The sequence below is a fragment of the Beta vulgaris genome, chromosome 6 (assembly GCF_026745355.1).
Source record: "Beta vulgaris subsp. vulgaris cultivar EL10 chromosome 6, EL10.2, whole genome shotgun sequence".
Taxonomy (NCBI): Eukaryota; Viridiplantae; Streptophyta; class Magnoliopsida; order Caryophyllales; family Amaranthaceae; genus Beta; species Beta vulgaris.
The window spans coordinates 43,979,980-44,052,068 of record NC_079207.1 but is presented as its reverse complement, the minus strand read 5'-3'; the positions used below and the strand labels follow the sequence as shown (position 1 = coordinate 44,052,068).

General features: G+C 36.9%; 2 protein-coding genes and 1 long non-coding RNA gene across 4 annotated transcripts; 2 read left to right on the top strand and 1 right to left on the bottom strand.

The window, feature by feature from the left end:
• Positions 1-34,615: 34,615 nt before the first annotated feature.
• On the top strand, positions 34,616-39,932 carry LOC104896907 (ras-related protein RABB1b). Its single transcript, XM_010683695.4, has 6 exons — positions 34,616-34,816; positions 34,944-35,083; positions 38,570-38,652; positions 38,943-39,147; positions 39,423-39,491; positions 39,607-39,932. Exons 1-6 carry the CDS (start codon positions 34,771-34,773, stop codon positions 39,697-39,699), a joined length of 636 nt encoding a protein of 211 aa, XP_010681997.1. The 5' UTR covers positions 34,616-34,770; the 3' UTR covers positions 39,700-39,932.
• A 4,622-nt stretch (positions 39,933-44,554) lies between these two features.
• Positions 44,555-47,034, bottom strand: LOC104896906 (uncharacterized). Of its 2 annotated transcripts, none has more exons than XM_010683693.4 (2): positions 46,849-47,034; positions 44,555-45,942 (listed from the first exon to the last, which is right to left on the bottom strand). In XM_010683693.4, exon 2 carries the CDS (start codon positions 45,785-45,787, stop codon positions 45,134-45,136), a length of 654 nt encoding a protein of 217 aa, XP_010681995.1. In that variant the 5' UTR covers positions 45,788-45,942; positions 46,849-47,034; the 3' UTR covers positions 44,555-45,133. The 2 variants fall into 2 exon arrangements, with proteins under 2 accessions (XP_010681995.1, XP_010681996.1); XM_010683694.4 differs by having other exon boundaries at positions 44,555-45,936.
• An 8,990-nt stretch (positions 47,035-56,024) lies between these two features.
• On the top strand, positions 56,025-60,790 carry LOC125498354 (uncharacterized). Its single transcript, XR_007275301.2, has 3 exons — positions 56,025-58,707; positions 59,226-59,282; positions 60,589-60,790. It is a non-coding gene; the product is annotated as an uncharacterized LOC125498354 (long non-coding RNA).
• Positions 60,791-72,089: the final 11,299 nt, after the last annotated feature.

The window sequence follows — 72,089 nt, the reverse complement described above, 5'->3', positions numbered from 1 at the left end:
AAGAAGAATTGAAGCATTTGAAGAAGAAGATTAAAGAACAAAAGAAGTTAGTTAGGCTTATAATTAAATTAGGTTTACTTATGTTTGTATTGCTCATCTTTATAATTTGGAAGTAAGTTATGTAACTCTAGTCACAAGATTTGGAAAATAAAAGTTGTTATTCATAATAATCATTGTAGCATACATATGTATCCACAACCAAAAAGTAATGTAATGTTATCTTCATTTACAAAAACTGACTTCACTAAAACATCAAGTAATGGAGGTTAATGTTTCTTTACAAAAATTGAAATCTAATCACCTAAAAATATGAACATTCAATTAGAACCCAAAAAATATGTTTAAAACCAAGGTTGTTGTTGTTAGCTTGCTTAGGTGGCCTTTCTAGCTCTCTTCTGTACCTTGGAAGTACTAGCCCCACTGGCAGCAACTCTTTTTTGACCTTCATTACCTCTGCCACATGTTCTTGCATTGTGGCCCAGTTGCTTGCACTTACTGCATTTAACAGAGTTGTGTCTCTTGGCCTTCTTTGCTTCATTCACTCCTCTTTTCCTCTACTTTGGAGGTTTGCCAGCACCTCTCTTCCTGTTTGGAGGGTGAATGTGAGGTAGATTGTAATCTGGCCACTAACACTAGGGGAAAAAAAGGAAGAGCTCTGCTTTCTTCATTATGCAGCCCTTCTAGACAATAGGGTTGCGCTTTTAAATAAAAGCGCAGCCCTTCTAGACAGTAGGGCTGCGCTTTTAAATAAAAGCGCAGCCCTTCTGTCACAGTAGGGCTGCGCTTTTCCAAAAAAAGCGCAGTCCTACGTTTTCTTCTTTTTTTTGATTTTTGTACTGAATAATACGCGCATGTACAGTAGTATACCAAAGCTTAGTAATTTTTTCCCTCCCTTAGAGAAATTTCACGAGCGAAAAACCACCCCATTGCTCCTCCACCACCATAGTGCGCGAACCCTAATTCGAGTGCACCACCACCACCACCACTACTGCTGCCCACCACTTTGCTCCACCACCACCACATTGCTGCCCACCGTTGCTGCCCACCACCAATTAATTCGAGTGGGTTATTTGTGCACCACCACATTTGCGCACCACCATCTTGCGCACCACCACCTTGCGCACCACCCACCACCTTGCGCACCACCCGTCACCATTACCCTTCTCTTCTCTTCTCTTATCTTCTCTTCTCCACCATTTGAGTTGTTTAGGGTGTAGTGGAGCTCCTCGACCAGGCGACATTGCTGCCACCACGCCACCAAGTATGAATTAATCTTGTTTTTAAGTTACTTTTGTTTTTCGTAATTGAAGTAAATGATTAATGTGCAATGTCGGTTTAGTCAATTGTGGGAAGAAGAGGCTAAGGAAGGCAAATAAAGTTCCAAGTATCTCTTTTCTCTTCATTGCTTGTCGTTGGTGTTAGGAGGTAACTAGTTTAATTTCGTTGTCTTTTTTGTTTGATTTAATTTGTTAATGAGACAAAGTTGTCATGTGCTTCAAATTGATATAAGTAATGATAATTTATTGATATGAGATTGTATGAAAACACAATGTAATTTAGCTATATATTAAATCTACAAGTTGTTTGAATCATCATCATATGCCAAGATACCCGTTCAAGACTTACTCATTAGGAGTAAGTCTTGAATAGTCCCCGGTTTGGGACTGTTCTTGGGCGTTTGATCTCACTTAGGTGGTGAATGTGCGTCTTCTTTTCAATTATGAGGAAATTCTTGGCTTATCGTTTCTCTACATTGTTCTCTGGGTACCTATGTAGATAAGCAATTATCTACATTGTGTACTTGGAGAACTGTAGGAAAATGCTCTGGAGCAGTCGATTTCTATTGTCCTTGTTTAAATTGTAGAAATGTGAGCAAGGTTAGTAGTATACATGTGGTTAGGGAGCATGTCTTTCGCCGTGGGTTTAGGCCTCAATACCACGTATGGGTTTGGCATGGTGAGCAGGGGAGGTATATAGGAAGCTCTAAAGTAAAGAATGATGTATGTGAAGAAAAGAAGGATGATGATGAGATAGGGGATGAGAATTTGGAGATGACGATAGAGATCGGGTAGACGAGACGATACACGAGGTTGAAGATCAGTCGTGTAAACGACCTCGTATTTTTGAGTCTGTGTCTCAGGCTAATGAAAAGTCGTTGTATCCAGGTTATACAAAGTACACCAAACTTTCTGCGGTAGTAACACTGTTCAACATTAAGTCGAACGCTGGTTGGACGGACTCTAGTTTCACATCGTTGTTGGAAGTTTTAGCTGAGATGCTCCCTGATGGAAATGAACTGCCAAAGTCGTACTATTATGCGAAGAAGCTGATGTGTCCTTTGGTTTAGAGTACGAGCGGATACATGCTTGTCCTAACGATTGTGTGCTTTATCGTAATGAGTATGAGCATTTACATGAGTGTCCACGTTGTGGATTGTCGAGGTACAAGCGTGAAGGAGCTGGAGGTAGTAAGGACCACCAGCCAAGGTGTTGTGGTATCTACCCATAATACCTAGATTTAAGCGCATGTTCTCAATTAAAGGAGATGCGAAGAATTTGAGGTGGCATGCAGATCGTGAGGAAGAAAGACGGTCTGCTCAAGCATCCGGCTGATTCGCCTGAGTGGAAAACTATCGACAGGGTGCATAAGTCATTTGGTAATGAGGATAGGAATCTGAGGCTTGGATTATGTACGGATGGCATGAACCCTTTTGGCAATCTCAGCTCGCAGCATAGTACATGGCCAGTAGTTTTAGTGGTTTACAACTTGCCTCCTTGGTTGTGCATGAAACGCAAGTACATGATGTCGCTTCTTATATCGGGGCCCAAACAACCTGGAAATGACATAGATGTATACCTTCGCGCTTGTTGAAGATTTACAGAAGATGTGGAACGAAGGAGTGTTAGTATTTGATGCGTATGCTAATGAGATGTTCACTCTGCGTGCCATGCTTTTTTGTACTATGAACGATTATCCAGCTTATGGGAACTTATCTGGGTATAAGACTAAAGGAAAACAACCTTGCCCGATTTGTTTAGATGACATGAAATCTACACACCTTAAGGGCTGCAAACATGTGTATATGCGCACACGAAGGCTCCTCAGCCGCGACCATCCCTATCGGTTTAAGAAGAAGGCATTCGATGGGACGGTTGAAGAAGAAGTTGCTCATAGACCATTAACTGGTACTAAGTTTATAATCAGGTGAAGGGCATTGAAACAGTCTTTGGTAAACCTACTAGTGAGGTTGATGACCTACAGGATTATGGAAAAAAAGTCCATTTTTTGGAAACTCCCATATTGGAAAGATCTAAAGGTCAGACATTGTTTGGATGTCATGCACATAGAGAAGAATGTTTGTGAAGCTATTATCGCGACACTTATGAATATTCCGGGCAAGACAAAAGATGTTAAGGCGTCACGACTTTACTTGGAAAAAAGGGGTTCGACCAGAGTTGTGGGCTCAGAAAAGGGACGAGGAAAGAAAAGGGGAGGAAAGGGTTGATGATGAAACTCAGAAAAGTAAAAAGGTGGAGGATTCGGAGAAGAATTATTTGCCACCAGCTTGCTACACGATGTCGCGTGCAGAGAAACGGATTTTTTGCGAGTCATTGTATGGCATTAAGGTCCCTACTGGCTACTCATCGAATATGAAGCGCTTTGTTACCTTAAATGGTGAGTTGAAGTTATCGAGTATGAAATCGCACGATTGTCATGTCATGATGCAACTATTCTTACAGAACTGTGTTCATTTTTTCATACAATATATAGCAAAGTCTTAAACCCGTCGACCCTCAATTCCTTGCAGGCCAGAGTAGTTTAAACTCTACGCAAATTTGAGATGTATTCCCCCCCCCCCGCATTCTTTGACATTATGGTCCATCTCATTGTCCATCTAGTTCGAGAAATTAAGTTGTGTCGTCCAGTGTTTTTGAGGTGGTGCTATCCTTTTATGGGAACTTTGAAGGATAAAGTTTGGAATCCTCCACAACCAGAAGGTAGTATAAATCATGGGATTGTGGGTGAAGTGATCAGTAATTTTGTCGTTGAGTATTGTTGGACTTCCGACATCCCGACACGAGGGCAGACTTGAGGGCAAGGGTACAATTGGTTCAAAATTGATCACACCTTGCGTAGAAAAGCGTAAACAAGCTCACTTATTTGTATTGCATCATGTACCAGCTGTCCATCCTTATTTAAATGAATATATGGAGGAATTACGTGTCAGCAATCCTGGAAAAGGTGGGAGGGCAATAACGCAAATGCATAATAAGACTTTCATTGATTGGTTTCATAAACGAGTACTGAATGATTTGGATGAAAGTTTTCTTGAAACAGTCAAGTGGTTAGCATTTGGTCCTCGTGAAACTGTACGCTCTTATGAGGGTTATGATATTAATGGGTAATACGTTTTCGACTGAACGTCAAGATCTGAAGTCAAGATCGCAACAAAATAGTGGTGTTTCACTTGTGGCGTCGTCTACACAATATGCAAGCTCGAAGGATAAGTCGCTTGTACATGCTGAAAGCAACTATTATGGGCGAATACAAGAAATATGGGAGCTGGACTACTGTACTTGTAATATTTGCCTCTTGTGTTGCAAGTGGGTTGACGATAATCGACGTTGTGTAAGAAAAGATGATCCTTGTGGACTCACTCTTGTTGACCTTAGTCGTCTACGTGAAACTGAGGAGCCATTTATAATTGCATCACAAGTCAAGCAAGTATTTTTTGTAACTGATCCTGCTAATCAAAAGTGGTCAATTGTTGTACTTGGTAAAAGGAGTATCCTCGGTATTGGTGATGTTGATAATGAGGAAGAATATGATCCATTTGAGGACCTTCCCCCTTTTACCTATCCTTAAATTACTGTGGAAGATGATGTGAATATGTCGGAGAACTATATGCGTGTAGATCACATGGAAGGGATACATGTACTTGAGGATCCTAAGAAATGGCGGAAGGTCAATAAATCATGAGATATAAACTCAGGTCTGTGTAATTTCTCCAATTTGTAACTATTGTGTTGAAACGGCTTTCATTTGTTGTTTGTTGCATATCGGGAACGAAAAGGTCAATTTAGGCCTATTTTCACCTTTTCGCTCCCAAATCGTACTTATCGAGTCATTTAACCCCAAATTTTCTTTGAACATACTTATATGAGGTATAATGTAACTAGTGTGTAGAGTTATATGCTTTCATTTGTTGTCGGTTGCATTTCAGGAAAGAAAATGCCATTTCGGGCCTATTTTGGCCTTTTCACTCCCAAATCATACTTATCGAGTCATTTAACCCCAAATTTTCTTTGAACATGCTTATATGAGGTATAATTTAACTAGTGTGTAGAGTTATAGGCTTTCATTTGTTGTTGGTTGCATTTCGGGAACGAAAATGCCATTTCAGGCCTATTTTGGCCTTTTCGCTCCCAAATCGTACTTATCGAGTCATTTAACCCCAAATTTTCTTTGAACATGCTTATATGAGGTATAATGTAACTAGAGTGTTGAGTTATAGGCTTTGATTTGTTGTTGGTTGTATTTCGGGAACGAAAAGGCCATTTCGGGCCTATTTTGGCCTTTTCGCTCCCAAGTCGTACTTATCGAGTCATTTAACCCCAAATTTTCTTTGAACATGCTTATATGAGGTATAATGTAACTAGTGTAGGCTTTCAATTGTTGTTGGTTGCATTTCGGGAACGAAAATGCCATTTCGGGCTTATTTTGGCCATTTTGCTCCCAAATCGTACTTATCGAGTCATTTAACCCCAAATTTTATTTGAACATGATTATATGAGGTATAATGTAACTAGTGTGTAGAGTTATAGGCTTTCATTTGTTGTTGGTTGCATTCCGGAACGAAAATGTCATTTCGGGCCTATTTTGGCCTTTTCGCTCCCAAATCGTACTTATCGAGTCATTTAACCCCAAATTTTCTTTGAACATGCTTATATGAGGTATAATGTAACTAGTGTGTAGAGTTTTAGGCTTTCATTTGTTGTTGGTTGCATTTCGGGAACGAAAATGCCATGTCGGGCCTATTTTGGCCTTTTCGCTCCCAAATCGTGAATGCTAATGGCTAAGTAATAATCAACTTCATGGTCTATGGTCTATGGCTAACTTTTACTTTGTCTAAGTTTTAATACCCCCCTCCCCCCACCACTGCTGCCCTCCCCTCCCCTCTACATACCTCCCACAGCCCCCCCCCCCCCCCCCGCTGCCCCTCCCCTGCACACCCCCTCCCCACTGCCCCCCTCTGCACACCCTCCCACTGCCCCCTTCCCACAGCCCCCCTGCACCCTTCCCACAGCCCCAGCCCCCCTCCTCACTACTGCCCCTCCCCTACACACCCCCTCCCCACTGCCCCCCTTTGCACACCCTCCCACAGCCCCCACCCACTACTGCCGCCTCCCCTGCACACCCCCTCCCCACTGCTCCCCCTCTTCACACCCTACCACAGCCCCCCTCCCCACTGCCCTGCACCCTCCCCACACTCCCCACTGCCCCCCTCCCCACTGCCCCCCCTCTACACACCCTCCCACTGCCCCCCTCCCCACTGCACTGCCCTCTCCCTCCCTAAATGTGAATTTTTTTTTTATTAATGCGTATATTTGTACAATTTCAGGTACATGGCGGAGGTACATACGGATACAAGTGCGGAACACACTACCGAGGATGAGTCTTTCGATTACCAAAAAGAGCGGGGTAAATTGGTTCGAGCTCGCCGTGAAGAAAAGGATTCACAAAGGGATAGGAAGTCATTGGCGACTAAAAAGAGAAAAGGAAGGGGACCTACAAAGTCACTAGGGAAACCCACCCTAATGACTTTGGAGTACGATCATTTGGGGCAACCTTGTGGAAAATGGAGTCAAAAGTATGCCATGGATGTTGGGATTTGCATGCATAAGCTCTCCATTCTCCACTCATGGAAAGAGGTGCCCGAGTCTTTGAAAAAGATGATTTGGGAAGATACTATGGTAAGCTTTGCGTACAATAACGTTTAGAATCTTAACACTTTAGTGAAATATATGTGTAATATTTACTAATTTGTGAAATGCATTTTTTGTAGAATCAATTCAATATTGAAAATGATGAAGCCAAGAAGAATGTGTTTCTATCCGCGGTTACCCAGAGATTCAAAGATTTCAAGGCCAAGTTAGTGTCGGGGTGGATCACTAAGCGGAGAAAAGTCATGGGTACAAAGAAGAAGAAAATCTACAGCGGAGAAACACACACCAGTTTTGAGGCTTCACCAGACACATCATTTGAGGCACCCTCCAAGTTACCATATCAAATATGAAGGCATATCAGACGTGAGGAGTGGCAAGCATTTGTTCACAAAAAACAACCCCGGAAGCTGTTGTAAGAATATTTTACTAGCTAAGATTTAATACTTAACCTTTTTTATAATTGTGTGTTTCAGGCAACTCGTGAGAAAAGTAGCGCGAATGCAAAAGCTAGAAGTATTATCACCATCTGGGTGCTCAGTCGTACGGTCAAGTGAGAGATACGTGGATGTATAGCCATTACCCCACGATTGGGTCGACAACGGCAACGGGCACTAGCCCTACGACGACAATTGCATAGCCTCGGCAACCAGATAGAATGCTCGATTGGTGGTGTTCGATGCATGGGGTTGATGCAAAAGGGACAGAGAGTCTTGTCTGATCCCGGAACACAACAGATAGCTAATGCCATTGTAAGTACATATTATAAGTTTTTGATAAGGTATATATAATATAACTTGTGCGCTCACGAGCATTTCTCTTATCCTTATGTAGATTGGCTTGAAGGAAAAGGAGGCAACTGGTGAGTTCACTCCTAAAGGACAAATTGATGCCTTACACGAGACTTTAGGACGGGACCAATATGGACATGTGAGGGGCGTAGGTGGTGTCCGCCTCGGGGTGAGAAAGGTGTATGGTGATCAATACACTACTACGTCAAAATCCAGTGTCTCCGGTGTGAATTCCGCAGCTTCAATAGATGTGGAGGCTATGAAAGCTGCAATTCGAGAGGAGCTCAGAGAGGAGATGACTCAAAATTTCAACGCCATTTTGGCGCAAATGTGCTTACCGACTTTTGGTGCTTTCAAGCAGGGCAGTGTTATTACACCTACGCAGCCTGATCCAGTTCCGGAGTTCACGGTAATCACTTAATATCACAACTATTGTTCTTAAATGCTTGAAATTCTTACTATATATATGTTGTTTCATAGACTAACTATGAATAGAGTTTTTTTTTTAAAGGAAGAGACACCATGTGAGTTATTAGCTCGAGGAGATGGTCATGGCAGTTTCATTCTCGTTGCTTATGGCCAAGCACAACCCCCTAGGGACCGGGAACGATTGCATAACTAGGCAGTGGCTGATATTCACTATGTGGTCATCGTTTCAGAGATCGTGCCTTGTTTCGAAGAATTACCTCTTCCGCTGCCGAATACAGAAGTTGCTCTACATTCAGTGACTGATGCCCTTGGCAGTTATGTTCTATGGACGCGTGCAATGGTGCGGTTATCAGATGAGGTACAATGATTAACATAATATATATATATATATATATATATATATATATATATATATATATATATATATATATATATATATATATATATATATATTATATTATTTTCTTTTATAGATCCTATATATGATTGTCAGTAATATCTTTTAATTTAATTAATTACTAGCGATGTAGACGATGAAGCAATGGTTGAGATTAAGTTGTCGCACAAACAATTCCACTACTTTGAGGATACATCGACCTTCATTTCTAAGGTTGATATTAAAGAATTCTTATGTGGGGAAGAGTTGAATGTTTTCATGAGGAATTCTTTCGTATATAAATTAAATATACATAATATATACATATGCCTTAAGTAGTTTTCAATTCAACTAACTTCCATATTAAGTAAGTTTTCTTTTAATCAATATGATTTCTCAGGTTATTATACAATGAATTGATTGCATCTAGTGAGCCAATATTTGGTTGGTTATGTCCAAGCATAGTACGAGATGACAGTTGCTTAAGAAACAAAAGGGAGTTGAAAGAGTATCTCAATGCTTCTTTGAAAGCATGTTCTCGTCTTGGATATAAGATCATTCTTCTTCCCTATATTGAAACGTATGCTTCTTAAACTCACTTTACTTTAATTAAATTGACCTATTAGTTGTTCTACGATCAATAATAACTATATTTTATTGCTGTAGGAATCATTGGACACTGACTGCGATATGTTTGTCATGTAACGAAGCCTACCACTTTGATTCTTTGCGTAAACAACCACCACGGCCCTTACTAGTCAAATCATTGTTAAATAGGTAGCCTAATCGAAACTCAATATATGCGCACTTATTAATATTAAATGTACATCTAATCTTATAATAATGTATTGATGTAGTGTGATGAAGGATGTTAATGCAATAGAACTTTGATCACCAAAATCTCGTGTTTGGCATTCAGTCGAGGTAACATGACTAATTTTTTTTCCTTATATAGAACACATAATACACATCTAACATCAATGTCATTTATTCATCCTTTGGTGAATTTAGTGTCCGCAAAAAGAAGGTGGACTTGCACGTGGGTATTACGTCATGAGGTTCATGTTCGATATCGTCTACCGTTGCAGTACAGTTGATGATCTTCAAAATGTAACTTATTAATTAGTATATGTTAGTTTCTGCCTATTTTTGCCTTTTACGCTTCCAAATCGTATTTATTGATTCATTTAACCCCAAATTCATTTTGAACATGATTATATGAGGCATAATGTAACTATTGTGTAGATTTTTAGGTTTCCAATTGTTGTTTGTTGCATTTCGGGAACGAAAAGGTCAATTTAGGCCTATTTTTGCCTTTTCGCTCCCAAATCGTACTTATCGAGTCATTTAACCCCAAATTCTCTTTGAACATGTTTATATGATGTATAATGTTAACTATTGTGTAGAGTTATAGGCTTGCATTTGTTTGTTTGTTGCATATCGCGGAACGAAAAGGTCAATTTAGGCCATTTTTGCCTTTTCGCTCCAAATCGTACTTATCGAGTCATTTAACCCCAAATTTTCTTTGAACATGATTATATGAGGTATAATGAACTATTTTTAGATTCTTAGGCTTCATTTGTTGTTGGTTGTATATCGGGAACATAAATGTGATTTAGGCCTATTTATCCTTTTTGCGTCCAATTCCTATTTCTCGAGTCATTTAACTCTCATTTTCTTTTTGAATATGATAAAATGAGATATATTATAACTAGTGTGTAGATTTTTAAGCTTGAATTTGTTTTTGATTGAATTTCGGAAAGGTATATGTCATTTTTAGAACTACTAACTACGGTAAAATGATTGAATTCTTATATGTGTTTATTCCTTGGTTGTTTTTCAAGGTTTATAAGAATAATTCCACACCAAGTTTGAGGAACTTCACCAAAGAAGAAATAGATGAAGTTCGGGATAAGTTGGCGTCCACATTACCGATGATTGCTTATGATACATTTTAGCTCGAATCTACTAGTTTGTATCAATTCTATGTACACTTTTTACATTATTAAATATATATTTGAAGTTAATTATTACCTTTTTCCACTTGTCATATATTATTGCATTTGCATTTTTTTTGTCGAAGGGAGGTTTTGGGTGGGGGTGGGGGTGGTTTGGTGGGGGCTGCTGGGTGGAGGGTTGGCAGAGGGTGGGCTGGGGATGGGGGTGCAGGGGTGTGGCTGGGGTGTGGCAGGGGGTGGGCTGGGGGCTGGGGGCTGTGCAGGGGTGGGTAGGGGGTGTGCAGGGGTGGGCAGTGGTGGGGTGGGTCTGGGTGGGTGTGCTGGGTGGGCAGGCTGGCAGCAGGTGCTGGGTGAGCAGGCTGGTAGCAGGTGCTGGATGTGGGCGTGGGAAGGTGTTGGGTGGGCAGGGGTCTGGGTGGGTAGGCTGGTAGGTGTAGGAAGAGGTTGGGTGTGGTGGGCAGGGGTTGTGGGTGGGAAGGGAAAGGCTGGCAGGGGGTGTGAAGGGTTGGGGTGGGCTAGGGGTGTGCAGGGGTGGGATCTGAATTAATTTTTAAAAAAAAATTTAAAAAGAAGGGTTGCGCTTTTTTCAACAAGCGCAACCCTTCTAAGCAAGAAGGGTTGCGCTTTTTTCAACAGGCGCAACCCTTCTAAGCATAAAGGGATGCGCTTGTTGAAAAAGCGCATCCCTTCATAGTAGGAAGGGCTCATGAAGGCTGCATCCCTTCAAGCTTAGAAGGGCTGCGCTTTTACCTAAAAACCGCAGCCCTTCAAGCATAAAAGGGCTGTGCTTTTACCTAAAAAGCGCAGCCCTTCTAAGCTTGAAGGGCTGCGCTTTTTAGGTAAAAGCGCAGCCCTAATTAAAAAGTGAAGGGCTGCTGTCAAAAAGCGCAACCCTAAGGGCCTTTTTTAGCGCAGCCCTTCCTTATTTTTCCACTAGTGTAAGAAGAATCAGCCATGGGATGGATGTGCTCACCATAGGTGGCCTTGTAAGCTGTACCCTTGTAATAATCAGAAACATACTCAATAGGGTCAATCCTCTTATTGTACATGACCCTCAAGGCATGCTTGCAAGGGATCCCACAACCTTGCCACTTACCATAGCCACAACTGAGTCTTGCCAAATTGATTGGAAAATTGACATTTTCATCTGTTACGTTTCAAACTCTCCTCCTCCACATGGTGTAGTATGATAGTATCTTAATTCGCCACTCCTGGTTTCAAGGACCTTTGTAGCATAATCAGTCAACTGCCCTGGCTCCATGTCAATGGCCTTGTCAAACCTTGCACCAATTCTCTTCATGGACCAAACTCTAATGGCTGTGAAATTGAACATAAATATTAGACATGAATAATATAGTAAATAAATAAAAAAATTAACAAAGTCATAATGAATACCTTTAAGTAGATTCAGCACAGGTAAATCTCTGTGAGCTTTGGTGCAAGCATTGAAACTTTCAACAAAGTTTGTGGTATTGTGATCACAAGAGATTGTTGTTGCAAACATGTACCTAGACCACTGCTCTGATGTGGTGTCTAAGTATGCTGTAGCATCAGCATCAAAAGCCACAATCTTCTCCATAGCCTTGTTGAACACATAGTTGTTGTGAGCATTTGCTGCAATCTAGAACAACTTATGGAAGGTTGTTCCACTCCAGCCTAAGTTTTTGCAATTCATGTAAAGGTGCTGGCAGCACACCCTCCTACTTGCCTTGGGGAGCACCCCATGAACAGCAGCTTCAACACCTCTCATCCTATCACTAATGAAGCACCAGTCATCCTTGGTGCACCCTTCCTTCTCAAAGCAAATCTTTAAATTCCTAAAGAAGTATTCCAAAGATTCTAGACTCTCGATGTCAACTATCCCATAGGCAATCAAAAATATCTCATTATTACCATCCACACCAAGAGCTAACAGCAAGATCCCCTATGCCTTATAGTATCCACTCAAATGTGCCCCATCAATGCCTAACAAAGGCCTATAACCCCTTAAGAATCCTCTGATTTGGGCAGCAGAGGAGAAAAAACAAGCCTTGAACCTAGGTGCCACCTGACATGTGCTCCCTGTCCAACTTATCAAGGCATATGACCCTGGGTTGGTGGTTTTGATAACCTCAGCATAGCTAGGCAGCATGCTATAAGCCTCAGCAAAACCCCCATAGATCTGCTCCTTGGCCATCACCTTCACTTTATAAAACAATCTTTTCTTCACTATCACCCTAAACCTCTCTTGGGTGATCTTTTGCAAAGCTTCCATTGGAATTTCGGGACTGCTTTTACTCACATCAAGTAGGTGCTTACACAACCAACTTGAAGATATCATGGGGTTCTCCTCCAACCTTCCACAAACCTTCCACAGGTTGTGTGTTCCCCCTGGATAATCTTTATGGCCCAACTTATCTTGTCAGTTAACCTGGAAGCATGTATCCTCCATTCACATGCTTCCATGATACAACCATCAGTAAATTTATTGTTGTCAGCCTTCATAACACAAAGACCAAACCCCTCTTGAATGCAAAAGTCTCTCAAAACTTCTAGAAAGACCTCCCTAGTTGGAGAGATCAACCAAGGCTCTAGTACTATACTACCATATGGCTGCTCAGTCCATATTTTCCCATTCTTGTACACCTTGTCCATGGTTGAGCTTCCATCTAGGTAGTCCTCAAAACCAAGCTCACTGACATCATCATCTAGGAGATCATGTTCCTCTTCTACCACAAAATCACCTAGCACATCATCATCCTCAGATGATTCTTCTTCCTCCCCAACAACAAACTCATCATCATCACTGCTCTCAACATCTCCAACATCATCACCAAAATCTAGCCCAGATAGTCTTGCTCCTCTTCCACTACCTTTCCTCCCTGTCCCCTGAGCTTTTGGAACATAGCTGCCTTGCTTTTTAGCTGTGGTTTTAGGTACTTTGTAACAAGAGGGCCTAATCCTTTTACCCTTCCCTTGCACTGATGGTGGTGGTGATGTAGGCTGGAAAAGTGGAGGTGAAGATGGCTCAGAGGGGGTGGGCTGTAAGGGAGTGGGATGTGATGGGGTGGTCTGTGATGTGGTTGGCTGTGATGTGGTGAGCTGTGATGTGGGTGGTTGTGATGTGGTGGGGTGTGACACTGGTAAAATAATTGCTTATTGCTGCGGTGGTATTGCTGCGATTTTACCCATACGTAGCAATATATCACGTAAAAAGAAAAATAAAATATAAAATAAAGATATTGCTGCGGTTTTGGCCTAAAGCCGTAGCAATATCGTATCAACAGGAATTTTTTATAAAAAAATTGACCATTTGACTAGATATATTGCTGCGATTTTTGACAAAAACCGCATCAATATATTAAAATAATATTAAAAAATGATATTTTAATATCTTGCTACGATTCTTACCAGAAACCGCAGCAACATCTTTAAAAAAAAAGTATAGAACATATCCGTTAGGGTTTTTTTTCATTTTTTCCTCTCTCAACCTCACACGCCGTTCCCTCTCATCTCCTATCTCTCTCTTCCTCTCTCTTCACTTTCTCCTTCCTCTCGCACCTAACACCAACAACGACTTCGACGCCGACACCATACCCACCGGCCCTTCCTTCCCCAACTCCCTTACTCAATTCCTCCTGACCGAGACCGTACTCTTTCGTCGCCGGTGACCAACTGAAGAGACGCGAAGAAACGCGAAGAGATGAAGACTCAATCGCAACCAACTGAAGAGACTCCGTCGCAACCAACTTCGTCGTTCGTCGCGACCAACCTTGTCTCGTCGAATCTCTTTGCCGTCAACATTGTTCATGATTCTAGTGTTCCATTTTTATTTTTTTGTGATTTCATTAATTTTCATAAAGGTGAATTTCTGGTTTTCGAATTTCTGGTGAAATTATATTTTGTGTAATTTTCGTCATGGCTTTCGAATTTTTTAGTAATGTTACTCGAATGTTGGTCTGGTTTGTTAATTTTCATCGCTTTCGAATTTTTGTCTGGTTTGTTAATTTTTGTCCTGGCTTTCGAATTTTGGATTAATGTTACTCGAAATTTGGAGTAATTGTTAGCTATCTTAGTGCTACTTTTAGCTATTATTTTGTGTTATTTATGTAATTTTTCTTTACTGAGATTTATTTCATTTCATCTTTCATTTCATTTGGTGGATAATGGACGGGATAGTGGTGTGGTTTCAATTTATTCAAACTTGATAGCAAAATGCAAAAAAAAAAAAAAAAAAATTGACCTACCCCTCTACATAGTGCTGCGGTTTTGGCTAGGAACCGCAATAATGTGCTTAACATTTATTATAAAATAGAGTATATTGTTGCGGTTTCTAGGACAAACCACATAAATATATTGAATTTTGCTAATATAATATAAATATATTGCTGCGGTTTCGCTAGAAACCGGAGCAATATGTTACAATATTGTTGCAGTTAAAAACCGCAGCAATATATTCATTACCTATTGCTGCCCCCTTAATTGTTGCGCGCCCAAAATCGCAACAATAGGCCATTTTTTGACCGCAACAATAAGCATTTATTCTACTAGTGTGAGGGGGTGGGATGTGATGGGGTAGGCTGTGAGAGAGTGGGCTGTGGTGGGGTGGGTTCTGTGGGGGTGGGCTCTTCTTGGGTGGGTAGTGAGGAAATGGGTTGTGAGGGGCTGGTTTATTGTTTAGGGCCATTCTTCTTCTTAGGCCTTGGTGTGAGTATTTTTTTCTTGGGGTTTGGGGCTTAGTTGATGTTGTCTTCTTCCTAGGTGTTATTCTTTTAGGGTCTCTTTTTCTTAGGTGGGTTGTTCTGTGGTGGGTTGTTATTGGGTTTGAGGCTCAGGTTCTGGTTGAGAAGTGCCAGGGAATACTTCATTAGCTTCTTGGGTTGAATACACCCTCATGTACTCAACCTCATCATTGTCTACTGAGAATACAGAACCTCCACATCAGCACAGAAACCTCCACACTCAACCTCAAATTTTTGCACTCCAAAACAATCGCGCCAAAAAAACTCGCAAATGCGCAACTACTAAATCAAGATTTTTCTTCAATGCCTCTAGTTTTAGGGTTCCATGGATGACCCAAAACAGAGGAAGGAAGTTGATGGGGTGAATTTTTTTCAAACTGAGTTGAAAATGCCTGACGGGGGGTGTCATTATGGCACCACAAAATAATGGCATTTTTGTAAATAAGCACTAACGGAACACTAACGTTTGTTATATGTAAGGGCATTTAATGTTAATAAACAGTAACTGAGGGGTACCCGGTATATTTTCAAAAGTGCGAGGGTACCCCGTGAATTTTGTGAAAACTCAGGGGCATTTGGTGAAAAAAACCGTATTATATATATACATATATAAGAGATAAAACGATTATTTTAAATTTTAGAACTCCTTTAGCGCGTTCAAAATATTTTAAAACAATTAAATTATTTTGTCCTAAAATATTTAAAATAAGGTTTTAATTCAACACCTTTTTGAAACATCTTTTATACCAACTCGGAGTAACTTAGTGCTCCTAACCACTATATATGTACCTATCCTTGTACATCCCCCTAATTTATTCATACTTCGAAGATTTCAAAGAACCCTTCACAAATTCAATCAAGCAAACAATACAAAATATCATTCCACATTATTTGCATACTACCTATAAACATATCAGACATGCAAGGCAAGAAAATATATTATAGATAAAATCATTCATATGATTTAGTTAATGCACGTAAGTAAGCTATATACTCCTATCCCATACTACCCATTTTCAAATTCTTTTAAACATCTTTGAAAATAGGAACATTTAGCTCTGATATCAGTTTTGTAACAGCTCCAAAATCCTTACATATCTAAACTACGTCGCATCGACTTTGGGAGTGTTACCGCCACGGTGAAACGCTAGGCTTATTGAAATGAAAACATTAATTTAAAACATTAACTTACTTCTTATTACGAAAACCAATTTCGTAAGAATTGGAGTAATATTGTATGTACGATATAACCCTCTCTTCGCAACTGAAATAAAATGTTAATTACAACTCATAAATCACTATTGACCCCTTTTTAATCAAAACCATTTAACTAGTAATTCATCAAAAACTCTAGAAGGTTCAATAAAACACTTTATAAGTTTAGAAAATAAAGAGTCCCCTGTATGCCCGAACTCATGTAGCATCAACAACATACCTAATCTGCTGCCCATTGAATATCAATGGTTCATCACAGGTCAACAAACAAACACAATTAACAAAAAAAAAAACAATCAGCTATAATGAGTACGTACTTAAATAGTGAAATAATATACCAAGCATAATCAAAATAATAAGAATCACTCCCTAGACATGATACTACTAGAGTATTACATTGTATTACTTTTATAATTTAGTTGGCAACGAACGGGCACCCTCATCTTTCTAGAAACATACGGGCTATTTATTCCTTAATAGACAACTTGGACTATTAGATGGAATACAAATGCGGTTTCATTCCGCTTCACACCCATCACCTTAGTATGCATACCCCTAATATCATCCGAAAGCTTCCCCCTACTTGAGTTATCAAAATTTATAAGGACATTACTATAGTCACAGTAGGCCTGCGTAGGATTGTAGAACAAGTCACACCCCCCCCCCCCGTTATTCACTACTTGTAGGGATTCCAATTACAAGTTTATCACAAATATCCTTCTTAGTGATATTCATTCACATAACATTAAACATATAATCATTTAATGTTCTTTCTTAGATACATTACTTAATTATTTAGTTTAAGCAACCTCTTGTAACATCCTTGCTACAATAATAAATCATGAGATTCCAATCCAATTCATTTCATGCTTGTGATACGATTGAATTACGCATTCCAACAATAATACAATCCAATTCACAAGTCTCATCAATCACAATCATACAAGTGTTCCCTATCATGTTTCTAGGTTCCCATGAAAGAATTCATAACCTAAACATGATACTAACATATTCAATTAAACTAGTACGCGTACGTACCTTGTAACGGAGAATCTTTGCTGACAACTTAAATGTTTGGCTTACGAAGTTGGGACCTAATTGAAATAATAATGGTATTTCAATGCTAAGTCCTTAGTATTATTAAAATAAAAATCAGTTGTTATGTTTTGAGTATTAAAATAAATGTTCATGTTGCTTAAACTTTTCTCTCCATAATAAACTTTATTGAAACTAACATATTTAGGACTTAATATGCTTGTAAATTTAATCTTTGTTAACTTATATTATACTTGGTTTATAATAATAAAACTTGCACAAATATACCTGAGCGTAATAAAATCAGAATTGAGAGTTAAAATCATCCTAAGAACTAATAATACAATTGTAAATCTGATTTTCTTTAACTTATTCTCTACTTTATTTATAATACAAACTTAGGCTATGTTTAGTTCACCAGAAATTTTCTGATCTGAACCTATTTTTTCACATCTGATATGAAATTATTTTTTCTAATCTGATCTAATCTGATCTAATCTGATCTGTTCTGGTCTGATCTGATCTGATTTACAAGATCTTATCTTTTATAAAATATATATTACTATTATATTATTACTTTGTAATTCATTATTATGCAATACATTATAAGATCTTATTTATAGTATTACTATTATTATCATTTTATTTCTATCACAACTTTTACACAACTTTTATTAATAATAATTATTATTATTATCATTATCATTATTATAATAACAAAAAAAAAATTATAATCATAATAGTATTTATTATTACTAAAAATAATTCTATAACCCAAGTCATTAATTAATTTATAAGACCACTTCTAAAATGTTTCACACTTTCCCTTAAAAAATGTTCCACACTTGAGAAGTCGGCAAACTCAATTTATTTTTTCATATAAAATAAAGTAAGATATACAAACAACTATAAATTAGTAAAAAAGTTTGTTTTACTGCAACTATAATATATAAGAAAAAATATTTACATTTTTATTTTTTTTAACAGGAAAATACTAAATGGTAGATTATGGATATCCAAATACTATTGGATACTTGAGTCCATTTAACGATAAAAGTATAAGATATCACGTTCTCGAATTTCAAAATGGCCCCTCCTCCAGAAGGCATGCTAGAAAACTTTAATTATCGTCACTCATCTCTTCGTACTACAATTGAAAGATGTTTTGGAACCCTTAAAAAGAGATGGAAAATATTGTCAAACATGTCGAACATGGATGTCCCATATCAATTGCGTATTATGGTTTCTGCATTCATGATAAGTGCGTTTCTAACGTACTTTATGACCTCCTTTTGGTTTAGCATGGTCCTGTTTATTCTCTTTTCTCCTCTCTTTTCTCCTCATTTCCCTTTCTACTTCTTCACTTGATCATTGATTGAACATAGTGACATTTTGCTAGATTTTCGATCTATTTTGATCGAATTTCTAGTACATATGTTTTCACCATGTTTTCATTGCAGGTATGACCCTTTTCGGGACCGAGTATTGCGAGATATGGGTTAAGGGGGAGAGCTAGAGAAACCGAGGGAGCTTGAAGTGCATTTGGAGACACCCACACACAATGGTGCGCCTGCACATGCAAGTGGTGCGCCCGCACCACACAAACGTGCGCCCGCACCATTTGACGAATAAATTCCAAGTTTGAGGCAGAAAGGTTAGGTGCGCCCGCACCTGATATTAGTGCGCCCGCACCTCTGCTTGGTGCGCCCGCACCTCTGCTTGGTGCGCCCGCACCTCTGCTTGGTGCGCCCGCACCCTTCGTTTCCGGAAAGAAAAAAATCGAGCCTTCATTAAAAACGATAGTTTTTTTTTTTAATGGGGAACTTATGCTTTATTCTAGCTTTTAGAGAGTATTATTAGGGCTCATACTAGAGAGATAAACACTTGAGTTTTATTGAGATTTGAGATTTATTAATCATAGTTTTGTGATTCCGGTAACATTCAAGGTACTTTTCATTCAACTTAATTTGAAGATACAGTTTTTCTTTCATTCTTTTCGTGGTTGTTCTTGTTCTTCCTTGTTATTAGTTCTTCATTCTTATAGTCTCATAATTTTTATTTTTATTAGTTTAATTATTTCTTAATCATGTTTAGCCTTAGATTAGTCATAGATTTTATGTTTAAATGCTTAGAATCCATGATTAGTGAGTAGTTTCTTATCTAGGGTTAGGATGAAAGTATGGATGAGGGTTTTAAGGGGGCGTTTGGTTGGGGGTTGTTAAGAAAGGGTAAGGGAAAGACCATTAATGAAACCCTTTTTTGTTGTTTGTTTCACCACTTTAATGAAACCATTTACCTATTTTTCCTATTAGGTTACCCCCAAAGTCCTCTAAGTTAATTACCCCACCCCCCCCCCCAAGAGTTTTGAAAACCCTTACCCCAACTCATTACCCTCCTCTCTCTCTCCTCTTGTGTACTGCTCAACTTACTTCAACAATTTTTCCCCTGTGACCACCAGCCGACCTGTGACCACCGCGCCGACTCGTGACCACCGGCCGACCTGTGACCACCGCGCCGACTCGTGACTACCACGACGACCCCGACGATCCGGCGACCAACTTATTTCAATTTTCTCCGGCGAGTTCTGTATTTTCTCCGGCGACCAATGCATGATTTCTACTCAAAATTTTGATTTTTATTTTTTCCGGCGAATGTAGTATAAAAAAATGCAGTAGTTATTCTATAAACAAGTGCAGTAGATGAAGATTACATATAAAGATGAAATTTTTTTCCCCTTTGACCATCGTATAAACAGATGCAGTAGATAATGAAAATTTTGATTTCTATTTGTTTTTTTGTGTGACTGTTCTGTAGTGTATAGACATGTATAGTAGTATTAGTACTGGTAAGAGTAGTAGTAGTACTTAGCATCAACAGACGACGAAGAAGAGGAGAGAGAAAGAAAGGGTGCTGTTAAGGGCCGTTTGGTTGTTTGGAGAAATCATCGGCAAAAATGACCACCGTTAAGGAGGTTATCAAGGAGAGTGGCAAACGGTCCTTAGAAATGGTTTTTGAACTTTTCGTGAAATGAAGTGGCAATGTAAATAAATTTGACCATAAGCAAATTTCAAAATGGTACTATTAAAATAGTATTTTGAACTTTATATTGTTTTTTGAATGAGTACAATCATAGGTCAAAACAACTATAATCTAATAAACTGTTGATTCCCTTTCTTAAAAAACCAAACAGTCACAAAGGGAATCAGGGAGTATAATATTCCCTTTCAGGGTTGGAACCAAACAGACAGACAAAATCAGGGTCATTCCTTTCCTTTCTCCTTGTAACCCTTTCTAGATTCCTTTCCCTAACCCCTGCGCGAAACAAACGCCCCCTAAATGTTTTGTTGATATGATTGTGATGTTATAAAGAAGTTTATGCATTGATCTTGGTGTTTTGAGACCTTAGGTTAGATATTGATCACACTCAAGGTTCTTAATTCGAATTTTGAACTCTTTTATCATCCCCAAGAATCAAATAAATTCCTAGGCCAAGATATTGGGTAGCAACTAAGAGGATTCTTTATTAGGAGTTTTTCGAATTTATCGAATCTCTTAATCAATTGACTAAAGACCATTCGAGAGAGGATTTAGTTGATTGATTAAGTGATTATTCTTCAGGACCATTCGAGAGAGGACTCGAGTATTTTAGAGGAAAACTAAACCTTGCATATTATGGATGAAATATGTCTTAATTCCAGGGTTTATGAGGAATAATGTGGAGAGTTATGTCTGCATTGTTGGAGAAACGCTAGTTCTTACATAAATGCTAATTTTTGGAGATTTGAAAAAGTTTAGAGATTTGCTTTGTACTATTTAAATTGATAGAATTCGATGGTTTGCTTTGATGTGATGAGATGGAAAGATTGGGACTGAATTATAGATTGCATAAAAATTAGGGAGTATTGCATTTGGCTGGAGATATGAGCCTACATCAATAGCCAAAATCTGACTTATATTTATCCTTTGGGTTAGCTTTTGGAGGTAAAATATGAAGCATGTAACCTAAGCAGTAATTACTTGAGATTTGGTTGCAATATGCCAAGGTTGTGTCATCTTTGGGCCGCCAGAAGCCTACCCTCCGTCGGATATTGAATAGGTTGACCTGTGAATATATATGGACGGGAATATAAGCAATATAGTGCTGAAATGGTTTTTTAAGTGTTTGCTTTAATTTATCATGGTAGAGGCAGACGGGTGCTAGTGCTAATTAAGATGAGTAAATAAAACATCGTGGTTTTGTAAGTGGATGCTTTGACTATTATACTTTAGGAACTGTTTCGTTTCACTCTAAAATTACTTATTAGTTTGCTAATGTACTTGTAAATTTGTTATATGAGACCAATATTTTGTATTTCATTTGCTATATTATACACAAGGGAGATTGTCTCTTGAAATAATTTTGTGGACTATAGTTGATAGGTAAACAAAGCATGCTAGCTTTGAGACAACAGAATGGATTTTTATGTTTCAGCTGTTTTTTTTTTTTTGTCTATCTCTTTCCTGTGTTTGCGTCTATAGATTCGTGATTGAACATCAACATTAAGTTGAGGCCTTGAAAAAGGCTCATACACTGTGTTGGATAAGGGTGGAATGGGTATCTGCAACTTTATTCTACTACATCAAAGAGGTTTTTTTCCCCATTGATATTTCATCCAATTCTTAATGGCTAACATTAGAACAATTGAGCACTTTGGGAATCAACTTGTGTCATAGAGAAGAAGAATGTGTTCTTCACCATGCAACTGATGCAATTTTTCATGTTCAGATTTCCCTAAATGTAGTAGATATATTCCCCAATGTAAGGCTTACTATGCCTCTAAGGTGCGCTTGTCCTACAACACGACAACTTCACGAGGGGATTAGGTACCTTATGACCTATGTGATCCAATCAGGGGATTCTTTTTCGACTATTGCTAATAAGTTTGGAGCTGGTTTTGGACAAATACTTGGCGTTAATATTATATTACCGAATTCTTCTATCCAGCCCTTCACAACCCTTCTTGTTCCATTACAGAACCCACATAACACGACTATTCTTGTTCTATTACAGAACCATAAAAGTTATTCACGTATTTCTATAGTGGTCAGTCTTCCAATAGTCGTTGCAATCTTGCTTTTCTTTGGTGCCTGCTTTTGTATCTACTATCGCAGGGGCAAAAAACTCTCCCAATGTAATTAAGCAAACTTGTATTTAAGATATATATATCTCCTATGTTAGTTCTTTATTAGCATTCAAGTATATTTTTCATTACTAAGTGAAATAGATTACTTGAGAATAATTGGAAAATTTTACTGCTTTTATTCATATTATTGTAGATATGGAAGAGTTTATTAATGTAAAGTCGTTGAGATTTGACTTCAAGACAATAAGAACTGCCAGGACAATAAGAAGAGCACGAGATCAGGATGTGGTTCGACATGCTAGGACTTGCAGCTGAAAACATTGATGTAAATGTTGTGGATGATTTGCTTGTGATCAAGGTAGATGGTGGTGTTGATGCTTTTGGAAACAAGATTTTTAGCCCTTATGATAGTAGGGTTCAACTCCCCCTTAACTGTTGGAAAGAAGAAATTATGGTTGTGTTTAAAAATGGTGTTCTCTATATTACTGTGCCTAAGATCACCAAATTTGAGCATAAAGTTATTCATATTCCCGTGAGATCTATTTAATTTATGAGATATCTTAACTATTGCTTGCCCGCTTTTAAATTAAAAATGTCATCTATACGTTTTGAGAGATTCATTTCTTTTTGTTAATCTTTTCCTTTTGTTCTCTAGAAGATTTTTTCTGTCTCGCAAAAATATATTTAATATTCTCATGTATCTAATTATTTTTGTGTTTATGCTTCAATTGAGCATAATGTGCTTCATAAAATGATTATTGATATATATTATTGATTTTATATTGATTAATTATGAAAAAATGCAAAAAAAAAAAGGGCTTTTGGGGTGGTCAACCGCTACAGTTTTGACCCAAAACGCAGCAGTTAATCATTTACCGCTGCGGTTTTGGGTCACAACTGCATCAGTAAATAAATGGGATCTGCTGCGATCCCACCTGATGCGGACCAAAACCACATCGGTAAGATCGATTTTGACCGCATTAACATTCATTGTCCATTCTTATTCATACTAGTAACCTTAACTCTAGTGTCTTCCTATTTCATATTTATACTCGTGTTATATGCTAGTTCTTCTTATTAGCTAGTCATAGTTGTTACCAAATATTTTCAAACCCCAAATACCCTTCAATTAGGTAGTCTAGACTTGATAGAATTTAATTAGTCCCTTTTTCCCTATGGATCGACCCTTGACTTGCCTTTGCTACATTCTTAGTAATTGATTGTTAGGATATATAATTATTGTTTGGAAAGTGATTTTTGGTGTCTTAATGATACACTAAAAATCTCTTATCAAAATGGCGCTGTTGCCGGGGAACGAACCCGGGTCACCCACGTGACAGGCGGGAATAGTTACCGCTATATGCTCCCGCACCTTTTCCAAAAAAAATTCAGAATAAAAAACATAACAGGGTGGTGCTCCCGCACCCCCTCAAGGTGCGCCCGCACCCCTTCAACGTGCCCCCGCACCAGTTTTTTTTAAAAGAATTTAAAACAACAGAAGAGTATGGTGCTCTCGCACCTCCTCTAGGTGCGCCCGCACCAACTTTTCAAAGTAGACTTCGAGAAAAAACAGAAGGGTCTGGTGCGCCCGCACCAAACTTTTTCAGAAATTTTTTTATAGTTTGGTGCGCCTGCACTAAATTCGCCTGGGCGAATATACGAAAGTTCCTTTGTTTTTTTCGGTCTCTACTTCTCTTGTTCTCATAATTTCGAAAATTCTCTCTCACTCACTTGCTCTCTCTTCAAGCTCTCTAGATCCAGCCACCACACACATTTTCCGGCGACCTCCGACCGACTTTCTCACCGGAATTTTCATCACCTTCATCTCTATAACACTCAAGAGCAAAAAATTTGGGGGTTTAGCAAGGTTTGGATTTCTAGGGTTTTAGATTTGGGGAGTTTCATCTCCATGTTGGTAAATCTTCTTCTAATCCTTGTTTTCTATCTATAATCTTGTTATTTGGACTTCTAGTGTCTTTTCTTTTTTATTGCATGATTGTTTTTCCTTTAATTTTTTATTATTCATGAAGTTTGCTCAATTTTGTGCTTGATATTATGATGAACTAATGAGATTTCATGTTCTTTGTGAGAATTTCATAATCTTGTGAATTTTTGTGAAGTACATTGCATGATTTGCTAAGTGTTATTGTAAATATTTGCACAACTTGTGGTTGAATTGGTTTGGTGAATTTGTGTTGAAAGGCACCTTGTGAGTGGTTGAAAAGCTTGAAGTAGCTCTAATTCTTGCTCGTTAGCAACTTGGTTGCTATTTATTGTGGGATTGTTAACTGGTAGATTTTAGGATTAGTTTTTCTTTCTTTTTCGTTTTATTTTCTTTGTGTGTGTTTCTTTGTGGGGGGAGTTAGTTTTATTTTGTGCTATTGAAACGGACTATCACTTATCCTTCCCTGTTTGAAAAACAAAATCGTTTTTTTTCACCATGGGAAGGAACAGTGGCAAGGGATCATCCTCTCGGTCTAAGAGAGCTAAGACAGGGTTCTCCTCACAAGGACCCTCTTCTAGCTCTAATCCCCCACCTATTTATCCTGTGAAGTTTCCCAATGCGGCTCATAAATAGATCGTCACACGACTTTCCGAGCGCACACTTCGTCCCACGAAGTTCTATGACTACATTACCTGCGTTAACCTAAACATCAAATCGATGATAAGGGAGATGGTAGATAATCTAGGGCTGTCGAACTTTCTCACTGTCCATGAGCCCACTTATGACCAGCTTACTCTTGAATTATTGAGTACGTTGAACATAAGCCGGGAGTCGGACACGGGTGTTCTAACTATCCAATGTCGGCTTTTCAATGCTTTTCAATCAAGTTAGAACACTCTCTTTTGACGAATTTTGTGAAGCCTTTGGGATGGATTCCAGTGCCCCTTGTGATGCTCCTTTAGGCACCATTTGGCAGGGGTACAACGAACAGGAATGGTGGGCTAAGATCACCAATGGCACCACTCTGTTTCGGACGAACTCGTCCAAAGCATCGGAGATTATCCATATCGCTCTCCGTTACTTCCATAGGATGTTGGTTTATACCATCTTTCCTAAACAGGAAGTCGCGCAGTTGAGAAAAGAAGAGCTTTTGGTTCTTTGGTTGGCCACTGATGGGGCCCACCTTGGAGCCCGAATTAATTTTGTTGCTCTCTTCCTTAATCGACTGCAAGAGATTCGAAAGGGTACTACGGTATCTCGGGAGATCATTTGTGGTGGAATGATCACCTGAATAGCATCTTACCTCAGGTTGGACGAGGACCTGGCTCTTTTGGAAGCTAGCGTGCCTTCTGTTGGTCAGTCCAACCTATTGGATGGTGCAAGCCTGCAGCAGATGAAATTTCTGCGGCATTACATGAAGCCAAACTGCGTTTGGCTTGTAGGGGGAGACCATATTGTTACATGAACAACGAGTTCATCTGGAACTTCCCCCCCCCCCCCCGCTATCTGTGAAAACCGTTGGCGGGTTCCCCCTTCCCATATCGCTCCTTAGGACGTCCTTGATAGGACCTTGATTCAGTACGCCCCTGTAGAGGGCATACCACGGGCTCCGAGAGTCCGTGCTTCGACCACCCATTCCTGAGAGTGAAGTGGCCGAACCTTCATCCTCTCAATCTTTCGATATGGGTTCTGTCATGGCGGCTATCACCCACATGTAGGCCTCTCAGGAGGCCAATCACCGTGCGGTTACCGCTACCCTTGCCGGTATCCACACCAACCTTGACCATGTGTCTAGGGTGGCTTGGCGCACTCACCTCGCCAATATCCATTCCGGACACCAGCCCCCTTTCCCTGACCATCCCCACTACCTTCCTACATTCGACCCTCATGAAGGGCCATTTGAGGAGCCTCCTTTCTACCCTTACCCCCACTACCCGTCTTACTTCTCTGACGGGTACTCTGGTGGGTATTTTCCTTCTAGCCCCTCTCCCAATGGGGGTGATAGTGAGTATTAGGTGCAATTCATGAACCCCCCTCCCTCTCCCTCCTTTTGCAACTCCGAGCGCGAAGTTTCCATAAGCTTGGGGGCCTTGCATGTATGTTTATGTCTTGGGGAGTTTGGGGTCATCGGTGGTTAGTGATTTAGGGGTTCTATTGGTTTTCGGTGTAATTCGGTGATTGATCTTATCTGTTGATCTTGTCTCCCCCACCCCTATTTTCTTCTCTTTCACTTGTACAACGTGTGCTTGGTAGAGTTTTTGGTAGTTTTTCCTTGCTTTGCATAAAAAAAAAATTCAAAAAATAAAAAATCATTTTCCTCTTTTATTCTTTTCCTTTTCTTTTTATTTTTCTGCATTTAGGATAGCTTGGTTGCTTGCATGATTTGTGGCTAAAAGTGTTCAGAACTTGATTGGAATACCTTCCCTACATTAGACTTGATGGTTTTGGAAGCCCTGTTGTGACTTTAAGCGACTCTTCATAATGATAACTTTTGGTAGAGTCTTATTGAAATTAGGCGAGTTGGATGAATGGATTGCCTTGCCCCTTGTGCGACGAATCCCAAAGGAGGGCCAAGAACCTCGTAAGACTCATTCACAACCCTCACCATTGATCGCGTAACTTGTGACTTGTATTTTAGCTCCCCAAGATTGCATAAGACCAAGCCTTTAGAAGAATGATTTATGGCGTTTCTTTTTGCTAGAAATAGGAGCTACAAGCCAAAAGCTTGTATACCGGCATAATTATCCGCTTCTCAATCCATTTGAGCCTTTCTGTCCTATTTTCGCTTAACTCTCATAAGTCATGGCCAAACTTTCCCCAAAGTGGAGTGCATGTCTAGTTTGTGTTGAGTTGAGTTGAGTTGTTTTGATATTGAGTCTTGGTTGAAAGTGAATTAATATGCAGGTATGATTGCAAAAGCTAAAGAAAATTGTGAGAGAAAAGGCTAAAGAAATAAAATTAAAAAAATAAAGCTCTTTGTGTTTCATTTGGATTTCTATTAAAAGAAACGAAAGAAATAGCAATTTGATGAGAAAAATGACAAACATTCAAAAAGTGAAAGAGTTCAAAAGGTGAAAAAAGTCAAACTGAAAATCAAGGTTATGTGTGAGGACTTGAATTGAGATTGGTGTTAGGACAAGCTTGGGGGAGTATTTACCCCTAGTTTGTACTCCGCTTACCCTTTTTGCACCACATTCCTAAATTATAATCCACACCCCTAACCTAGCCCCGTTACAACCTCAACAAAGTCCCTTTTGACTTCTAGATTGGACTTGGTCTATGTAGTAATGGCGGGCGAGATTTGTGCAAGTCATGATGAGGGTCATCAAAATGTGGCAAAGGCGAGCTATTATGGTTGAGCATCCCTAGAGACGAGTCAAACCCGGGACTTGGAAGTGGAGAAGAGTGAGAAATCACTCTTGGAAAGCTTTTTTTTTTTCAAAAAGACTGTTGATCGGTGGATTGAGTCCTTAGAGTCACTCTTGTGCTTCCTAATCATCTTCCCTCTTGTGTTTGGCTGGTCTCCTAAATCTTGTTATGAACTCATTTAGCTTGCATGTCATGTTTGTAACTTTACGTAGGTTAGTTTGCTGCGTGATTTCTTTTTACTCCCTTTCTCCTCTTCTTTCCTTCCTTCTCACTCTTGGTTTACTTGAGGACAAGCAAAATGATAAGCTTGGGGGAGTTTGATAAGTGCGTTACTAACGCACTTTATGACCTCCTTTTGGTTTAGCTTGGTCCTCTTTATTCTCTTTTCTCCCCTCTATTTCCTCATTTCCCATTGTACTTCTTCACTTGATCATTGATTAATCATAGTGACATTTTGCTAGATTTTCGATCTATTTTGATCGAATTTCTAGTACATATGCTTTCACAAGTTTTCTCGTATTTTCATTGCAAGTATGACCCTTTTCGGGGTCGAGTATTGCGAGATATGGCTTAAGGGGGAGAGCTAGAGAAATCGAGGGAGCTTAAGGTGCATTTGGAGACACCCGCACACAATGGTGCGCACGCATATGCAAGTGGTGCGCCCGCACCTTCAGCAGTTTCAGAGACAAAACACAGACCACATTGGTGCGCCCGCACCATTTGACGAAGAAATTCCAAGTTTGAGGCAGAAAGGTTAGGTGCGCCCGCACCTGATATTTGTGCGTCCGCACCTCTGCTTGGTGTGCTCACACCTCTGCTTGGTGCCTCGCACCCTTCGTTTCCGGAAAGAAAAAAATCGAGCCTTCATTAAAAACGATAGTTTCGTTTTTAGTCGGGAACTTATGCTTTATTCTAGTTTTTAGAGAGTATTATTAGGGTTCATACTAGAGAGATAAACACTTGAGTTTTATTGAGATTTATTAATCATAGTTTGTGATTCTGATAACATTCAAGGTACTTTTCATTCAATTTAATTAGAAGATTCAGTTTTTATTTCCTTCTTTTCGTTCTTGTTCTTCATTGTTATTAGTTCTTCATTCTTATAGTCTCATAATTGTTCTTTCTATTAGTTTATTTATTTCTTAATCATGTTTAGCCTTAGATTAGTCATAAATTTTATGTTTAATTGCTTAGAATCCATTATTAGTGAGTAGTTTCTTATCTAGGGTTAGGGTGAAAGTATGGATTAGGGTTTTAAATGTTTTGTTGATGTGATTGTGATGTTTTAAAGAAGTTTATGCATTGATCTTGGTGTTTTGAGACCTTAGGATAGATATGATCATATTTATGCTTTGGTATTTTGAATTCAAATGTTCTTAAATCGAATTTGAACTCTTTTATCATCCCCAAGAATCAACTTAATTTCTAGGCCAAGATATTGGGTAGAAATTAAGGGGGTCCTTTATTAGGAGTTTTCCAAATTTATCGAATCTCTTAATTAATTGACTAAAGACCATTCGAGAGAGGATTTATTTGATTGATTAAGTGATTATTCTTGAGGACCATTCGAGAGAGGACTCGAGTATTTTAGAGGAAAACTAAACCTTGCATAATCGTCTCCGTTACTTCACAATCGCATTAACATTCATTGTCCCTTCTTATTCATACTAGTAACCTTAACACTAGTTTCTTCCTTTTTGATATTTAAACTCATGTTATTTGCTAGTTCTTGTTATTAGCTAGTCATAGTTGCTACCAAATATTTTCAAACCCCATATACCCTTCAATTAGGTAGTCTAGACTTGATAGACTTTAATTAGTCCCTTTTTCCCTATGGATCGACCCTTGAATTGCCTTTGCTACGTTCTTAGTAATTGATTGTTAGGATTTATAAATATTATTTGGAAAGTGATTTTTGGTGTCTTGACGACACACTAAAAACCTCTTATCAATTCACACTCCAAAATTTCATCTGATGGTATGAATTGGATATACCGATTTCAAGGACCGTAAGTATTGCACCAAGTAGAGCAGATTGTGATATGCTCAATGACCTGCACAAGAAAGAAATAGATAGGGTACAACTTCAAATAGCTAGATAGATTTAAAATTCAGTAGGAAGAGGTATACCAGATCTATATTTGTAATTTGTATCTCACACTTAGCTTATTTTGAAATGTAATCCGAACTTAGTAGTTTCATAGTCATGAATTTGAGCTGTCATATTTTTATATATTTCTTATTTTTGTGCCAATATTATGTTCTTAACACGTGGCGTTTAATTTTCTATTATTTAATAATAACAAAATAACTTAAAATAATTATTATAATGACAGTTATAATGATAACAACGAGATTAATAATAATTACCAATATTAATAATTAATAAGTACAACAACAACAATAATAATCCTTTACAACAAATGTACTAGTAAAGAATAGTATAAATAGTAATAATGAGTTTTTAAATATAAGCATGATATGATCTGAACTTATATGATCTGATCAAAACTTATTTTTTCTGATCTGATCTGAAATAAGCAAAAATAAGGTGAACTGAACATAGCCTTAATCCAAGATATCTATAACAATTACAAAATCAAAAATTAAAAGTTAACTAAAGTAGAAAAGAAAGAATGAGTTTTTTACCGGACCGACTCGTCACCGACAACCACCGGCGACGCGAGGAACTCCGACAGCAGCACCAACCAAATGCGTACCTAGACTCGTCACACGCTCACCGCACGCACAACACAACATGCTCGAGTCCTCAACCTCGCTTAGCACACCACACTCGAGCCACACACGCGACGCAAGCCTCGCACCACAGTGCTCGCACATACCCTCGACTCGCCCCAGCACTCGCACACACCCTCGACTCGCCCAGCACACCGACTCGACACACAACCTCACCTTGCTCCCTCGACTCGCACACATCGCTCGCACACCGCACACAAAGCACGACCCTCACACGACTGGTTGGACCCTAATTTCTATTATTTTAGTAAAAAAATTATAGGTTATAAAAAGTTTTAAAAGGTAAAAAGTTAAAAACCTACTATTTATTATTTTAGGATTATTGTTATTAGAATTACTAATTTTTAATGTATTTAGTTTAGAAATATATATTTTAAAAAATAAAAACTTCTTTTTTAAAATATATATAAAAAAATTTCTCCCAACAGGTCCAAGACCGGACCGGACCGAAAAAATGGTCTGACCCCGATAAAAAAAAAATACCAGATTCGGTACGCTGATCTGGTCCTAGACCGATGCACAGCCCTAATTGATGCAATATTTTGGTCTATAAGCATGCTTTCAGTGAGTCTTTGGTTAACTGATTCCACAACTTTTGTCACTAGGATCCTCTTTACTTTGTTTTTTGGATGAGCTATTTGCTCATTCTTGACAAGTGAATGGGAAGATCTCAATCTTCCTATCAAAAGTGCATAGTCCTTCTTCATTATATTTAAGTCTACCAACCACAACTGTGAAAATGACTTTAGGTATGAACTTGTTGGAACTAGAAGCTTTATGTCATCCTTTCTCATTTTGTGCTAAGTAAATTCTCTGTGATTTTTTTTCAAGTAAAAGCACTTTCTATCGAAATATAATATATACATTGGATAATATTCTCTCTTTATTAGTGGGTAATATCCTTTTAACAAGTTAAGAATTCACTCAAATCTATTGTTTGTTGGCTTCTTTCAAACCTGAATGTAATGGCAATATGTGAGGCCTTATTAGTCCCCTTTGAATCATCCTATGGATTGTAGTCTTTTAGTGTTGCTAAAACCCTTATGGAAGATCGATGCCCCATGGTTAGCTTGGTGATTTCATTGACTTGTACTTGGATTCTCTTCCTCCCATATAGCTTTCCCTCAACACCTGATATGAGAATAATTTTCATGAAACTCTTTCATGGGTTCCATATATGACTAACACTTTTTATTGATAAGTTGAACTCCCTTGATGCTAAAGTGATTGAGCCATAATGAAATTTCACCTTCTTAAGAAGTAACAATGGAACCTTGAGCTTGTCACTTGATATACACTATTTTGTAGTGTATAAGTGGTTAGTTTAGCCCAAACAATTGTCATTTGATTCAATATGGAAGCATTATCTTATATTTCTTCATTCTAACTTTGTTTGTAATTGGAGAATTTAAATGCTTTTATTATTAATGAATATGAGACAAGGGAAATTCGATCATTTTATAAGGATGGACGCAAAGTTCGTGACAACTCGGGTTGGATAGGAGTTTTCGTATGAGTTTCAAGGAAGAATTCAACCCACAATTGAAGTGAAATAGGCGTTGGAGCTAGAGGAAAGGAAGCACATTTACAAGGAGTCGTGGGGTGTGGCAAAATAGCCACAAGGCGCGGCATTTACAACAACTATAACACTATTTGAGCAGATAAACTAAATCAAATGTGGGTGAATCTTGATCAAATGAATATCCACTAATGAATTACTAGTTTATCATTGAAAATACTTCAATTAAACCCTCTTGAATAGTCTATTATGGAATGAAAATCCCAATTTTTTCCTTATTATTAGCTACCTAGAACAAGATGCGTTCCTAGAAAACCCTAACTATTAAACAATCCAAAACAAGTGCTTAGATTCAATTTAATAGAAGCAATCAATCTAGAGAAATCAATAAAGAAGAATACTATCAACACAAACGTTTGAGATTAAACAATATAATTATTCTCTTTTGAAATCATTAATCAAGAATGCAAACATTAACAATCCAAAGTTACCACTTTTGAGACGATCAATTGAACAATTACATATTCAACATTCTAATCTAGCAATCAATCAATAAAAATCATTAACTAGTTGATCACCTAACAATAATCAATATCAATCATATATGAATAATAGCAAAAGAATGATTAATATTCAAGAGAGAGAATAAGAGAAGAGAAATCTCAATTATTAGTTTATCCGTTCAATTATTAGTTTGATTGTTTTAGCTAATAGTTTTGATTAATCTCAAACCCCCCACTTTGTTACCTTAAACACTTAGTTTACTAGGTGTTTATTACGCGCACACACACTAGAAAGTGTCCTTCCTCCGTGGATACGAACTCTACTTCCCCTAACTACTTTAATTAGTGTTAGAAAATGAGAATTAATTGAGTGTATACGACTAAAAGACCTACCATCACTGTTAAGCATATTCCGCTCGTAATGATTAACTTCTTGACACTGCTGCTAGTTTTCAGTTGCTTGCTAATGGAGCTTCATTAATGTCAATTTGGTAGCCATAATTTTCCATGTCCCTATTTTCAATGAGAGGCTTTACATCACTCACTGTCTCTATCACTTGGAGACCAAGCATCATCTAGATTGAAATCCGAAGCCATGAAAGAACATGCAATAATGCAAGCTTTTTGGAACTTTTTATGTTTTTCGTTTCTTTTGTTTTATTGTTAGTGGCGGATCTTGACAACTATTTAATAGGGGTCGAGTAGATAAATTTTTGATGAATAAAAACACTAATAAGAGCACACCAAAGTTTAAATATATTATTATTAATGGCTACAAAGAAGTTATAGTTAATGTAATTATTCTTTTGACCATTATCAAATCTTCAAAGAATTCAAAAAAAATAGCTCATAAGTAAGTGGATAGCTTGTTTAAGAAATTGAATTATTAGTTCATCATTAGTGACTAGGGCGTGTTCTCTTCGGCATAAAACAACTGAACTAAACGGAATTGAACTGAACTCAACTCAACTGAGCTGAACTATATTATAACTAATAGTAGTGATAAATAATATAATATTATTTAATTTAATAATAAATTCATAATAATGATTTATTAATAATAATGAGTTATTAAATAAAATAATAATAAATTATTATAAGATAGATGGATTAGTCCTTGATAAACAGATAAACTAATAACTTGACGAACAAAATTAAAATATCGAAATATATAATATACTTTATCACCCAACGCTTAAAAAGAATGTTACAAATTTAATAGGTTGTGTACATTATTTTTCATGTTTTTTTACTATAATTTTGCAAAGAGCTCAAATTCTTTCCTTTTTTTTAAATCTTTTTTCTTTGTCGTTGATCGGTTGTTTTGATTATGCTAGATTTTGATTTTTCTACAATTGTGCGTCTTTACGTTTTATTTTAGTTGAGAGTTTGGACTTGAAAAAATAATCCTAATCGAATAAGTATTATGTTATTTTTTTTCTTTCATCAAAATATGTATAAATAGACACATGGTATTTTTAAAAGCAATAGTAATAGGAGTGATAATAACAATAATAATATAATAATTATTATAATCATGATATTAATATCCATAATAATAATAGTAATAGAAGTAATAATAATAATGAGAATAATAATAATTATTGTTTTATTATTAGAGAAATATATGACTAAACTGAACTGAAAATAAGTTGAGGAGAACAAACGTAAACGAATTGTCAAATTGCTTTTTTAAGTCACAGCAGAAAAATAGAAGTAAACTTATATTTCATGATTTTTAGGAATGATTTGAAAAATGAAGTATGAATTACAATGAAAAAATAGAAGTTTTTTGTTAAAAAAGAAAGAATAGAAAATAGTAACGACATATGAGAAATATTTGCCAAAATTAGGCAAATTAATAGAAGCCAAAAATATAGGAAAAAAGACAAGAAAGACAATTAAAATAAAAGACAGAAGAAACTAAAAAAAGGCACTAATCAGTAATCACTATATTTCTTCTTCTCCCGTCTCCTCCTCCTTTCAAAGGTGTGACGCAGCGATCTCTCAAACTAATTGCGGCGTCTCAACTCTCAACCCGACTCTTTTTCTCTCTCTTCTGACCTCATTCGACTAGTTTTCGTTATGTCTTACGATTATCTCTTCAAATACATAATCATCGGAGATACAGGTTAACTCTTTCACTCTTTCTCTTCAGTTGTACGCAAGTTTTGCTGAAGCTTTGGAACCCTAAATTAACTGTTTTATACATCTGGATTGTTCGCAACTTTTTTTTTTTTTTGAGAATATTTATTCAGGTGTTGGAAAATCATGTTTGCTGTTGCAATTTACGGATAAGAGATTTCAACCAGTTCACGATCTCACAATTGGCGTTGAATTTGGTGCTCGTATGATTACTATTGACGGAAAACCAATTAAGCTTCAGATTTGGGATACTGTTAGTGCTTAATTCTTCGCCCCCTTTATTAAAAATTTAGTTCAGTTTACTAGATTGTATATTTAAAATTCCGGAGCATAAATGTGGAAGATACAGGGCGATAGTAAGAGTATTTTGAGCGAGATTCAGCAAAACCCTTAAAATTTGTTGGAAGTGATGGTATAGAGAAGCTCAATCGAAGATAATGTGCAAGTATCTATTGCCATATATTAAATGCCTCCTTTTTATGTTGTTTGCAATCTTTTCAAGTTGGAAAAATTGATAGGAATGGTCCCAACTATGGGCGTTCAGCCATTTTCAGTCCCAACTAAGTGTGTATTTTTTAGTGTCCCAACCATGCATCATTTTTGCCAAAATTGGTCAAGCACAGTTGAAGATATTAGTGATATGAATGTGAGTGTACTTTAGTCGAGTTTTATGGAAATCAAAGAATCTTGAAAGAAAGACTGGATCTTTAGGGTTTTCTTTAAGTATTAAGGATAGAACAATTCGATCAAACACAAAGTAACTCACGAATTGGGTCTTGATTCACTCTCAAACACAAAGTAATTAAGCAATCAATCTTAAATCTCAAACACAAAGTAATTGATTTAAGGTTTGGAAATCACAAAGAAGTCCGAAAATTTTCACAAAGAAAATTAAAACTCTAATCTCATAAATCTGTTAATCTATTATTAATGGCCGAAAATCCCATATATATGTACAAGATTTCCTAAACCTATTATGACTAGTAAATCTTAAAGATAACAACTATAAACTTATCTATCTTTATCTTAAGGATAAAGACAAATAATAACCTATACTTATCACACGCCTATTCCTAATATAATTAGTAAAATAAGACTCCTACTTAGACTCAATGATAAGGAATTAAACTCCTAAGTATAATAGGATTCCTTTATCACTTAAATACTTAATTAATTGATTCAAGGTTTGGAAATCACAAAGAAGTCCGAAAATTTTCACAAAGAAAATTAAAACTCTAATCTCATAAATCTGTTAATCTATTATTAATGGCCGAAAATCCCATATATATAGTACAAGATTTCCTAAACCTATTATGACTAGTAAATCTTAAAGATAACAACTAATAAACTTATCTATCTTTATCTTAAGGATAAAGACAAATAATAACCTATACTTATCACACGCCTATTCCTAATATAATTAGTAAAATAAGACTCCTACTTAGACTCAATGATAAGGAATTAAACTCCTAAGTATAATAGGATTCCTTTATCACTTAAATACTTAATTAAAATAAAACTTCTAATTTACATAGAATCCTAACAGAACTAGAACTCTATATAACGACTTCTCTTTCATATCAATTAGAGTCTCAAGGGGATTTTGGGGGTGGCTGGGGAGGGGGGTGGAAGGGGGAAGGCGGACAGAGGGTGGAAAGAGATAGAGAGAAAGAGGAAGAAGGAAACTGACTTAAGACACTAAAATAAATTAACCCGATATATAGGTAATCTGAGACCAATTTTGGCAAAAATGGTGCATAGTTGGGACCGCTCAGAAATAATCCTTAGTTGGGACTGAAAATGGTGGAACGCCCATAGTTGTGACGGTTCCTATCAATTTTTCCTTTCAATTTTGTTTTTGCTTTGTTTCTTTTTTATTTTTCTGAAATTAATCGTAGTCTCCTTGGAATATGATGGTTTGGTGAGTAAGTATAGTTGATTAGATCATTAACTTTAGCCTTAGGAAACCATATTCTATGGATAGTTAACTACGAATTTCACTTCTGTGGTGTCTGCCGTTTCATGATAGACAGTTGACAAGGATATTTTTCTGAAAATTCTGTTTTGAAGTTTAATTAACAGGAACGTAGCAGCATACTACTATGAATCAACATAGCTTAGACACCATCAAAGGCATAAATTGAGGAAAAAGATGAGTATTTGATTGATAAACTGAAAATTACAGAAAATAAAAGTTATATTGCCAAGTATTTGAGTGACTTGACACACTTCCAAATGAACTCTTAAAAGCTCTCTAATATTCTCAACAATTTTCAACATACTTTTCTCTCTCTAACTAACCCTATATATAGAGTAATTTGCTTAGCATAACTACCTAGCTTATTCCCCAAGCTACTCATTAAGATAAAACCTAAATTACCTTCCCCCTAAAATATTAGTCCATAGCACATTCTTTAGCCAAACCAAGGTCGTTTTGTCTAGATTACATGGGGACTAAGTTGCTGGTTTGGGCAACGAACTTCAAGTAGACGCCTAGTTTTCTCACAGAAGTTATAGTTCAATGACTACTTTGCTGCATTGATGATTTGAGTAAATGCACATTATTAAACCCTATGGCGATGCATCATTTACAGGAACTAATTTGTTATCATAAATTTTTCTTGTTTGCAAAGCAATTCTGATTTATGGATTCTTATGATGAAAGGTTCTCGAGTGCATCTTTTGTAGTTGGTCCAAGATGGTAAACATATAGATTGAAAGATAACAGTATATTATGATATGCATGTCGAAAGAACAACTCCTTTTCTATTTCTATTTTGGGGTTGCGTGGGGAAAAGGAACACACATCGCTTCTTTTTTCCCCACATACATTTAAGCAGTGCAACTAAAAATTGCTCGACATATTTGGTGCATGACACTGCATGTCAAGCAGTGAGATGAAGAGGGGGAAAGCTAGTTTGTAATTGCGTTGCCTAGTAGGATAGTACCCAATCATGTGTCTTTTCCTCACTCTACCTGCAACATTGGGCTCTTTATTAATTGAACAGGTCTCTTGCTTTATAATAACAGACAAAAAAAGGTGTGTCCCCGAAATATCGTAGTTGAGCTGTTATTGCTATTGTCCTTAACCCCCTCATCCACATGCAATTTCCTTTCCTTGGTGAAGTAAATCAGTCTGGCTATTGATACAATAAATTACGATGTCTGTAGAAAAGCGTATTACTGATAATACTAATACACCATTGAAACCCAATCAATTGTGAGGTATGTATTGTGTTTGCGAACCAGCGTCATGTTTGCCCCAAATGCTCAGCTAACCAAGTAACTGTGATTTTCATTTGTAAATAAATAGTCTTTGTGTTTCTCTTTTCTCTGGAGTATCTTTAGTTTCTCTTATCTCAGATGTCATTATAAATGGTCTTCTTATGAGTCTTTTGGTTGGATAGGAATTAATAATCGATTTGACATTGGAGTGTTCGCGAAATGCTATTCATAGTCTTTTGAAAATTCTAAATGATTTCTAGAGTTCCTGGTGCTTCTGAAGTTTGTTCTCTACATTTTTATTTTAGGGATGCATTGTCATCTTCTGAAATTAAAAGAAAAGAGGTATTTAGTTGTGAAGCTCTAATGGTTTCCCTTCAGCTGCTCATGTTTGCAGCTTGCTTGTTCTAAGATAGCTGAATCCTGTTTTTGTTTGCTACTTGATTTTTACTTACATCTGCTCTTCATTGCTCATCTTCAGTTTTATGCTTATATTATGTGCTGTGGCCTGTTTCAGGCTGGCCAAGAATCCTTCAGATCTATCACTAGATCATACTACAGAGGAGCAGCTGGGGCACTTCTTGTTTATGATATAACAAGGTAAATCTGGTTTTTAGGGTTTTAAATTTTATTGGGTTACTACATTCTTGTTGATTGTGTCGTGAAATTGCACTTGGTCTGTTTTAGCTCCTATGAACCCCGTGTCCACTGTCCAGTAGCATTAGATAAAAATAGAGATTTGGAACTTTTTGAAGATGGTGAGATATTTTCACTCTTAAAGCCAGTCAAACTTGTCTGAATCTTGTCACCAAATCTGAACTGTATATTATTCATGTGCTTTCATGAATTTCCCTGTGACGTAATGTTAAGTTGGAATGGTCTATTCATAGAAGAGAGACGTTCAACCATCTGGCAAGCTGGCTCGAGGATGCCAGGCAGCATGCAAATCCCAACATGTCAATCATGCTTGTAGCAAATAAATGTGATCTTGCACATAGAAGGGCTGTAAGTAAGGAGGAAGGTGAGCAATTTGCAAAGGAGCATGGTCTGTTATTCTTAGAGGCATCTGCGAGAACTGCACAAAATGTCGAGGAGGTAACAATTATGAGCTTAACTTATCAATGTTAATTTGCTTGCTGATGTCTGTTATTCAAGGCCTACATTTGCCTTCAGTTACATAGGGTCCGGTCCAGCTCCCCCTCTCCCCCCCCCCCCCCCCCCACCAAAAAAAAAGGAAAACCAAAAAATAGTTTCTCAGAAGAATGGTACTGAGGAAACTTGGGAGACAGAGGGCTCTCCGATTTGTTCACTAGAGGTGTGATATATATACATAATGACAAGTCTAAGGTCATTTCTCTTTTGCTTTACAGGCGTTTGTGAAGACTGCAGGGAAGATACTTCAGAAGATCCAAGAAGGTGTTTTTGATGTGTCTAATGAGGTAGATGCTTGCTTGTAGTTGCATAGTCAGGCAAAGTAGTGATGGCATTCATAATAATATCATCATTTAGTAATGTTTTTTTGTGCTGTCACTCATTTAGTATTTTCAACTGTAGACATCTGGTATTAAGGTTGGTTATGGACGACCATCAAGCACAGCAGGGGGAAGAGACGGTGCAGTTGCTCAATCAGGTGGATGTTGTAGCTGAGGCAAGCTAGAAAATTGCGTTTTGCATTTCCTTGGTGAATCTCGTAAATTCCGTACTGTCAATCTACTTCTCGGCGTAAATGTACAGATTATGTAACATTTGATATTAGAAATGATTGAGCATATTCACCAGCTCCTTACGAGATGCTTGAACATTGTGAGTTGTGACGTTGCTTGGTTCTGTATATATTTACCATCATTTAACTTCGTAAATCTGAGGAATTCGATTCATTATCTTTTCATTGTATGCTCAGCATAATAGAATGGTCCTGGGTGTTTTTCCTGATGATGACAACCAAAGCCAAACCTTGGTCAAAGCGCTGTAGCCCCACAGTTTGCCAAGTCACTTCTCCCTTTCTACATTGTTTTATATAGAAAATCAGAAAAACGTTTGGATAATTGTGGGATAATATTGATTGGACCTATAACTAAAATAGATTAATCCTACGAGGTCACACATTGTAGCACAAGTTGGATAAAGCAATCCAAATCCATTTAGGATTTGGGTTGGGCCGGTCATAAGGGGAATAAGAGAATTAGTTCTCCTATCTAGCATATGACTCTTCTATTATAGATAAGATATATTAGATAATCAATTCATTAATCAGTTTCTTTTCATGAGAGAGAAAGTGAAATCCTAAACTATTCCCTCTAAACCGACGCCTATACTATCAAAAGCAAGAGAATTTCTTCTCTTCCGTTCTACAGTCGTTGGTGTTCAACTAGTGCTCGTGAACTAATTAGAAGTGTAACACTTGGGGCTATCGGATCGTCAAAGCTTGCATGCAACAGGAAAATCACGCTATAAAAGTTTGATATTTAATCCCTATTGAATTATTTATGTGTTTGATTATGTTTGCGATCAATGATAGATAATGGAAAATTGTTTCCTAAAATTCCGCTATATGCATCTATATGTTCTTGCAGGTGGTTCTATGAGGAGGACATGATGGATATACTGCCTATCGGGAGTGATTGAGCTCTATTTTTCGTGATTTTTTATCCCAAATTAATAGGTGGTCCCAGATGAAATCACCTAATTGGGTGTGAAGGCTTAGCAACAACCTTGTATATGAGATGTGGGTAGTCTTGCTAGAGCACTCATGAGCATCTTGAGATTGTTAGCCATATATGCTGTCAAGGAATTCGAATTTTAGCATCATGTGAGATATGTGTCATTAATCATTTGGGGTCTATTTCCTGTTTCGAGGGATTCTAGTTTTCTTCACTCTTTTGATTAGGGGATTACTTAACTTTAACTTTGTATTGGTCCAATTGAAAGACACTGGCATTTAACAATTTAAGTATCAAACATCGTTTGGTTGCTTAATAGTTATGTTGTGTTTTGTATTTTCTTTGCATTAGTGGGGGTTGTTGACAGTCAATGTTAATTTGTATTTTGTAATGCAAGTGAAAATCGGAGTAAACATATTTTATTAAAACTAGTTGTTGAGAATTAGAAACTACCTATCCCACATGTAAAGTTTCGAAATCTCTAACTATGAATTTAAAATAACCTTTTGGGAAAAGAAAATTTATTTTGTCCCACAATAAAATGATTTAAAGAAGTTCACTTGGTTTAAATGAGAAGTGGTTCTATATGTTGTTGGAAGTGCTACTCCTGTGGATTGTGCTGGAAGTAAACAAATATATGTCCATCGTTGTGGCCGTTTAATGTTTGTGACACATGGGGCGGTAAGGTGTGGCTAATTCTTTTGGGCCTTACCGCCTTACGGTTTCTATTTTCCCGAGAAAAATATATTGCGACAAGCTTGTTCACTAAAATGTTAGCATACAAGTTCCAACTGCACATAGTTTTTCCTTACATACAATAATTGTACGTTGTTTACATATAATAATTGTTCCTTACATAAAAAATTTTTTTGGCTAATTGATAGGTTTAGTTTCCACTTAACCTTGTTTATAATTGTTCCTTTTCCAGAAATTTAGGATAACATTCAAATGATCAGCAATTATAAAAAACGGTTTTTTCACCAAGTACTCTTAAGGTTTCACGAAATGTACCAGGTATCCTCGTTGTTTCAAAAATGCACCAGATGCCCTTGTGATTTACTTAAAATGTACCAAATACCCTTAATGACTAACGACGTCAAGTTTCCGTTAATCATTAGAATTAATTGAACTTAAATCCTAATTAACCCTAATTAACTAACTAAACCCTAACTTTTAACCCTATCCTAACACTAACCTCCTAACTTCAAACCCTAACCTAACAATAACCCCCCTAACTTCAAATTCGAACCCCAACACCACCCAACCACCACCCCCGGCAACAAGCTCCCCCACCCCCACCCACCGAGCAGCTCCTCTTTCCCTCTCCCCTACCCCCGCAGCCCCGTCCTCCTCCCTCTCAGCCCGCGAAACCCACTTCTTTCCTATTCTCTGCTTCGAACATTCGAAAACCTGCTTATCTCCACTTCTCAGCCAGCGATCGTCAATTTCCTTCCATCTCTCTCCTTCTGAGCTTCGAAAACCGAATTCGTCGTAAAAATTCGAACAAAACTCACCATATCTCAAAAATTTTGAACCCTAAACCACTCCAAAAACGAACAAAAAAGAGAGGGGAGGTGTTGCAGGGGAGCGCTGAAGGGGGGAAGGGTTCTGGGGGTGGGGAGGGAGCTGCGGGGTGGGGGAGGGGCTGGGAGGTTGGGCTGCTGGGGTGGTGGGGAAGGAGAAGGGTTGTTGGGTGGTGGGGGAGGGTTAGGGTTAAAGTTAGCATTAGGGTTAGGGGTTAAGGATTAGGGGTTAGGGATTAGGGTTAGGGTTAGGGTTTATGGGTTAGGGGATGGAAAAATAGTAAATAACGCTAACGGAAACTTGACGTCGTTAGTCATTAAGGGTATTTGGTGCATTTTAAGTAAATTGAAAGGGTACGTATTTGGTGCGTTTTTGAAACAACGAGGGTACCTGGTGCATTTCGTGAAACCTCAGGGGTACCTGGTGGAAAAACCATATAAAAAATGAACCACAATAAATATATATATTTAAAAAGTGTATTCTCTATATATACTGAAAAGCAGTATACGAGTTCGAACTGCTCATGACTTTTTCTTTATATAAAGTAAATGATGTGTGCATGGATGACTCCACCAAGCTATATCCTTAAATGCTTTCTTAGGTTGTTGCATGGTTTTACTTTACTCTTAAAGTAGAAGTTTTACATGTAACTAAAAATATGACTTTTATTATGTTTGTTAGTTATGTTAGTTATTTCAAGTAGTTAAGTTGTTTTTATTTCAATTCGGTTGTAATTATATCCGAAAATTCAGTTGTATTTTGGACTAAACTTAGCCGTGTGGTTTTGTAGGTTTTACGGAAAGTTTTGAAAAAACTTTCCTAAATCCAATTGTTTCCTAAGGTTGTGCTAGATTTTAGGCTAGTTTTAGGGGAATGTTTCCTTAAATTATGCTAGAGTCTAGGAGGGAACTTTCCTTATTTCATATTGGGAAATTCGGTCATTTGTTAGCTTGGAGGGCAAGGTTGTTGCTCATCCTATATAAGTACACATCTAGTCCATAATAATAGATGGATGTGTGATTTGAGTTTAACCTATTCCTTGTGAATTAAAGTTTTCGGAGCGAATTCAAAGTCTTAGCAGTGAATGCAAACCCTTAGTTGATTTTCAACTTGGATTAGTTAAACTTCTTCAAACCCTAGTTGTTGTTAATCCTTGGTTAGGAATTAATAACTCCATATCCCTTGTTACTAATCAGTTTAGAGTGGTTCAAAACTTATCAAATTCGAACTACGCTATCATAAACACTAAAGAACCCACCTTTAATTCGGGAGACTTAAATTAACCTTCCAAATCATATCAATAAATCTATTGTCCCATGTTTTTCCCTTTATTGTGTCGATTCTCGAAACTATTGTCAGTAGTACTATTTTGAAGAATAATGGTTTAGATATTTCCCTTATGAGAAAGCAGGAATCCTATATTTTCTTCTTACATTTTTTATATAAAAAATTACGTAGTTGAATTAGTAACTCATTTTGTAAGGGGGAAAATTTTGAAAAAACTTTTTAAATGGTAAAATGAGGGACACCATTACAATTAATTATTATGAGTCACTTGTAGCTAAAATTTTACATATCAAACTCTTAAAATTACAGGGAGAGACGGGTAGAAAAACTGGTAACAATTTAAATTTGAGAGCTTAAATAGATAAGTGGTTTTTTTTTTTTTTTTTTGGCTATTTTAGTTTCTAGTCTTCACTTGACCTTGTTCATAATTGTCCCTTTTCCATACAATTCGTACAACATTCAAATGAACGAAAATTGTATAAAAAAAACCACAATGAATATGTTTAGAAAATGTATTCTCTACCCCTTTTATCATACACCCAAGTATTCCAAAAGCAATAGTACAACCGAGTGTTGGCTCATTGCATTTCAAATCCTCCATATGACTAATACTCAAAAAAAAAAAGTTTCAAATGAGCACAAAATAACTTTAGCTTTAAGTAGACTACGTACATGACACACCCAAACATATAATCTCACATAAGGTTGCATCTAAAAGGTATACTTTCACAAAAACAGAATCTAATAATTATTCCAAAGTCACTCAGGTCAATTTATACTCATTACACATGCTCCTTACAAATAACGTGTTACAGGAAACCAATAAGCTCACATTGCCCGTATCATAGAATGGTGTGTATTTTCACCACCTGAGCTTGAAAAACCCGAAATCAACCCGTTGACTAGACAGAAATCGCCAAATTGGTATGCAGATTTCAAGAGCACATCCATAATCAAATGGCTGAAGCAAATGCTACCATAAAGGTGCATTAAGAAGTCAACATAACTTGCACAGAGACGTAAAGCAGGAATAAGCAAACAAAACTGGTAATTTATGAGTATTTTGGGTTTTAAGCGTCACAAGTTGTCATTCGCATATGATGGAAGACGGAGAAACAAAAAGTCTACCAGTACATTTTCATTTGCCCTACACTCCTATGAAAAAGACTTGGTGACAGTATTTTGGAGTCTCCAAAGACTAACAAAATAATGATACACTCGTAATTTCACAAGGTCGAGAGTAAGTTGATACCAAAATGCAGTTAAGTTGGTAGTAAGTTACAATTTTGGTACCAATTTAACTCTATTTGGTACCATATAAAATGCTTGACATCAACTTAAATCTATTTGGTATCAAATTGTAGCTTACTATCAAGTTAAATATTTGGTTCCAAAATCTAACTTGGCATCAAATTGACCCCTATCTGATACCAACTTAAATGCCCAGTGCATGAAATTATCGTGTCCTTGTTGGAGTCTATGGAAACTCCAACAGATTGTCATCTAGACAAGCTCCAATCCTACTACTCCAACTTTGTGCAATGACCATCCAAATCAGAGCAACCAATACATGATACCAGCTCCTGAAAAATATTCAAAAAGCACGGATACTAATCATCATCACTTCCATCACTGTACGAAACTAGACCAGTCTTTAACAAATCATGGATGTTTCCCCCGTCACCATCTGAATTCTTTACTGGCTCATGATGCTTCTCTTTATCAGTACTACATGTTCTTTGCTGGTTTAAATGGTTTTGAGCAGCTCTAGATTCTGGTTCCAGTGATGGCTCCACTTTTGCCTTCTTTTGTGGCTTAACTTTAATGATCACTCCCAAGGGCTGAACAGGACGATTCCTCTTTTCCATGGTCCTTTTCTCTTCCTGAGCATCAGAAACAGGACGTATCTCCTTAGCCTCATATACAACCATCATAGATTGTGCAGCCACAGCTGCTTGAAAGCTCTTCAGTTGTTGGGCTTCTTCATCAGCTATACATTTTTCATATTCTTTCCTGGACTTCTCCAATCTATCGAGAAACTCAGTCTCGTCTTCGTCCAAAGCCTTAGGTGGTTGATGCTTGAATCGCTCGTTAAATTCTGCATCAGACTTATCTTTGTTCTCCTTCAAAATATCATAGAGAGGGCGGTCTCTCTGTGCAGTCCCATCCTCCAATCGTTCACCATGGCTTCTCTTGGCTACCTCTAACTCTTCTTGAGACACAAAATTCATCAACCTTATGGGAGGAGGCACATCTTCAGCCATTTTTGTGATTGAATGGTGCTTCAAAATTCAATTAGCAAATAACGTAGCAATAAAGCAGTGACGATTAATCTGCAGCAGCATCCCCTGCACCAGAATAACCAAATCCTAGCACTTGCCTTGGATCTCAACAGAGTTGTAACGACACCACACTGCAACTTTTCATGTAGAAACACCAATCAAATCTCAGCGCAGAAAAGTAAATCAAGAAAAATTTTCAGACTAAAACCAGTTTTACTTATGCCCAAAACATCTGCAATCTTTAATAAAATTTTCAGAACCCACTGAAAGCAAGTTATAATAGACAATAAAAAGGCTACCCAAACCCAATCTTAACTTGAGCAGAAGGTAGACTAATACAACTCGAAACTAAACTCATTGCACGTTTGATTAATGTTAATGATAATACAACAACCACCAAACTTGAAGTGAGAGGACAAATTAATCTAATTTACAACAAAAAAAAAAAAGAAATTAGGGACTAAATGAATCAAAACGTATGTAGCTACATGACCCCATCGAATGACAAATCGGATCCACAAAGACCATAATGTCGAATCCAGACGTCACGGTATCAGCATGAACTAAGTACACAAAATGATAGAAGTATTACTCCAACATGAATGAACTTTAAGCTTCTTTTTCTTTTTGACAGCATAGTTTGCCAAAAGTTGATTAAATTTGTGACTAAGTTTCTGTTAACTACAAAGATCGAACAAAAGGCAGATAAATGGAATCCATCTCGAATTTAATTAGATTCAGTTGACACAACAAAATTTACAAATATAAGAATACACTTCTCCGGTCGAAATCACCAAAACAAAAATAAATGAAATTCATAGTTAACACAATAAGATTAGGTTGAGAAATCGCATAATAAAACAAAAAAAATATCACTAATCAAACTAGAACAAAATACCTGGACGTAAATTTACATAATTTAACACCCAAATAAGCACCTACCAATCTTTTAGGGTTATTTAGTGAGGAAGAATTTAACAACATAGGCACACAGCTAAATTGAATTATAAATCCAGGTATCTGAAAGAAATAAGATGACTTACACAACAACGGCAATCGCCGAAAGCTCGAAAACACTTCCCAAAAGAACCTAGTGCTAGTACTAGTAGTACAAAATCCCCAAATGCCAAATTCGAACCGCCACAAGGAAAGAAAGACCAAAAGATAGAATCGTGATATTAGCCCTGCGGAGGCCGAATTGCGAGATTCGTTTAAGGAAGGGGAAAAAGAATTACATGAATAATCCTACAAAATCTCAACTATTGCTAATTATCTAATACTCCCTCTGTTTTTTTATTGTTCTCACTTAGAATCTTGGCACTATTCATACTTAAAAGAGAATCTTCTCAATTTTTTCCAATTTATAAGAAAAAATATAGTCATGTGCGATCTTGTTTGATTCGTCTCAATTAGTAAATTATTAATATTCAATCGTTATAATTTTTACTAAAATATAACGAAAGATATTTAAGTTCAAAAATGTGCATTGGGAGATGTGCACAGGAAAGTGAGAAAGATAAAAAAAAAATAGAGGGAGTACTTTTTTTTAATTGGAACGTTTTTTCTTTGTTTGAATATTTCATATTATCCCCTCAAAAAAAAAAAAAAACAATATTTCATATTATTAATTGTACCATTTTCTTAGAAATAATCTCAAACAATTACAGGGGATTATAAGCGTGAATTTTTCATTCCTTTAATGCTTACACGCGGTGTGAGCGTGTTTATTTGACTACTCATTATTAAGCTTTTATTAAAAATATATTTTTGAAGTCGCTAACAAATTTTTAGAGGGAAACTTATAAAGCTAATTGGATATTGAACGGTAGGGACATCTTAGGGACTTATCCAATATAAATTTCCCCGTCATGACTCCATAGATGGTCAAAATTATGGGTCGGGTCGGGCCTGTTCACGGGCTCGGTCCGCGGGCTTGGGAAAATGTCGGGTCGGGTCCGACTTCATCAGTGGCGGGCCGTGCCGGGCCTGAAATTTACAAATATTATCCACGGGTCGGGCTCGTGCCTCCTGCGGGCCTTGCCCGTGTTTTATGTTGTTTTTTTGGATTTTAAACAATTTTAAGCTAAAAAACAAAGGAAAGGGGTGTTGGGCATGCGGGTCGGCCCACAGGCCATCTAGGCGGGCTCATGCCGGTGCGGGCTTGAAATAAAATTTCTTGAGCGTGACAGGCCCACGACCCACTTAGTGGACAATGGGCTGGGCCGGGCCTCGAGTGGACTCGTGTTGGGTCGAGCCTAAACTGTGTCGGGCTAGCCCGCGTGCTGCCCCCCTTTAGTCAAAATGAACTAATGATTGAGTTCGGGGATGAGGGTACAGCACAGTCATGAACTATGCTGCCCATTGATGACCTCTACTAAATATTGATTCATAACAGATTTTCTGCCAAAGAATAATCATATAATATTCTGATACACCCTAAAAATATTTAGTCTAAGTTGGTACAGGAAACACATAAAAAGACTATATTTTTAGTGACAAGTTATTAGATAATCAATATTAATGGGTTCGTAGCAGGTTGTCCATGTTATCTGAATAAGTTATTAGAACATTTATTTAGGTCTTGCTTAACAATAAATACAAGTTAATAAATATTCATGCAGGACCATCATAATAACATGAATAATAAATAAAAATTAAGAAAAGAAAATAATGCAAGGAGTTAGTATAATACATACAATACTTACAATCGCAGGGACGAGTTAACAATATCTACATCATGAACAGAAAGTTAGCAACTTCAAGAAAATAAAAATAAATAAATAAAATAAAGGTAATTAATTTAGTTGACCCTCATAAATCATACCATTGTCAGGAGTCGTTGATTTGTACGAATCTTGAATCGCAAGCTAAATGAGCCTTAAAAAAGATTTGTGATTGATCAAATAGTTGCGTCTAATAAAGAAAGAAAAAGATCAATTTATATTGCTGTGTGATGTTTGTGATTTGATCTCGTTATGTATCAGGCGCAAGCATTAAATGTGGTGTGAATATGAGAGTTGTATAATTAGTTTAAGTTATTCATCTGATTTAAGTTCTAAATTTGAGTTAAGGTGTTGTAATTAAGTAAGGTGTGAAGTAAAGAAAGTAGTTATTGATTTTAGATGGAAAGTTATAATGACCTTTGCTATTCGAACCTGATTTTAGGAGTATTGGACATAAGACTTGAATGGACTTGGTAAAGGTATTGAATTATTAAACTAACTAAAATCAGCTTGGTTCACTAACATCGACTCTTAAAAGACGCAAAGCTCAATAGAGTAGGAAAGGAAGTTAATAAACAATGAGATTAACTATCGTTTATACTTCGATTTACTAAGTCGATATAGTTAGTCATGTATTAGTTGATAATATTATCAAGGACGTAGCACTGAAGTACTTCCTTAACCGTTTAGGTCCCAATTTCATAAGCGGGACGTTCGGCTAAGACAACAAAAATTCTCCATTACAAGATACATACACGTACCAGTTTAGTTGCAAGTACTAGTATCATGATTAGGTTGTGATTTATTCCATCGGAACCTAGCATCATGATAGGAAACGATGTTGATTGTTGAGAGCCTGAGATTGTTTGGAAACATGTTTATGATTGTTTATCGAAATGTGCGTGGCGTTGTAATGCGTAATTCTATCGTATTATGAACATGAGCATTGGATTCGTATTATTTGATCCATGGCATAACAAGAGTGTTACAAGAGAGAAGATTCGAGTAGTGGATCTAAGAGAACATGTTATACGATTCTATGTTATTGTGGTATGAATGGATAGTATTAAGAATGAACTACGGCAATAAACTTATAGTTGGACTCCCTACAAGTGATGAACAATGGGGGGAGTGTGGGACTTGTTCTACACTCCTATGTAGGCCTACTGTGACGACAGTATTGTCCTTATAAATTTTGATAACTCAAGTAGGCGGAAGGTTCCGTACGATCTTGGGGGTATGCATACTAAGGTGATGGGTGTGAGACAAAACGAAACGAAACCGTATTTGCATTTCATATAATAGACGAAGTTGTCTATTAAGGATTAAGTAGCCCGTATGATTCTAGTAAGATGACGGTGGCCGTTCGCTGCTAACTAAATAAAAAGTAAAGGATGTAAAGTTATTGTAGTATCATATCTAGAAATGATCATTGTTGCTTTGTTTATGTTGTATGCATTCAATGGTTTACTATGTACTCAACATAACTGATTGTGTGTTATTATGTGTTTGTTGACCTGTGATGAACCATTGATGCTACAACGGAGAGCAGACTAGGTGTACTGGTGCTGCTGCATGATACCGAGCATACGGGGGATAGTCTTTAATCTTGGAACTTTAACGCGTGTAGTTAAGCATTTCAAAACTATTATGATTTCCTTATTTAGTTGTGGTTTGAATAAAAGGGGTCCTTGACGATTCTCGAGTTGTAGTCACATTTTTATTTCCGCTGCGTTTCAGTTTTCGAGCAACGTTTTGAGTTAACATTCCTTTTTAATAAGCCTTGCATTTCATCGCGACGGTAACACTCCCAAAGTCGATGCGACGTAGTCGTGTATGAATTTTGGGGGTGTTACAAAACTGGTATCAGAGCCAGGAGCTCCTATTTTCAAAGATGTTTTAAAATTAAAGGATTTTAAAATAGGTAGTATGGGATAAGAGCATATAGATTATTTTATGTGCATTAAATCATAAGAATGGTTCCATTTGTGATTTCGTTTCGTTCCTTGTATTCATATGTATTGTTTGAGTTATCAACTGAAGTTATGAAAGATTCTTGAAATCTTCAAATATATGAATAGATTAAGAGGATGTACAAGGATAGGTTCGTTTATAGTGGTCCAAAGGACTAAGTTAGCTTTAAGTTGTTATAAAAGATGTTTCAGAAATGGTGTTGAACTAAAATCCTATTTACGACAAAACTTTTTAATTGCTTCAAATGATCGTTTTATCTCTTAAATACCTATATATATATATAATATATGTTTTAAAACCTTTAATGATACATTATGTTTTTCTCTATTATTGGTTGTGACGTCTTATTTAAGATGTTTGTGTGCAAGTCAATAGAGGCTTAATATTTTTCGCGACAACAACTTGTTATATGTGCAATGTGTAATGGTTAAGTGAGTAAAAGATGATGTGTGTCACTGAGATAGCCATTATGTTATTTTCAGAGTAGAATGGTTCGGTCGGGAGGCACACCTGAAACCTCTCTGAATATTGAGCAATGGATACGTGACCTGGTGCAAATCACAGCTAACCTAGACCAAGGTCACAACTATGATAGGGATTTGTCTGAGAAAGTTGCCTGTAGGAACCCACCGATACTGAATGGGAAAGGGGGACTCGAGGAATTAGAGAACTGGGTTGGGGAATTCGATAAACTTTTCTTCACCCTATCCTGCCCTGATGAGAAAACTGTGCCCTTAGCTAGCTATTACCTACAGGGAGATGCCCATTTATGGTGGACCCAAGCTAAGGACAACCTCTAAATCAACCTGATTTTGGGTGGGAAGCTTTTCAAAAGGCCTTAAGGGACAAATATTACCCTCCATACCTTAGAATGCAAAAAGCCCAAGAGTTTATGATGCGAGAGCAAGAGACCCTGTCTGTGGAGGAGTACTACCAAAAGTTTATAGAACTGATGAGATTTACCCCGAAAATTGCCCCTACTAAGGAAGCTAAGGCCTCACGTTTCGAACTAGGACTTACCTTGATCTGCAAGGAAGACTGGGGGGAGATACATTCACCTCTTTAGACCATGTGTTTGGCAAAGCTGCTCACCTTTATGCCATAAGAAAACGAGAGGAAGGGGGTAAGTAGGGTGAGAAACAAAAAGATAATCCAAACCCCGAGGTCCAGAAGTTTGAAAAGAAACACCATAGGAACCAAAACAATCAAAACCCTCAAAGAAATTTCGGTAAGGAACCCAATAGCAACAACTCTCATCCCAACAACAATAACTGCTATAATAATAACACCAACAACCGCAGACCTGAGCGCGTGTATAGTTGTAGAAAGTGCCCTAACAACCATCATGGGAGAGACTGCGAGGGTAACAAGGTAGAATGTCGTGAATGCGGGAAATTGGGGCATAGGGCATACGACTGTTACTCGAAGAATAAAGTTAACCCAATGGCCAAAAGAAAGGGAATTATGGGGACAAGCCTCAAAATGGGAATGGATACGGGAATGGAAAAGGGGGAAGTGCATACAATGGGAACTCTAATTACTCCAAGCCTTCAACCAACACAAACAATCAGGCATCCAATAGGAACCATGCAACCAATACCCATGATAATAAGGGCAAGGGGAAGCTGTATATGATGACGGCTAGCTAAGAGGAGGTTCATAGGTGTAACAGTCCGTATTTTTAAGCAGATTTATTATGAGCTAAATATTTAACTTAGCTTAATTATGATATTTTATAAGTAAGATTGATTTAAATATTTTAAGGTAAAAGGGAATACTAATGTTAAAATGGTAAATCACTTATATGGTTTTATGATTGATATTTTAATCTTAGGAAACTAAAAGAGAAAAAAAAAAACATTAATCTTTCTCTCTCTTTTGATCTCGTGGCTTTATATGGGAATGCCACCTTATTGATGTTGTATCCAAAAATTTCATATCATCTCAAGAAAATAAAAGGAACCCAAAACCCCAACCCATTTCTCTCTCTCACTCACTGTCCTCCTTCTTCCTCTGTTCTGTCCGTCAAATTCAGCAACATACTCTCATTTTTTAGTCCTTATTCCTTCATCAAAGTTGTATATCTCTATGAGTTATTGAATTTAGACTCAAAAATCACTCGATTCGGAGTTCGGCGCTATGAGTTATGCCCTTTACAAGTTTGGTGTTATTGCTGGAATTTCTAATGCGTTGCTGCTAATTGCGATTTTCACCGTGACGCGGAGCACAATCAATTGCTGCTATGTTCTTCCTCCTTTTGTTCATAAGTATAAGCTAAGTTTCTTATCTCCTCTTGTTTGATTAAAGAAATTTAAGTTCCTGTAAATGGGTTTTATGTTTATGATTTTATAAATAAATTCAGTTTGAGTCTTATTGTTGAATAGCAAATTCAGAATTTTATTATATTGAAGAAAAAAAGATGATGTTTTTGCCTTTTAAATTCAAGATTAGATATGGTGTAATCTTATTTTTTTCAACAACTGAAAGTATGAACTTTGGGTAAATTGTTCGTAAACTTATTTTGGTTTAATGACTAAGACAAGATAGTTCAAGAAGTTAGTAATCTATAATCTGCAGATCCAAGTTAATTACTCTTGTTTGAAAAATCTATTTGAATGATTCTTCAAGTACTTTTAAATAAAAACAGAATCTAGTTAGACTTCTGATTAAACTAATTATTTTGGAAAGTTATAATGTGAGATTGATAGTATGAGTTGGATTATTAGAAGGTTGGTATCATTTAGGAAAGCATCATGCTCATAAGGTTTAAGATTGATTATTATCTATTTGAAGAATGGTTGTTGATTATGTTATTGTGTTAGGTGAATTATGTTAGAGTTCGAGTTGGAGTTGAAGATCAAGATTATCATAAATGTTCATGGAGATTGCATATAATTATTCTTGAGTTGAAGTAACCTTTATGTTCAGCAAATTGAATTTACATGCCCATGTTGTATTGTGTTTTCAATATCATACATTGCTTATAGTCATGGCCATGGTTATAAATGCATATTTATAAGTTAATTGCGAATTGATATTTGATGGTTATGAAAGAATAATACTTTTGTTATGTTATTGGAATTGTTCGGAAACTGTAAAGTATTCTAGAAATGTGATTTGAGTATGAAATTGAGAAAACATTTTCGAAATGGTTTAGCTGGCTTAGTTTATGAACTGAGATGAAGAGTGGGCAAGGTACACGTGGAGTAAAATGATTCGTATATGAGTTAAGACCAGATAAGGTCGAATATTATGTTAAGTTATGTTATAAGCCTGTACTTGCCAGCGATTTATGTAATGTGATTAAGCTATGCCAACGATATATTTAAAAGACGAATTATTTCCGAACAATTACCAAGTTGCTTCTGATATGAGAAATGTTTACGAACCAAAACCGTTTTGACGGGCTGTAGTAAAGTTACTGAGTTTTTCGCTCATTTTAGTTTTGTTTTTGTCTTGTATTTCCTTCTGTAATTTGCAGGTTTGTATTGGGAGCTCGTAATGGATCGAAAGTAAAGAGTTGATTATTGAATTGTAAATATATTAGTGATTCGAAGTTGGATATGGAATATAAGTTGTTGAATATTAAGTTCTCATTTGGTGTTTAAGTATTATATTGTGTTAGGAATTGTAGTAAGGTATTATGTAGTCTGTATTTGGTTTTGGAGTTATTATGATGTGGGCCCATAACCCACAGGTCCAGGATCGTTTTAAGGTTTATGTTTCCGCTGCGAGTAAATAGTTAATTCGAGGTTATTAAGTGTTAATTGAGTTTAATGAATGTTAAGTGTGATTAGCTAGCAGCTCGGAAGTGCGGGCTGTTACAGTAGGGATGTTGTCACGGGTACTTTTTCTATGAACTCTACTCCTGTTAAAGTATTGTTCGATTCTGGAGCATCATTTTCTTTTATTGCCCATTCAACTGTTAGAACTTTAGCATTCGTCGAGTCTAAGTCAGTTTCTATGCCTATAGTTATTCTGTCTGGGGAGACCGTTAATTGCGCTAAGAGATTTCTAAAAGTGCCACTAAAAATAGGGGAGGCCGGGTTTCTTTCCTTCTGATCTGATAGAGTTTAACTTATCGAACCTAGACATCATTTTGGGATGGATTGGCTTAGGAAGTACATAAGATAGATTGTGATGCACATAATGTGGAACTGAGAGATCCTTCGGGAAAAAGGGTCTCATATAAGAGAGTACCTCGAGAACCTGGAATTAAGGTGATCAATGCCTTGCAAGTTAAGAACTACGTAGACAAAGGATGACCTCTATTCATGTGTTCGGTGAGAAGCGTGGAGGATGATCCATTGAGACATGAAGATGTACCTATAGTCCGAGAGTTCCAGGATCTTTTTCTTGAAGAAATACCTGGTATGCCTCCAAGGAGAGATGTAGAGTTCACTGTCGACCTAGTACCTGGGACTGGACCGATTTCGAAAGCCCCATACCAAATGGCTCTAGCAGAAATGAACGAGTTGAAAAACCAGTTGGAGGAACTACTCGATAAAGGGTATATTAGACCTAGTATGTCACCACGGGGAGCTCCCGTCTTATTTGTGAAGAAGAAGGATGGTAGTTTGAGATTGTGTATAGACTATGTGAGTTGAACAATGTCACTGTAAAAACAAATACCCATTACCTAGGATTGATGATCTTTTGACCAGCTTCAGGCGAGGATTTCTCCAAAATCGACTTAAGGTCAGGTTACCATCAATTGAGGATTGTTGATCACGACATACCTAAGACTGCTTCAGGACTGAATATGGTCACTATGAGTTTACAATCATGCCTTTTGGGTTAACTAATGCACATGCTGTTTTCATGGACCTCATGAATAGGATTTTCCGACCCTACCTCGATAAATTTGTCGTTGTGTTCATAGACGATATACCGATCTATTCTAGGAGCAAGGAGGAACATGGGTCACTGAGGGTTATTTTACAGCACTGGAGAACCAACTGTATGCGAAGTTTTCGAAGGGTGAATTTTGGTTGGAAAGCGTGTCAATTTTTGGGTCATTTCGTCTCGAAGGAGGGTGTGTCAGTAGATCCCGCAAAGATCAAAGTCGTGAGTGAATTGCCTACCCAAAGAATGTCACAAATATAAGGAGTTTCTTGGGTTTAGCCGGTTACTATAGGAGGTTTGTGAAAGACTTCTCCAAAATAGCAAAGCCCATGACCTACTTAATGAAGAAGGATTGTAGGTTTAACTGGAATGAGGACAGTGAGAAAGGCTTTAAAACGCTTAAGGAGAGGTTAACCTCAGCACCTGTCCTAACCTTGCCTAACGGGAATGAAGGATATGATGTGTATAGTGATGCATCCAAGAATGGGTTAGGTTGTGTTCTTATGCAAAATGGGAAGGTTATAGCTTACGCGTCTCGTCAATTGAAGCCATATGAAGTTAATTACCCGACACACGACCTAGAATTGGCCGCCATAGTATTTGCCTTAAAAATCTGGAGACATTACCTTTACGTGTCCTGTCGAATCTTCACTAATCACAAAGCCTTAAATTCTTCACCCAGAAAGACCTTAATATGAGACAGCGTAGATGGTTAGAGCTTATTAAGGACTATGATTTAGACATCCAGTACCATGAGGGTAAAGCAAACGTTGTTGTTGACGCGTTAAATCGCAAGTCTAGCCATAGCCTGAATAACTTGGTTGTTGTCGACAAACTTTGTGAGGAATTTTCTAGACTCCAGATAGAAGTGGTTCATGAAGGGAAGGTAGAAAAATTGATGAGTGCCCTAACCATCGAACCCAACTTTCTAAACGAAATAAGAGAAAGTCAATATGGGGATGTGAAACTTGAGCGAGTCAAAGCAAAGCTTAAGGAGGGCAAAGCAGAAGGGTTTGTAATCCATGAAGATGGAAGTATACGATATAAGGGTAGGTGGTGTGTACCACAAAAGTGTGAGGGGTTGAAACAGAAGATAACGAGTAAGGGTCATAACACGAATTATTCCGTCCACCCAGGGGGGATAAGTTGTATAAAGACCTCAAGAAAATGTTCTGGTGGCCTGGGATGAAAAGGGCAGTAGCTGAGTTTGTTTCGAAATGTCTAACGTGTCAGAAAGTCAAAAGTGAACATAAGAGACCTCAAGGAAAGATTCAACCTCTATATATTCCAACATGGAAGTGGGATTCGATATCCATGGAATTCGTTGTAGCCTTACCTAGGAGTCGGGGAGGCAATAATACCATATGAGGAATAGTGGACAGGCTAACCAAGTCCGCGAGGTTCATACCTATGAAAGACACGTGGAGTATGGAAGCTCTAGCCAAAGCGTATGTTAAAAATGTCACTCGATTGCATGGAGTACCCACGAGTATAGTATCAGATAGAGATTCGCGATTTCTTTTGAATTTCTGGAAAAAGGTCCAGGAAGCATTTGGTAGTGAGCTATTGATTAGTACAACCTTTCACCCAGCTACAGACAGTCAAACTGAAAGAATTATTCAGACCTTAGAGGACATGTTGCGAGCTTGTGCCTTAGAATACTAGGGATCATGGAAAGACCATTTGGACCTCATAGAATTCTCATATAATAATAGCTATCATGCTAGTATTAAAATGGCCCCATTCGAAGCACTGTATAGGAGAAAGTGTCGTAGCCCCTTGTGTTGGAGCAACATTAGTGAGACTGTGGTGTTAGATCCTGAGATGATTCATGAGATAGTGGATCAAGTGCGAGTCATTCAAGAAAATATTAAGGCCGCACAGGACAGGCAAAAATCCTATGTGGATCAGAAGCGAAGGGAAGAGAATTACAAAGTTGGGGAAAAAGTATTGCTTAAGGTGTCTCCAATGAAAGGAGTGATGCGATTTGGGAAAAGGGGGAAGCTAAGCCCTAAGTTCATAGGACCATATGAGATTTTGGCAAGAGTAGGCAAAGTCTCTTATCGCCTGGAATTACCCAACGACTTAGAAAGGGTCCATAACGTGTTTCACGTATCCCAACTCCGGAGATACGTACCTGATGAGTCACATGTCCTAGAATCTGAAAACGTCGAGCTAAATGAAACCTTGTCCTATGAGGAGAGACCTATTAAGATCCTAGACCGCAAGGTGCATAGTACGAGGGATAAGGACGTCAGAATTGTCAAGGTGTTGTAGAGAAATCAAAATACCGAGGAAGCCACCTGGGAAGCCGAAGATGCGATGCGTCTGAAGTACCCTGAGCTTTTTGAAGAGGTAGGTGAGTTACGGGGACGTAACTTTTCTTTTAAGGGGGGAAGAATGCGATATAATTTTGCGCTTTCACCCTAAAGTATGTTAATTATGTGTAATTATTGCTTATCTGACGTGCAAAAGTTAGAAAACACTTGTGAAATATTGGGACTTAGAAGTGCAAAAGATCGTCGTTAAGACTGGCTACCTCAAAGTTCGGGACGAAACTTCCTTTAAGGGGGAAGCATGTAATACTCCGTATTTTGGAGTTAAAGAATATAACTGAAAGGTATTTTAGTATTAATTACCAAAAAAAATATATAATAATAATAATACAGTTTGAGTACACGTACAACTTTAACGTAATTCATTATAATTCGATTTATGTTAATGTCGGAATAAATAAAGTAAACCAAGTCCTATTTGACTTAGGAAGGCCACACACTATAAATAGGAGAGAATAAAAAGAAAAGAATAAAATAATCTAAAACCCTAATCTCTCTCATCCTATCTCCCTCAGCCGTTTTTTTTTTCTTTCTCTGATTCTCTCTCCTCCCTTCTCCTCCTACGACCCGCTTCCCCTCTCTTCTTCCTTGAACCATCGGCGAGTCGGGTGCACAGTCGGAGTGAGTCGGGATGTGTGCGCTGTGCGAGAGGGTCGTGCGAAGCGTGCGAGAGAGTTGTGCGAACAAGCTGAGCGTGAAGTCGAGTGTGAGCGTCGAGCGAGTCGTTTAAGGTTGTTCGAGCAACCCGTGTTGCGTGGTTTGGGGGTGCGGAGTTGCGCCTGCAAACCAAGGAGGGTCTTGTGCGAGACTGTGGTGCGAACGAGGGTGTCGAGGGCATGGTGCGTGCGAGACGTGCGTGTCGTCAAAGGTCGGAGGGCGAGACTTCGAGGGTGTGCGTGTGGAGGTACGAGGCTCGAGTTGGACGACATTGTGCGACGAGGATTGTGCGTCGTCGAGGCTACGAGAACCTTGCGCGTCACTGCCGGAATCACGTCGCCGGTGATTATCGCCTACGAGTTTAGCGGTATAAAAACCTAATATGTATAGTATATATTATATTAGTTTTAATATGTATTATTCTATTTTTCTATTAATTTAAGTTGTAAGTGAATTAATTTAAGTAAATTAGTAATTAATTAAGTTTTATAATTATTTTAAGTTATTAATCTGATTTAAGTTGTAAATCTGAGTTAAGGTATTGTAATTAAGTAAGGTGTGAAGTAAAGAAAGTAGTTATTGAATTTGGATGGAAATTTATAGTGACCTTTGCTATTCGAACCTGATTTTAGGAGTATTGGACATAAGACTTGAATGAACTTGGTAAAGGTATTGGATTATTAAACTAACTAAAATCAGCTTGGCTCACTAACATTGACTCTTAAAATACGCAAAGCTCAATAGAGTAGGAAAGGAAAGGAAGTTAATAAACAATGAGATTAACTATCGTTTATACTTCGATTTACTAAGTCGATATAGTTAGTCATTTATTAGTTGATAATATTATCAAGGACGTAGCACTAAAGTACTTCCTTAATTGTTTAGGTACCAATTTCATAAGCGGAATGTTTGGCTAAGACATCGAAAATTCTCCGTTACAAGGTATGTACGCGTACCAGTTTAGTTGCAAGTACTAGTATCATGATTAGGTTGTGATTTATTCCATCGGAACCTACAATCATGATAGGGAACGATGTTGATTGCTGAGATTGTTTGGTAACATGTTTATGATTTTTTATCGATATGTGGCATTATAATGCGTAATTCTATCGTATTATGAACATGAGCATTAGATTCGTATTATTTGATCCATGGTGTAACAAGAGTAAAGGGGTCGTTGACGATTCCCGAGTTGTACTCACATTTTTATTTCCGCTACATTTCAGTTTTTGAGACAACGTTTTGAGTTAACATTCTTTTTAATAAGCCTTGCGTTTCATCGCGGCGGTAACACTCCTAAAGTCGATGCGACGTAGTCGTAGACGTGTATGGATTTTGGGGGTGTTACATTGATAATTCATACCTTTGAAATGTAAGTTGGTTGTTGGCTAGGTTCAACAATAAGCAGGATTAGAATAAAGAAGGAATTAATCTTGAGTTGTAAGTTGTATGATCACTTATTTAATCCTAAGATAAAAATAAAGTTGTGAATGTTTGATTATATTTTGTCTATGTTGCTTGTGTGTCATAACAAGTAATAATTGGTGAATCATGTAAAGTGAAACTTGGATAGTAAGAAACTTTAGATTGATACACGTTTAAAGTTAGACAATTAGGAGTTGGGGTACATGGTTAGCGAGCCATGGCTTATTCTGGGTTTGGATTGATCACTATTCCTATTTTTAATTAACAAGTCTCAAAACACCGGAATCTCACTTGTACTTGTTAAAAGATTCGATCTTTATATGAAATAGGGCATAAAGATTGAATCTTTATATTGAATAGGCTTTGTTGTTAGCTCGAGAACAAGAGGATGTTTTATTAACCTCTATTAGGATCCACACAACCCTCAATTTCTAAATTCAATGCAATGCACTCGAATTGTTAAATTAAAACACACACCTGATTTGAGGAAATAAGACTCACAAACATAATATGACCCCTATATAAAGGTTCCTCGATATCGTACGTCATGAGAATATAAAGTCGTTCCCGTATTTCTTCTTCTAAAGGGAAGGTTGGTTTTTAGTTAGACAACTCGGTCCAATACTATTCCATCAAAGTAATAAAATTATTGTTAAAGCTTAGTTCGATAAAAGTTATTTGCATATTGTGTTATTAGTATCATGTTAGGAATGTTTATTTATTATTATGTAGTACTCATCTTTACTGATTACGTGTTTTGTTTGTATGTGTTTATCATAGCTTTGCCTTATTGATCCTGTGATGATCCACTCTTGGTAAGCAGATTCTCTAGTGCATTGTCATCTACAGGTGTGCAGATGATGCATCCTGGGGGCTCGAGTATAGAGAGCTTGTGTAACATATTGATTTATTTATTGTTTTATAGTTTATACATTCATAGTTAAGTTAGTTTTGAGTTAACGTTAACATTGTTATTGGGTGTTAAAGTTGACCTTGTTATTTATTAAATTTCAATTCCATAGTTAGTTATATGTTTTCCGCTGCAAAATTCTGAATAAGCCGATACGTTATAACACAAGCAATAATGCTTTTATGATTCTCTAGTTTTATATTTGAAAAGTATTTTTGGAAAAGAGAATTATTATTGGGGTGTTACATATAGCTATTACGGTCTCGCTCCAGGGTGTTGATAATGTGTAGAGCTACTATGGTCCAGCTCACGACGGGATAAAGCTATTATGGTCCTACTCCGGGGTGTTGATAATGTGTAGAGCTATTATGGTTCGGCTGACGACATAATAGAGCTATTATGGTCCCGATCCAGGGTGTTGATAATGTGTAGAGCTATTATTGTCTGGCTGACGATAGGATAGAGCTATTATGGTCCCGCTCTAGGGTGTGTAGAGCTTTTATGGTCCAGCTTCTAGGGTATTGATGATGGTCCGCAAACCTAACGGTGTGTTTTCCACTGTTAATTTGAAATGGTCCGCAGACCTAACGATGTGTTTTCTGCTGTTGATTCTCCTAAGTACTTGTTGTCTCTTGAGCAATGTATGTCGAAAATTTGTGTAGAGTTTCGCATGTTGGAAAATGGCAAAATAGTATTTTTGTCGCGGATTTGAAAATGCGTTAATTTATTGAGTGTAATGTCGTAAAGAACATTTGAATTTCTTGGGAGTTGAGCATGTGGTCCGCACTTGGCTAAGAGCCCCAAGCGCATTGTAGAGGCTTGAGCGCATGACGCAGAAGCTGGCACTTGATGCAACACATTGTGCTGGACGTAATTTACTGCGTGTGGCACAACTTTGTCGGTTCGCTGGACGCACATGTATATAGCGGTTATCTTTCGCTATAACTCATATAGAGTTGTTTAATATTAGGTACCTGTAAATATGAAGAATACACAAATATACAAACAAACAATTAGGGGACATGTATGTGTCCCATGATGTGGGTGCTAGTGTATGAATAGCAAAAGACTTGACCTATAAAGAGTAACCTTTAATACTCTAGAGTTAAAGGTGTTTGTGTGTGTGCATAGGTGTGTGTATGTGTGTGCGACTCAATGATTAACGCTATAATCTTATGGCTAAGGAGGAAAGATGCAATGCTTGACACAATGTTTGGATGATGCAAATACATAACACAAATTTAGAGATATGACACTAATATGGATGATATGATTTGATGATTAGATCATTCCATTAGAAGCTCAATTTTCGTTTAGAAAACTGTTTTTGAAAGAGGAGAAATAGGAACCCCCCCAAGGATGATCCATGTAAGTTATGTTTGATTCGAAATGCGGTGTAGTCGTTACTGGCCTAAATGAGCCCATAAAACAGTAAGGATATCGTATGGATATGGAGCCGATAATCTTTTGTATCGACTCGTAATGAAGTCCTTATCAAGTACACATGGAGTCCAAGGATAGCTATTCAGTTGATAGACTATGTTGGATTTAAAATACGTTGTAGAACGAACTTTTGTAGCACTTAAGTTGTATATGCTTCGAGGTTTGTATGTCACGGTCTGAGTGAGCCATAAAGTAGGTTCGATCTTGTATCGGTGTCGGTTTTAAAACTAAGATTTCGTGCATGGACTCGTAATGAAGTCCTTATCTTAATTGGTCTGGACTTAGAGCCTATGATTTTCTGGGTGAACTTGTGATGAAGCCCCCAACAAGATGGAGTTGATGAAAAACTAAGCTTGATTGCTTGATTTTGAAGATATCTTGTCACGTTTAGTGGAATTTTCGACCAAAGATTCCATATAGGGTTCCTAAGGTGAAAAAGACAAGAAAGACCAAAGAAAGAAACACTCGAAAGATGAGGCATAGTCGTAGCACTGAGTGTTGACAGGTTATGCTTTGGCTGGCTTCGAAGCGATAATGTGGCTGAGAAAACAGCAAGGGATAAGAATTAGAAGAGGACGGAGCCATAATAAATTGAGTCATGCAATAAGGTAGGCTAATGATGCAGGTTCAAATCCCAATCTAGTTCTAAGGGTAGGGATGAGCATTGAAAATTCATAATTTTGTGGGCGATCGCGCTTTTCACATGGGCCTAGGCGAGCCTTAAAAAATATGTTTTGAATTATAATGGTCGGACCTCAAAAGAGGGTGCCTACGTATCCCTGATGGATCAGGCCAGTCATAGCTCTTAACATTTTAATGGTGGCTGAGCGTTTTGCTTTGGAGCCATTTGCTGTAATTCCCCGTAAATTTATGGATTTTATAAATATATTTTAATGTACAGTTATTTATATTTAAATATATTTTGGTGTTAGAATGATTTATTTCTTCAAAGGTTGACTATTTGAAAGTCAAAGAAATTATTTAATGGTTTAAAGAAGTTAAAATATTTTGTCTAGACATGCTTTGAAAAATATTTGAAAAGCTTAAAACACTTTTTGGATTTGGAAAAGGATTTCTAATTGGGTATGAGGAACCAAAACACGTTTTTGGATTCGAAAAAGGATTCCTAGTTGGGTATGGGCAACCCAAACACTAATTTTATCCATCATTAAAATCTATTTGAGCTCAATCACCTTTTTCGAAACCCACAAGGGGAACCTATATAAACCCCATAAACCCATACTTTTTCCCACAAAAGTTATTTTCTCTCTTCTCTTTTCTTCTCTCTTCTTTGTTTTCTTCGGCCCTCTCCTCCTGCTTCGGTTTTCCTCCTTCGGCCAGCCACCAGTTCCGCTCACCGGCGACTGCCAATCACCGATCATGCACCGCCACTGCTATTGCTTTGTGGCTGCCGCGAGTTCCTTCTCCTCTTTTCGTTGCTTTGGTTTAATTATTTTCCTTCCTCCTCAAGTTTCTATTTGAAGTTTATGTTTTTAGGATTTGTTTTTAATTTGATTATATTTAGAAGTTTTAGTTTGATGATTTATTAATGAATCTATGTTTATATAATTTATGTATTGAATAAATAAAAATTCAGATTTACATATTAGGTTTGAATTGGATTTTTAATTATCAAAGCATGGATTTTTAGGGTTTTTAATGCTGGAATATCATTGTAGACTATTATACTTCATGGAATTGATTATTCCTATGATTTTAATATGTTTAAGTATGTTTCAAAAGAGTTTTAATATGTTATATGTTGCTGAAAATTTTAGTAACACACTTCTTGTTTTAAAGCATTAAAGTATTCATTTTTTAAGGTTTTTGGTGACTAGTATAGTGGTACTATGCTAGGGGGCATTAAAAGTGAAGGATTTATTGGTTAATAGGATTTTAAAAACTTTTTATGAGGGTTTGAAATATTTTAAAGTTGCTAGAAATTTATAGAATATTGATTTGTGGTTATGTTGATTATTATTAGGTGGAGAATTCATGGTAAACGACTTTTAAGGTTGTGAAAGTGGCCATTCAATTTGTCTACACAAGGTACGTACATACCTATGTATTGATGTGCTTAGTATCATGATTTTAAGGATGAGAATCATGTAGTATCATGTATATGAACTATTTTGAGTTCATATATGATTTCTATTATGTTAGATTTGCATGTTTTATGCCGTTGAAACATCTTGATTATGAGATTTATTTTATGTTTATATGGAATATTGATGCAAGCATATGGATTAGGGAATTTTATCGTACTAATTCATATAAGGTATTAATACATATTTATTAGTTTGGATCATGATTGAATAACGTTGTTCCCTTCTTAGTATTTCACTGCTTCATAAGGACCGATGGCCTTATTTGGTAATTTGATATTTTATACCTTTAAAAGGTTGGTTGGTTGTTGGCTAGGTTCAACAAATAAGGAAGATTTGATTGAAGTTGGAATTAATCTGGGGTTGTTAAGTTGTTTGATCACTTATCTAATCCTAAGATAAAAATGAAAGTTTATGATTGTTTGATGATTGTATTATATGTATTGCTTGTGAGTTATAACAAGTAATAAATGGTTAATCATGTAAAGTGAAACGTGGATAGCAATACCTTTAGACTTGTGCACGTCTGAAGTGTTAGACAAGTAGAGAGTTGGAGTAGTTGGTGGTAGCCCATGGCTGGGTTCGGATTGATCACCGTTCCTATTTTTATTTTAAATGTTCCTCGATATCGTAGGTCATGGGAATACAGAGTCACGCCCGTATTTCGTCTTCCAAAGGGAAGGCTGGTTTTTTGCCAGATAACTCGTTCCATTGACTATTCCATTTGAACTTTAAAGTAAATAAAATGTTGGCTGTGAAGTTTAGTTCAGTAAGAGTTATTGCAAGATTATTATATTATCATTTATTCCTGTTTGTTATGTAGTAGTATCATGTTCGGATTATTTCTTCATTTATTATTTCTTTATTACGTGCTTTTGTTTGTGTATGTTGATCATGACTATGCCTTATTGATCTTGTGATGACCCATTTTGGTGAGCAATCTCTAAGGATCAATAATGCATTGTCCATCTATTGGTTTGAAGATGATGCATCATTGGGTTCGGGATTGAAGAGCTTGTGTAGTCTATTTATCATACTTTGAGTTTATACTTTTATAAGTTGGTTTGGTTTTAAGTTTGACTTTGTTGGTTTGACTTTTTGAGTTGACTTTGTAGTTGACTAAGTTTTATTTATAAAGTTATTGATTATGTTTTCTGCTGCAAATTCTGAATAAGCCGATGCGTTATCACACGGGCGATAATGCTTTGACGATTCTCTAAATTTTATATTGAAAAGGTATTTTGAGAAAGAGAGAATTATTGGGGTGTTATATTTTTGCAATGAATTAAGCACTGAATTAAGCATTGATTCGGAAGAGGTCTTCAGCAAGAGTGGATAATGATGTAGGTTTGGTTTGGTTTAAAGCGGTCGGTCCTCAAGGTGATGTTTCCTACACATCTTTAGTAGAATCAGACCATTTGTAGTTCAGGCTAATGAATTAGAAGATGCCCTGACTTTTGCCTAAGTCGCCCGTATGGGTTTTCGACCTAGCGGGCTTTGCTTTGTCTTTTAAGGCTTATTGGGGTGCAATATGCGTGGTCATGAGAAGGTTTATTAGAGGCATGATTTGGCTTGTGATAGTTTTTCGTTATGAAGGTCAAGGCCAATTGGTTAAAGTTTTGGGTTGAAGGTTAAAGGTTTTGAAAGAAACACCTTTGACAAAGCTGTTGATTGGCTTATTTACAACACTTATTTTTTTTATTATGCAATTTTTGTATCATTTTTATTTTGCTTTTTATTTTTTTTGTTGTTGCTCTTTTCTTTTACTTGCCCTTTACGTCGAATTTTTGTCAAGTAGACTCCCCATGATGTAGGTTGAAATAGAGGGATAGTTGTAGTGAAGGGAGGAATGCCTCTTTATATATGTCAATTTGTTCATTGCCTTGATTAGAATACTCATGAGAATTAGAAATTCATTTCTTTTAAGGCGACAATTGTGATTTCCATTAATGCTCATTAATGTAAAGTTTGAAAATAAATACTCATTTATTAATTGAAAATTATGAGTACATGCAATAGGTGGGGAAAATCCTATATTAGACAGGAAAACATAAGAGAGATGAAATAGAAAATGAAATACTAAGTCTAGACTTCTATGTCATGTGACGAGACAGCTTTGTTGCTTCGATCTTCATGAGTTCTCTTTCTAAATGAAAAGAGAAGAAGTGTATTTTTTGTGTGTTGATTGGACCTAAGTGAGTCCAAATGCTTTAATGAGCGATTGAGCTCAAAGATGTGATTACTTCTATGGCATTGACGTCATTATCTTCGGCATTTTCAGAATTAGGGAGTGTAAGACTCCCCTCGTCTATCATATCTTGGATAACCTCTTTTAACTTTTTGCAGAATTCAGTCTTATGTCTATTGCCTCTATGGTATTTGCAATAGGCATCCTTATCCCATATCATTCTATTAGATATTAAGTACCTTGTGTCAAAATTGAGAAATTATATGGCTTGAATCTTAGTCCTTTTTTGTTTGGAAAATTTGTCAGAAACTACTTTTTATAATCACTTTTTTTTGAGAAACCACCTTTTAAAAAAAATTGGTTAATTAGCCACCTTTTTGGTTCTTTTTTTTGTTGGAAGCCACCACTTGCCGGAATCCGACATTGACCTCGATTTTCCGGCGTTGACCATCAGATTTTCGCCATTGTTCCCCCTTTATCTTTCTCCCCTCTCCCCCCTCGCATCCCCGGCAACCCACCCTCCCCCCTCGCATCCCCCGGCAACCCCTCTCTTCCCTCGCAACCCGCCGGCAAACACCCCCTCACGACCATCCCCACCCTCCCAGCCCTAAGCCCATCTCCTCCCTCGCATCCCCCGACATCTCAGGTGGAAGAAATGGCGAAAATCTGGAAAAAAAATGGCGAAAATCTGATGGTCAACGCTAGAAAATCAAAGTCAACGTCGGATTCCGGCAAGTGGTGGCTTCCAACAAAAAAAAGAACCAAAAAGGTGGCTAATTTACCAATTTTTTTTAAAAGGTGGTTTCTCACAAAAAATTGATTATAAATGGTGGTTTCTGACAAATTCTCCTTTTTATTTTTATGAGGGTCTGGAGTGGGCCCAATAGGAGAAATTGCACCTATAGCATGAAGGCAGTCAAAAGCAACCTCATAACTCATATCTAACGAGGTATCACTAGTGGAAAAACCTTATATGTCACTTAGTAACAGATGCGATTTTGTAAAAACCACATCAAAAAATCAATTAAAAAAATGGGAAGGAAAGCTAGGAGGAAAATCTGATGCAGTCCTCTTGTAGAACGTATGAGATAAAAAAACTGATGCGGTTTTTTAAAATTTGATGCGGTTTCTGGGACTGTATCAGATTTTTATTTTTCTATCAAAAAACAAGACCTCGTGGCCCATTTCCTTGTATCATAACCCTCTCCCCTCTTTCCTCACTCAACCCTAATCCTTCCCCTCTCTCACACGATGCCCTCTCTCTCTCCTCACTTAACCCTAATCCTTCCTCTCTCTCTCTCACGCGCCCTCTCTCTCTCCCTCTTCAGGTCAGCTCCTCAATCCCCCATCACCCTCTACTCTAAAACCCTACCCCCTTCCTCCACATGAACCCTAATCAGTGGTAAAGATAAAGAAGGCGACGACGATGTTGAACCAAACGACGAGGTAGTCTCAATAATCGGCGAATCTGGCACAATATGGATATCCCTCTCACCCTCAACTAATCCCGGTGTTTCATCGCTCTTCCTTTCCTCTCTCTCCTCTCTACTCCTCCATCACACACGCGACTGAAACCCTAAACTCATATCTCCTTTCTACTCGCACAAACGCTACCACCTCAGTCCACCTCTCTCTTTCCTCTGTACTCATCCCTCACGAACGAAGAACAGAAACAAAGAAGTGAAGAATGAAAACGAAGAAACGAGAAACGGAAGAAACAAACAACGAAAACGAAGAAACGAAATGAATATCGAAAATGAAGAACGACTCCTCTCTCAACATTCGTCGCTCGTGATTCCATATATAAGTTTTTTTCGTTTTTTAATTTAGTTGTTATGTCAGATCTCGTTGTAATTTTTTGAGTTTTTTCAATTTTTAAGATTTGAAGTCCTCTTTCGATTCCGTTTCAAATCCGAAATTGAGTTTTTTTGCTCGTGATTAATTTGTTCATTTTATTTTTTAGGAATTAATTTAGGGATTCGAAGTCCTCTTTTTTTTTTATAGATTTGTTCATTTTATTAATTTTCTATATGTTAGTTTGTTTTCGTTTTATATTTAATTGCAGATTTTGTATATTTTAGTTTGTAATTTCAGATCTATTCTTAGTTTCATTGTTTATTTTCGTTTTTAGGGTTTATTTGTTTTCTTAATTTTGTGTATTTTAGTTTAAGACTAAGGCTATTTCTATTTTGCCTTTCTACTTTAGATTGTGTATGTATTTCAATGAATTTTCAGTTGTATTTTGTTTTTTATATAATTTGTTGATATGGATGCAAAGGCACTTGTTAACTAAGAGCCTATTGACTTGACCATGGACACCTTAGGGTTCCAAATCAAGAACAAGAACCAAGTCTTGGCTTGTGTGATAACATGGGACTTGGAAGAAGGCGTGGAAAGGAGTAAAGAGGAGTCCTAGTTCTGTTAGGATTACTCCTTACTTGCTACATAGAATCCTTTAGGATTGCTATGTTTATGTTTTACAAGATAAACATGTGACTTGTACATGTTATCTTTAGGCGTGTGTTTTACTAATTAGGAGTAGGATAAGTTTATGTTTTCCTAGTAGAATTAGTATAAGTTTATGTTTTCATAGTTGGATTAGCCTAAGTTGTATCCTATATAAAGGGACCCATTTCTTTCAATAATACTTAGAGTGACTTTGAGTTATATACTTATTCTTGATTGTTTGCTTGTTTGCTTAACAATTGAAACCATTAACTATTTTTCCGGAGTGTTGAATACTTAGTGTTAAACATCTTAATTCAGGAATGTTTTAAGAGTGTTTAGAGTTTTTATTCAAGTTTCAGGAGTGATCTTGATTAAATCCATATCCCTTGTTCGACTTTATTGCTTGTTGTTTCTTGGAGTCTTTTATTCAAGATTTACATTCATACTTGATTATTAGACTTCTTGGTTTAGTAATCATATCATTTGTTGTATTTAACTATTTCGTATACAAATTTGTTGTATTTCACTTAATTATGTAGTTTATTCAAAATTTGAATAAGCTTGTAGTTTATTTACGTATCTGATATTTTTTAGTACACCAATCCAAATTTTGATTGAAGGCAGAAAGGTAGTGCAGACCTACAGCCTACAGGTCTGCAACTTTTTTTTTTGACATATATTTCATCAATCTGATGCGGTCCTTTGTAATCCCCCACAATTTTAAAGAATTTTCATAAATATATTAAAGTATTTATGTAGTTATATTTAAATCCAAATGAGTTTGGAAAATGATTTGACTTTTAAAAAGGGTTGACTATTTTAAAAGTCAACTAAAAATATTTTTCATATCTTAATAAAATTTGTTATGTTTTAATAAGAGTTTTAATTATTAAAAGCGTATTTAAAAAGGAAGCTTAATGGAATCGAAAGCCCAAAAGTGATAAAAAGGGAAAGGGTTATTTGATGACTATAAACCTAATGAGCCCATCTTATTAGTCATCAAAGTTTTATTTATTAAAATCTCTTTTCCTAAGCCCAAAAGGAAAAGCCTCTATTTAAATATCCTAAAAACCCAAATTTTACCCTACACACTTTATTTCTCTCTCCTCTTCCACGTGACTTTTCTTTTCTTTCTCTCTCACTCGGCGCCTTTCTTCCTCGCTCTTCTCTTTGTGCGCCATCTTTGATCTTCTCTCAAAAATTGTTTCTTCTTCTTCAAGTAACGTTTCTTGTTGAACAAGAAACGTCACAAAACTTTGATTGAGCCAAGAAACCGCTGCCGCCGGTCCTTTGCTGCTGCTATTGCCGCCGGTCTTCCTTCCTTCTCCATTGTTGTGGTTGTTTTTCTTTCTTTCTCTTCAAGATTCCATTAAAGTATTAGTTTTTATATTATTTTATTATTAATTAACATGTTTATGATATAAATTATTGTTTTATATGCCTACAAATATTTCGGCTATCATATATATAAATTTAATAAATTTCAGATTTATTATATTAAGTTATTTTCAGTTTTTATTATGAAATTTATAGTTTTTAGGGTTTTTAATCACTAGAAACTATATTTATAAAGTATAAATCATGAGATTTGGTTAGTATATAATTTTATATGTATTAAATATATTTTCAGAAGATTTATAAAATTTATAAGTGCTGTAATCTTAGAAAATACGTATTTTAAGGGTTTTAAATGATTTTTAATCACTAGAATAGTTGTACTATACTAGGGATTAAAAATAACGAAAGTTTGATACGTAAAAACAATTTTAAAACACGTTTAAGGGGGTTTTTATCGTTTTAAAGTTGTTGCAAATTTTTAGTTCGAGATATTCATTTCATTATTTTATTTTCTAGGCGGAGATTTCGTAGTAGGAGACTTTTAGAGCGTAAAAGTGGCCTACAGATTTGTTAATACAAGGTACGTACATTGTCTACGTGCTATATGATTTAGAAACATGCTTTAAGAATGTTTTATTAATTAGTATCATGTATAGGACTCTATTTGTTCATATATATGATTACTGGAATTATTTTACATGTTATTTGCCTGTGTGCTACATGTAAACTGGAAGTATTTATGAGTGTAAATGTTTGTATGGAAGTTTGATGCAAGCAGATAAGTCAAGTTTATGTATTAATTCGTGAGTGAATTAATGTAAGTAAGATTGAATCATGTTTTACATGAATTCTTGAGTATTATTATTATCTTATAAGAACCGTGGATCTTATTTGGTAAGTACAAGTTATACCTATATAAAGGTACAATTTATTGTTGAGTGAGTTCAACAAGTAAGTTGGTAAAGTATAAAAAGAAGTTAAAGGAGTCTTGATTGATATGTTGTGAATACTTTTTAATCCAAATATAAAAAGGAATTCTGTTATGATTGTGTGATTATTAGTTCTGTGCTATTTGCTTGGTTGGTGTCAACATAAGTATTAAAATATATTCAACATAAAGTGAAACGAGAATAGGTTATAGACTTTAGACTGGTGCACGTCTAGAGTTGGACACTAAGGGTTGGATACATGGTGGTAGCCCATGGCTTTTCTAGGATTGGATTGATCACCTTTCCTCATTAGTTTAAAGGTTCCTCGATATCGCAGGTCATTTTGGAATATGTGGTAGCTCCCATATTTCCTATTTTCTGGTATAGACAACTCGTCCAATAACTATTCCATTTAAAGAAATAAATAAAGTTTAGAGTTTAGTTCAGTAAGAGTCGTCTGCTGATTATTGTATGTTTTACTATTGTTTATTCCTGCATGTTATTTTTGTAGTATCATGTTTAGGGTTATGTATGTCGACTGATATGTAATACTCAGCTTTGCTGATTACGTGCTTGTCTGTGTTTGTGATCATGGCTTTGCCTATTGATCCTGTGGTGATCCTTCGGGGGAGCAGAGTCAAGACAATATTGACATTACAGGTTCGAAGATGCATCTCATTGGGGAATCTGGAATGGAGAGACTCTTGTATTATTAGATTCATTTAAGTTGTTTTCATAGGAGCTTATGTTTTCAGACAATAGTTTTAAGTTGGTGTGTTTTAGTTTCTAACATTGTTTTTGAGTTCATAAGTTTTAATAAAGTTGTCTTTAGAAAGTTGTTTTCCGCTGCAAAATTCTGAGTAGCCGAAACGTTATCACATGGGCGATAATGCCTGGGTAATTCTCTAAGGTTTGTTATAAAAGTATTTTCTAAAAAAGGGAATTATCGGGGTGTTACAAAGT

What these genes read in the sequence shown, in the direction of transcription:
- LOC104896906 (XM_010683693.4), bottom strand. Translation starts at nt 45,787, where the DNA reads ATGGCTGAAGATGTGCCTCCTCCCATAAGGTTGATGAATTTTGTGTCT.
- LOC104896907 (XM_010683695.4), top strand. Translation starts at nt 34,771, where the DNA reads ATGTCTTACGATTATCTCTTCAAATACATAATCATCGGAGATACAG. An exon ending in CATAATCATCGGAGATACAG is followed by an intron (nt 34,817 to 34,943) that starts GTTAACTCTTTC and finishes ATATTTATTCAG; the next exon opens with GTGTTGGAAAATCATGTTTG. An exon ending in TTTTTGATGTGTCTAATGAG is followed by an intron (nt 39,492 to 39,606) that starts GTAGATGCTTGC and finishes TTTCAACTGTAG; the next exon opens with ACATCTGGTATTAAGGTTGG.